The sequence below is a fragment of the Nyctereutes procyonoides genome, unplaced genomic scaffold (assembly GCF_905146905.1).
Source record: "Nyctereutes procyonoides isolate TBG_1078 unplaced genomic scaffold, NYPRO_anot_genome, whole genome shotgun sequence".
In the NCBI taxonomy this organism is placed as follows: domain Eukaryota; kingdom Metazoa; phylum Chordata; class Mammalia; order Carnivora; family Canidae; genus Nyctereutes; species Nyctereutes procyonoides.
Window position 1 is genome coordinate 39073056 of NW_026575146.1, and position 72089 is coordinate 39145144.

At 40.0% G+C, this 72089-nt stretch overlaps 2 long non-coding RNA genes across 2 annotated transcripts in view; one reads left to right on the forward strand and one right to left on the reverse strand.

Moving 5' to 3' along the window:
- Positions 1-13297: 13297 nt before the first annotated feature.
- On the forward strand, positions 13298-31735 carry LOC129500453 (uncharacterized). Its single transcript, XR_008662548.1, has 5 exons — positions 13298-13374; positions 18774-18856; positions 23948-24089; positions 27302-27433; positions 29947-31735. It is a non-coding gene; the product is annotated as an uncharacterized LOC129500453 (long non-coding RNA).
- Positions 31736-71722: 39987 nt separating this feature from the next.
- LOC129500634 (uncharacterized) overlaps positions 71723-72089 on the reverse strand; it is a 3773-nt gene continuing 3406 nt past the window's right edge. The window contains exon 3 of the long non-coding RNA XR_008662577.1: positions 71723-72063. This is a non-coding gene — a long non-coding RNA (uncharacterized LOC129500634). The remainder of the gene's footprint in view (positions 72064-72089) is intronic.

Here is a 72089-nt window from a genome sequence, read left to right on the forward strand (position 1 = left end):
TTAGTGGAAACCTAGCTGTGCTCTCCAATGTGGTAACCACTAGTCATGTGTGGCTATTTAAAATGAACTTAAAATTAAGTAAATTAAATCAAATATTTGGTTTCTCAGTCACACTAATCACATTTTTTTCTTTTACTCTCCTCTCTCTTTTTAAAAATTCCAGCATAGTTAACATAGAGTATACAATATAATGATTCAACAGTTCTATACTTTGCTCAGGGCTCATCATGACAAGTGTACTCCTAATCCTTTTCACTTGAATCACCCATGCCCCATCCACATCCTCTCTGGGAGCCATCTGTTTGTTCTCTGTAGTTAAGAGTCTTTTTAAAATTTATCTCTTTTTTTTCTTTGTTCATTTGTTTTGTTCCTTAAATTTCACATATGAGTAAAATCATATAGTCTTTGTCTTTCTCTGGCTTATTTCACTTAGCATTATACTTTCTAGCTCCATTCATGTTGTCGCAAATGGCAAGATTTCATTTTTTTATGACTGAGCAATACTCCACATTCCATATGTGGTATGTATACCACATCTTCTTTATCCATTCATCTATCGATGGACACTTGGGTTGCTTCCATAGTTTGCCTATTGCAAATAATGCTGCAATAAATATAGGGGTGTATGTACCCCTTTGAATTAGTGTTTTCATATTCTTTGGGTAAATATCCAGGAGCATGATTACTGGATTGGAGGGTAGCTCTATTTTTCTAATTTTTGAAGAACCTCCACGCTGTTTCACAGTGGCTGCACCAGTTTGTATTCCCACCAACAGTGCAGGAGGATTTGGTTTTTGTTTTTGTTTTTCCTCACATCCTCACAACACTTGCTGTTTCTTGAGTTTTTTAGTTTAGCCATTCTGACAAGTGGGAGGTGGTATCTCATTGTGGCTTAAATTTGCATTTCCTTGATGATGAGTAATGTTGAACTTCTGTCTGTTGGCCATCTGGATGTCTTCTCTGCAAGAATATCTCTTCATGTCTTTAGTCCATTTTTTTACTTCGATTGTTTTTTTTTTTTGGGGGGGTGTTGAGTTGTATAAATTCTTTATATATTTTGGATACTAACTTTGTATTGGATAACATATGACATATCATTTGCAAATATCATCTCCTATTCAGTAGGTTGCCTTTTAGTTTTGTTGATTGTTTCTTCTGCTGTGCAGAGGCTTCTTATTATGACAAAGTCCCAATGTTTATTTTGCTTTTGTTTCCCTTGCCTCATGAGATGTATTTAGAAGGATGTTGCTATGACCAATGTCAGAGAAATAACTGCTTCTGCTCTCTTCTAGGATTTTTGTGGTTTCAGGTCTCACATTTAGGTCTTTAATCCATTTTTTTTTGTATGGTGTAAGAAAGTGGTTCCGCTTCATTATTTTGCATGTAGCTGTCCAATTTTCCCATTATCATTTGTTGAAGAGACTGTCCTTTTCCTGTTGTGAATTCTTGCCTCCTTAGTCGAAGATTAATTGACCCTCTAACGGTGGGTTTATTTCTGGGTTCTCTATTCTGTCCCATTGATCTATGTGTCTGTTTTTGTGCCAGTACCATACTGTTTTGATTACTACAGTTATGTAATAACTGTAGTCTTAACTTGAAGTCTGAATAACTTGAAGTCTGGAATTGTGAATTTTTTTTTTCTTTTTCAAGATTGCTTTGGCTATTTGAGGTCTTTCTCCATACAAACTTTAGGATTGTTCTAGTTTTGTAAAAATTGCTACTGGTATTTTGATAGGAATTGCATTAAATCTATAGATAACTTTGGGTAGTATAGGCATTTTCACAGTATTTGTTCTTCCAATCCATGAGCATGGAATATGTTTTCATTTCTTTGCGTCATCTTCAATTCCTTTTGTCAATGTTTTATAGTTTTCAGAGTATAGGTCTTTTGACTCTTTGGCTTAGTTTATTCCTAGATATTTTATTATTTTTGGTGCAATTGTAAACGGGATTGTTGTCTTAATTTCTCTTTCTACTGCTTCACTATTACTATACAGAAATATGAAGGATAGGGGATCCCTGTGTGGCTCAGTGGTTTAGCGCCTGCCTTTGGCCCAGGGCCTGATCCTGGAGTCCTAGAATCGAGTCCCATGTCAGGTTCCCTGCATGGAATCTGCTTCTCCCTCTGCCTCTCTCTCTCTCTCTCTCTCTCTCTCTCTCTCGTCTCTCATGAATAAATAAATACAAATCTTTTTAAAAAAGGAAATATGAAGGATTTCTGTACATTTTTTTTGTTTCCTGTGACTTCGCTGAATTCATTTATCTATTCTAGTATTTTTGGTGGATTTTTTAGAGTTTTCTATACATAGTATCATGTCATCTGCAAATAGTGAAGGTTTTACTTCTTCTTTACCAATTTGGATGCCTTTTATTTCTTTTTGTTGTCTGACTGCTGTGGCTAGGACTTCCAATACAATTCTGAATAAAAGTGAGAATGGACATTCCTGTGTTGTGTCTGACCTTTGGGGAATAACTCTCAGTTTTTCCCCATTGAGAATGATGTTTACTGTGGGTTTTTCATATATGGCCTTTATTATGTTGAAGTATGTTCCCTCTAAATTTATTTTGTTGAAGGTTTTTGTCATGAATGGGTGTTGTACTTTATTGAATGCTTTTCTGCATCTATTGAAATTATCATATGGTTTTATATTTTCTCGTATTAGCGTGATATATCACATTGGTTGATTTATGAATATTGAACCACCGTTGCATCCCAGGAATAAATCCCACTTGATTGTAGTGAATGATTTTTTTAATATAGTGTTGGATTCAGTTTGTTGATACTTTGTTAAGGAATTTTATATTTATGTTCATCAGAGATATTGCATGTAGTTTTTTTTTGTGGTTTCTTTATCTGGTTTTGCTATCAGGGTAATTTGGGCTTCATAGAATGAATTTGTAAGTTTTCCTTCCTCTGCTATTTTTTTTAACAGTTTGAGAAGAATAGATATTAACTATTCTTCAAATGTATTATAGAGAGGAGCCTGAGTGACACGGTCAGTTAAGTGTCTGACCCTTGGTTTCAGCTCAGGTCCTGATCGCAGGGTCATGAGATTGAGCCCTGGATTGGTCTCTGTGCTCAGCACAGAGTCTGCTTAAGACTCTCTCTCCTTCAGTCCCTCTCTCCCATTCTCTCTCTCTCTCTAAAATAAATAAATAAATTTTTATTTTATTTTTTTATGATAGTCACAGAGAGAGAGAGAGGCAGAGACACAGGCAGAGGGAGAAGCAGGCTCCATGCACTGGGAGCCCGATGTGGGATTCGATCCCAGGTCTCCAGGATTGTGCCCTGGGCCAAAGGCAGGCGCCAAACCGCTGCGCCACCCAGGGATCCCAATAAGTAAATCTTTAAAAACAAGTTTGATAGAATTCACCTGTGAAGCTACTTGGTCCCAGATTTTTTTGTTGGGAGTTTTTTGATTATTGATTTGATTTCATTGCTGGTAATCAGTCTGTTCAAATTTTCAATTTTTCCTGCTTCAATTTTGGTAGGCTATACGTTTCTAGGAATGTGTCCATGTCTTATAGGTTGTCCAATTTGTTGGCATATAATTTTTCATAATATTCTCTTATTGTTCATATTTCTGTGGTGTCAATTGTTATTTCACCTTTTTATTTGTGGTTTTACTTGAATCTTCTCTCCACATTAGTCACATTTCAGGTGCTCAATAGCTACATATGGTGAGTGAGTACCATGTTGGACATACAGATAGGACATTTCCTTTATTGCAACAGTTATGCTGGATGGCATTGAGTCCTAATGCATGAAGATGGATAGATTGCCCAGTAGGCACTCCAGAGATCTGGGAAGTTGTCAGCCCTCCGAAGGTGAACACCATTTAGTTAAAGTGGCAAATGACGAAACATGATATTCTGTGTGGGCAAACTACCCAGGTAGAACAGGGGTATCAATGTGAAAATGGAGGCATGAAGTTCAAAGCTGAACAATCCTAGGCAGGGTGGTATAATCTAGACCATATACTGTGACCAAACTTGGGGCTGAAAAATGAGTGATTTTAAAGTCTGTGGGGCAAGAGAGAAAAAAGGGAAACCATACACAATTGTAATGTGGAAGTAACCTAGAATTCTCAAGGAGTGTTGTATTAGATTACTGCTGCTGTGACAAGTTATCACAAATTTTCTCTATTAAAGCAACACAAATTTATTCTTATAGCTCTAGAAGCTGGAAGTCTCACTGTGCTTACAATTAAGGTATTGTTGGCAAAAGCATTTCTTCTACAGGCTCTAGATTTCTTGCCTTTTCCAGCTTCTAGAAACTACTTGTGTTGCTTGGCTTTATAGCTCCTCCTCCATCTTCAAAGCCAGCAGCGTAGCCATCTTCTAATCTCTGATTCATCCCTAGTTCCATCATCATATCTCTTCCTCTGACCCCCACCTTGGTGCCTCCCTTTTATTATCCTACTTGGATAATTCAAGATAATCTCCCCTAGCTCATGTTCTATAGCCTTAATCATATTGGCAAGGTTTCTTTGCCATGTTAGTGACATATCCAGAGGTTTTGAAAATTAGGATGTGGACATTTTTAGAGGAAGCATTAGCCTGTCTACTATAAGTGTGGTAACACTATACGGTCTGCTTGAAGGTCTGTGACCTCATGGGTATTTGTAATTTAGAGGTTAGTAAGCTTTCAGACTATGAGAAAGTATTTATTAATTTATATTCCACCTAGTTCTAAAAAGGAGTTCATAGCTTTTAACAACATATACATATAAGATAGAGCTTATGATATAAAAAGGATACAAGGAGAACTATGGAGTATAGTAAGAACATAATGGTGGAAAGAATGAGGCCTAATGACCTCATATTCTCAATTAGTCCAGGGCCATCTTAAAGGCAGAATACTTTGAATGTAGAATCTAACAGCATGTTGTAAATGTTACCTTTGTGGGATCCCTGGGTGGCTCGGCGGTTTAGCACCTGCCTTTAGCCCAGGGCATGATCCCAGAGTCCCAGGATCGAGTCCTACATCGGGCTCCATGCATGGAGCCTGCTTCTCCCTCTGCCTGTGTCTCTGCCTCTCTCTCTCTCTCTCTGTGTCTCTCATGAATAAATAAATAAATTCTTTAAAAAAATAAATAAAATAAATGTTACCTTTGTGATTAAGACAAGGGGTGCAATCAGAAATTCCAAATAATCACATCCCGAAGGCCAAAAAAATAGAGATGGGTGCTATAGGTATAGGGTAGGATATTTTTTTCAACATAGCAAAATGGAACTGCCCCCACCACTTTCCTTAAGATTTGGAAAGATAGTCTCTGTAAGAAGTGATGCAACTTACATCATTCACCGATTTTTCAGGCACTGACCTTGAGGATATGCAGAACTTAAAGTTCATTGATCTTTTAGACTTTACAAAGTTATTTATTAACTTATATTCTTCCTAATTTCAGGAATGAGTTAGCTGATTATAATAACATGTATAATAAAAGATATGATGGCAACTATAATTTAGGTGAAAGAAGAAAGATGGGTCAGGATAAGAATATAATGAAGGCTTCAAAAATGTGTATTTATCTAAACCTGTTTTGGTTGGGTTGAACCAATGAACTTGGTCATTAAGCAATCAACAATATTTTTAAGATGGAAAACAACAAAACACATTACCGTGAAAAGTTCTAATTAATATTCTTACTAAAGATAGGTAATTCTTTCTGGGACACTCACAAACATGACATAGTGATTGATGTCCTCAGCAATATCCTTTCCTTAGATGTTGGAGTTTTATAAAGCTTTTTCTAGTAATGACTCTTATTTGGGCTCTTGGGATCCCCAAAGCATAATTCATAAAAAGCAATTCTTTGGGGATCCAATAAAATGAAATCTGTGTGCCTGGATGCTTTCTAATCTTCCTAAGCCAAGAAGATAGCTGTGGACACCTAGAAGAACAAATTGACATTGATCCTTCAAACAGTTCTGAATATTGCTTCTTTCTATTGGACTTTTGAATAAGTATTGGGCCCATGTCAACTTGACATCATTCTTCCCAGCAAATGTCTGGATTGTGTTATTTCATATTACTAACTCAGTATAACAAGAGCCTTAGAAGGCCTGAATAGCACCTTCCCACCTCTTCCCAGGAGAAAACAGAGTGTCTGCAGTGACACAGGCTTCTCAAAGCATAACTATAAATCTTCTCCAAGTAATAGAAAACCATCAGACATTTGAGAATGAGGTAGAGCTAGCTGGGTGAGTTTTGTGCCAGGTTAGGCATCAGATGCCCTTGACTGGCCACACACACCAGTTCTTACACCAAACTATGTTGAAAGTGTTCCTTTCTTCAGCAGTGTTCTCCTCTCTAATTGAAGTCAGACTCCTGTCTTTATCTTTATCCTTCCAGGACTCAAGAATAGTGTAAGCATTTCATGGCCTTACAGAAGGCTTCAGGAGGGGGCTTTACCCATATTTGATTATATTTCTTGATTCACAGGCCAAAAAATATGATTTGTGAACTCAGAGGAACATAGGAAGAAAAATGTGGGGGAGAGCAGAGGTGGGTTTGTAAGAGGAAGCAAGTAGCCTTTGTATGGCTCAAGTGAGAGAAACCCCTCATGTTTCTGAGTATGTACTCAAGCCCTGCTAACAAGTTAACAAGGGCCTAAGTCAGCACAACACTTCAGGGATATTTCCAGAAAGTTCCAGCGTCCCTCCATGGTTCATGGGGAAAATCTCTTCTACTACTTCTCATCTCTTTAGCAACTTAAAAACAACAAACTCTTTGATTTATAACATAAGAGTCTGGTAAAACTGTGAATGAAGTATCTTGAGGGAAAGAAGATAATGTTTTTCAAGTGCCTTGACTAATATGTTCAGACTTGGGTCAGACGAGTCTGTGTAATTTGTGAGCTCCCATCATGGATTTCACAAAGGCTCCTCTGTCTTGTCAGCAGTACAGAGGGAAGACAGGGATAAGAGGAGAACCCATCCAGAGAGCACATTATGCTATTTCGCAGTGTCTGACTTTCTTAACTAAGAAAGAAGAAGCATTGTGTTTGGGGTCCAGTCTGCTGTGTGGATGGCACATATGTGACCCTAAATGGTAGAAAAAAAGCCTTCATTCCTTCTGTGCTCTCTGATCTGTTTAAGATCCAGAGAAGTGTAACTATGGACCTTCCTGGGGTGGAGAGAAGCGTCTTTCTTGCCATCCTTCAGGTGTTAGCCTAAACGTCCTTTCTGGAAAACTCCTCTGAGCCCCAACTGGGATAAGCTGAAGTAACTGGCCCCCACATGACTTTCAGTTCCAGCTTTTTCTGCACCACAGATGAGAGGCAGTCTAGTGTCAGGTTTAGAAGCACAGATAGTGGAGGTGAATGGAAATCCAAATTAAAATCTCAGCTCTCTCATAATTGGTGAAACTTTGAGAAAGTTATTGAACTGTTTTATTTTTTAACTTCATTATATGTAGAATGAGGATGTTAATTGCTCCTACTTCACAGAGAAATTCTGATGATTGAATGGCTTAAATCATTGTAAAGAGCTCAGCATCTCACATAGGAAGGCTCTGTATGAATATTCACTATTACTATTTGTATACTTGTTTACTTATTTATTGCTTCTCTTCCCTAAAAAACTGTAAGATCTATTAGGATGAAGGTTATAAATATAAAATTTTGTTTTCATATTCAATGAAAGACAAGATATCAATCTTCTAGCATAAAAGATAAAGTATTATCTTTGCCTCAAACCATATACAAAGATCAAGGATTAAAGGCCTTAATGTAAAAAATACACCATTCTTTATAAAGTTTTAGAGAATGCCATTATGACCTCGGGGTTAAGGAAGGATTTCCTAGGCAATAAAAAAAGTGCTTATCATTAAGGAACTGCTAAATGTGTTAAAATTCTGTACAGTAAAAAACATGAGAAAAAAAGGAAACAGTCACATTCTTGGGAAAGATATTTACAACCACATAGCTGATAGAGAATTAGTACCTGACTATACATATTGTCCCTCTCCTGATCTGACCAAAGTAAATAAATGTTTAAAAACAACTCCTTCTACTTCTGAAATATTTTCAAGATTGTATCAGAACAACAGTCAGAGATATTAACTTGCAAATAAAATTTTTGGGTTTTTTGCATATAGAGTTGTTTTCTTTCTTTTGAGAACTAAGGACACAAATTATTAGTAGTAAAAAATATTTACAATGACTCAGAGTCTTCTACAGACCATCAAAATGTCAAATGTATATTTTCTTGAAAAAAATTATGTATCTCCTCTTCATATATACATATATGTGTATATATACATATATATATTTAAATTCAATTAGCCAACATATAGTATATCATTAGTTTCAAATATCTATGTCCCCTTTTAGTTCATTTAGTCAACATGTATGTATTAAGCAATTGCTATCTTGGCATTTGCATCTTTCTTTAACTGATGGCTATGTGTCATACTCAGTGTTCTCCTTTTGACTAGGATATGGTTCTGGTATATGGATATTTTCGTGTACATACAGAAATATATTTAAATAATTATCAATGTCGTCTTTCATGAGCAAATTTTCTTCGTGTTGTAACATTTTTGTTTTGAAGCTGGTTTTATTGGCCCAAAGAAGATGCTTAAAAAGTGCCTAATGACTAAATCAGGGGTTGAATCTGGTTTAGGGATTATATTATTATTAAATGTTCTTATTAAAAATTAATTTGTTCATTCAACACATATTTACTGTTCATCTACTGTATCTCAGAGTGCTTGGGACACAGCAATGAAATCAAACCATTGTTTATATGGAGCTCACTTTCTAGTGGAGGTAACATAATAAATAAATATGTTAGGTGGTAGTGAGGGTGAAGGGAAAATAAAGCAGGGTAAGTAGACAGAAAGAAGATGAAGAACATGGGGCTACTTTCAATAGAATAGAGGGGAAAATTCTTGGATAATTTGGCATTGGAGCAAAGCTCTGAATGAAGTGAGATGGACAGATATCTGAGAGAAGGAAGTGTAAATGACCTGTGGTAAGAGCCCAAGTAGCTGGATGTGAGTGGGTGAGGGAGAGAAAGCCACAAGAGATGAAGATAGAGAAGTAGCAAGGTGTCATCAGATAGAGTTGTATAAGCTATGGTGAAAATTTTGGATTTTATCCTGAGAGAGATAGAAGCCCTTGTTAGATTTGGAGCAGAGGAACAATAGGTCGATTTTAGATCTTAAAAGCATTCGTTGTTGTGTTAAGACAAACACACACACACACACACATGCACACTGAAGGGGAAGCAAAAGGATAGAATCAGGAAGAACATTAGAAGGTTATTGCAATAATTTTGCTAAGAAATGATGGCAGAACAGAAGCAGAACAAAGGGCGTGAGACATGGCCAGATCCTGGATACATTCCAAAGATAGAGTTGTGAGTATTTCATGATATATTGGAAGAGGGATCTGAGAGAAAGAAGTCAAGGAATGAACACCTCAAGGATTTGGGCTTCACCAATTGTAAAGATGGAGTTGTCATTTATCCAGAAGAGGAAGGTGGGAGAAAAAGCAAGTTTGGGTGGGTAATCAAGAGTGAGATCGAAATTCCTGGAAGGCAGGAAAATAAATGTCTGGAGTTCAGACGAATGACCTAGGCTGCAGACAGACATTTGGGAATCATTAGGGTGTAAAGAAATTCTGTGGATAGATCAAGAAAGAAGACCAAGAAATGAATATTGGATTGGATTGACAGGAGTTTTAGTGGCAAAACCTGACTGGTCAAGAGAGGATTAGAAGAGATACTAGGGGGACAGTACATTTAGATAATTCTTTGGAGAATTTATATGCTATGAAGGAGTAGAAGAATGTGGCAAGTAGTGGAGGGATGAAGAGATGCCAAGGCTGCAATTACAACGTGGCTGGGAGCTCACTGCAATAATCAAATTGAGAGAGAAATGGGCAATTTTGTGAGAGGAGGGCACAACTGCAGGAGAGGTGCCCTTGAAAATTCTCTTCCCTCTAAGGGATAAAATTCACTGTCTGAGGGAAGGAGTGACCTTAGGAAGGTGTGGGACAAAGGAACAGGATGAGGGTGTAGTTCATAGGCCCAGATGCAGGTGGATTGGTACATTTGGTACATTTGGAGGTGGGAACTTTTAGGATTTCTCTTATTACTAATTCTCTCTTTCCTTGAAGTAAGAAAGTCTTTACTTGAGAGAAAGGAAAGGGGAATAAATTTTAGTAGGTTAGGGATAGAAAAGGAATTATGAAATGGTAGATTCAAAGATTCATAGTGTGAGTTGACCAGGGAAATGTGTAGAATTTCTGGCCAGCATTCTGGGCTCACTGAGGTTTGGTTAATAATTTAGATCCAGATGAGACAGAAGGCACAAAGTTGGATTTAATTATGTTGTAGCTAATGGAGGGAGCAAGGAGGGGAAAGGGAGTTGAGAACAGTGCAAGGGACTGATCACAGTTACAGAGCAAGGGATCAAAAGCAGGTCTGGAAGGAGAAGAGAACACTAGGAGGTGGGAAGCCATGAAAAAATAGGAGAGGGGGTGCTTAGAAGTCCCAGGGGGCCAAAGGGTTAATGGAGTTTGTACTCTAGAGGTAATGATCTGAAAAAATAGGATGCAGTGGTCATCAGGTGGAATGTTTGAAATTGAGATTATGTAGGGGCACACCAGCTGATAATGATAAAGTCTGGAGTGGGACGGATTATTTGAAATGGGGTGGAGGGCAAGCACATAGGAGGCAAAGAGGGGAAGGGAGGATTAAGAAATGAAATTATTAGAAGAATTCTCTATGTGGATATTGAAATCCTCAAGAATCATAACAAGGTAGCAGTGGAAAGAGTGACAGGATGATAAAAGAACAACTAAACTCTGTGAGAAGTGAAGAGGAGTGATTGAGGGTCTGAAGATGACCACCCCAAAGAGACTAGTTTGTAGCATAGTCTTACCACATGGACTTCAGAGGAGCTCAGAAGGGGGGTGGTGGAAAGAAGAGTAGATGGTCCCCAGGATGCAGCAAGGAGCTGGGAAGACAGTCATTTTGTCATACTGTGGGAGACAGACAAGGTTGACCTTCTGAACTCATGCACAGAAGAAGATAAAAATACTCGAGCACAGCTCTCTTCTTTTTCCTGGCCTCAGCAGTTAAGACCCAATTGTATTTTTTCTTTTTTTCCCATTTCCAAATAAAACTAATGATCTTCCAAGTTACTGAGTAAGAAGCCCTTAGGTTCTGTTTGGCTGAATGAGACGTGTACCGTCTGTGTGTTTATGTGTGTGTGTATAAAAGCATCTATGCTTGTTCATTTATTATGAAGAACTAGCCAGTTATTTTATGGTATTGTCATTTCCCTGGTCTTAAAATAAATGAGTTTATCTAGATTTCTAGTAATGAAACTGCCTAGTTGACATCTCATAGCTGCTTAGGGTCCTCTGGGACTTGAGCTCTTTATAAACCTTTGCCCTATATGTGAAAACAGCAAGGAACAAGAGAGCACAGACAATAACTTACAGAATGAAGTGCAGCTAAAAGCTCAATTTGAAATGAATGTTCATCTATTGCTGGAAGTCCTTTAACATTTCCAGCAGCCTTATCTGCAAAATTGCCTGGATTAAAAAAAAATCATCTGTCTTTTCTCTCAAATCTGTCAACTCATTCAGTACAAAAGCAAAATAAAATCTAGTTGGGTCACAGCATTCATTCAATTGTTCAAGACTATTGCAAAAAACTCCATACAAGTTTTTCATTCTTGAAGATCATTTTATGTTTTTTCGTCTGTAGAGTCAGATGTAGTCGATGCCGGGAAAGCAACCTCAGAGTGAGAAATGATCCAGTAGTGACTTGGCAGTTCTTCTTACATCCTGTTCAGTGCCTGGAGAATGTGGTTAATGGGGGGAGGGAATGGGTTACTCAGCTGAATATATGCTCGAAGTATGCCTTAATTAAAATGATACAGTAATGCGTTTCAGAGAGAGGTTAAATTTCCCTTTCTGGAGGGAAAATAATGCGCTGTTTTCCTCACCTATTTTTATGAATACTGTGTTAGTCAAACAGAGAGTAATAATATATTTGGGGAAACTTGGATGTGCCTCTTGCCCATGGGTCTGTTTTAACTTCCTCTTATTTTGCCCAGATACCTCTTTGGCCCATTTGTGAATAAAAATAAATTCTATTCTCTCTTGATAATTCATGATTGCCTTTACAGCAAAGTTTGAGCTTTCCAACTTCTTGCTTAGGAAGGAGTGGGAAGATGACTATTTCCTTCACCTGGTAACTATATAGGGAGATGAAGCCCACACCAGCAAACCCCATGCATGAATTTGTTTTTAGCCCATGAAACGATCTCTGATTTACACACAGAACTCAGAGAGGTTGGATATGGGTATTCCATGTACTCTCCCTCAGAAAAAGAAAAGAGAGGAGGAAAAAAGAAACCGGAATCTTATTGTGCCAGAGACCTTTCTTCATTCTCCTTGGCATCATTTTTCTCACTAATTCTTGCTTAGTATTTGCTTGTTGAGCTCACTTATTTAAAATAAAAATACCTTCACAAAAATGTTTCTGTGCCGTAGAGAGAGTGAGAGGGACGATGCTACCCCTGGATAGTTCCAGGAAACCCCTGCCTGGACGTCCATAAATATTCACAGCCTTCCCAGGGTCCAGAGGCTGGTGGACTGTGGGCAGTAAATTACTGCCCTGGGCCTGTGTTAGGAACAGCCCCATAGGCAGAGATGTGCAGGCTGCTGACATTTTAAAAGCTTTTGTGGAGGGAAAATGATTTGCAAGTGTTTGGCAAACAAAACCTTTCTGTAGCTCTGTGTCACTTTCAGAGTCAACTTTGGACTTCTAAAACTTCCATGTTTATGAGAACAGAAAACTATTCTTTAGCCTAATGCATATGAAGAACTCCAAGCTGCTCTGTGTGCAAAGGTGAAGCCTAAGGATTGAGAAGAGGGGGTTTATGTTCTGTAGCTATGAACTTCAGCTGGAGCTCAGAGAAATGGGCATAAGTCCAGGCAAAAGCAGGCAGAGCCTCTTAAAGATGAAATGTACTTGGTCTATTTCGGTCACCCTTGGGTTAGTTTCCATGGACACTGCTTTTGCTGCCAGGGTGGTCAGCACCCAGATAGCGCAGGCATGTGCTCCCCGAGCTGTAGAAAGGAGTAAAAAGGTTGATAAGCAGAGTGCAAGGAAAGGCAGCCCTTTTAAGTAAGGTCAGGACCAAAGGGAATGTGATCGAACAATTATTTAACATGGAGGATGGAAATAAACTGAGTAGAAAAATCACTCGGGTCCCCATTCCCAGGGGAATCCTGGTCATTGTCAAGGTAAGCCCTTAATGAGAACACCCTTGTCTCCTTTTGCAGCCAAAGTTCTGAGTTAGAGATGAACACTCTGCTAGAAACCCACCCGAAGAAATCACAGGTAAGTTACATAAGCAGGTTATTAAAACAAAACAAAACAGATTCTGATAGTGTAGGCTGATAGTGTAAATGAAAGCTCTGTAGAGAACCAATTTGTTCATTTCAGAGGGCAGGGGACCGGGTCAATCTCGTAAGCTTTCCCAGCTGTTCTGGTGGCGGAGAGGAGACAAGCACCCAGGTCTCCTGGACTCCTGGCAGACAGGGCTCTGTTCCTGTCAATCATTGGATCCAAACATCACACACAGACCCTCAAAGGTTAGGAGAATTCCTGCCACCCCCAAACCATATCCCTAATGAAAAGAAATCTGCCTCTGCTCACTCTCTCTTCACCCTGACCTTTAGGATGCTTTCGTAAACTCTTTTCCCCTTCAAATATTTCTTTAGAATTAGGAGATCATGGGGATACAAAGGAAACGAGAGAATCCAGAGCATTTTAGAGCTGGAAGGGAGCACCTAAAATATCCCTGGCCTCCTTTATAGATGAGCAGAAAAGAGGAATGCTTCTAGAAGGAACTTTCAAATGCAGATTCTGATTCAGTGAGGTCTGGGGTGGGACCTGAGGTTCAGCCTTGCTACCAAGCTCTGGGATGATGCTGACCCACAGACCACTCTCGAGTATCAAGGAATAGATCAAGTGACTAGCTTCAGGCTCTACAACCAGTTAGTGGTTACTCCAGTAACCATAATGCTCTTCAACTAATTTCAGATGGTTCAGAGCTGTGTAACCTTTAGCAAATTCCTGAAACGCTGAGTCATAGTTACTTCATCTGTAAAAGGTATAGTTTATGGGATTTGTGACCTCTTTGGTTAACTAATAGGGATAGTGTTGCCTTCATATAGATCTTTATTTACAAAGGAGACTAATATCAAGGAAAATTTTGAATTGGGAGTCAGGAGCCCCTGGGTGACCCATCCCGGAGGAAACACTCTGGTCTCAATTTCTTTCCCTAAAAGAAGGGATTGGCCTGGGTCACCTTTAAGATTCCTTAAAAAACAAAACAAAACAAAACAAAACTCTAAATACAGTTTATTATTTGTGATAGGCAGTTTTTTAAACAGCTTCCTTCTGGGGAGATATGAAAATACAGTAAGAGCTGACACTTGCCATGTGCTGGGCAGTATTGTAAGAGCTTTCCACATAGTAATTTGTAATTCGTTGTGTCTTCACTACAACCTGGAGAGTTGGACACTGCTCTCCTTGCTTGACAGAGCCAGGATGAAGAGGCTGAGGCCCGGAGAGGCTCAGCTTATGCAGGAGTTAGTGGAAGAGCCAAGCCCTAGTGGCTTCAGTCTATGCTTTCACGGACTCAGTTAATAGCAGTGGTCCACTCTGAAGAGTTTCTGGCTCTAGAGCACCTCCACTTGCATTGTTGGAACCAAATCGCCATCTTGTGAATTGTCAGAAGTGTCATCACTGTCTCCATTGTGCATGGGTGAAAACCAAGATTTACATAAGTGCCAAATAGAGAAGCCAGGGTTTCGATTGGATCTGATTGCATCCAAAGCTACATCCTTTGTGGCTTTCCTGTTCTTCAAGCCTGAAGCTCTACCTATGAACACCAAACTTATTCAGATATGGGGAAACTTGATCTCCATAGCTGACCAGCCTGAAGGAGGTGGAGTCCACAAAGTATTTCTAACAGTTAGTGGCTGGTTTTAAAATTTAAAAATAAGTTGGGGGGCATGGGTGGCTCAATTGGTTAAGCATCCAATTCTTGATTTTAGCTCAGGTCATGATCTCAGGGTCATGATCCCTGCTCAGCAGGGAGTCTGCTTGGGATTCTCTTTCTCTTTCTCCCTCTACTCCTCCTCCTTGCACTCTCTCACAAATAAAGAAATCTTTTAAAAATTTGAAAAATAAGCTGATTTATCATCCACTAAACTTGCTATATGTGTTTGCTAAATGTACTAATATAGATACAGAGACTTCTGGGTTTCCTGTGCAGATAATACCAATAATAAATTTTTTGTTTTTTATTATTATTTTATTATTATGTCTAGTTCTAATTGTCTATCACATGGAACATAACATTTCTAGTTTAAGTAAGTACAATGATTTGGAGTCATGGTATCTTTATTCTTGCAGCATATCAATGGTCCATTTAATGCCAAGTTCTTGAACAGTAACAGAGACCCATAATTATGCATAATTTCTATGGGAAAACTGTCCTTGATCCACTTGAGGACATATTTTTTCAAGCACATAATGGTTGAGGGGGGATATGATAATGTCTGGAGGCTTAAAACTTTCCAGCGACTGGGTGTATTCTGGAGCTATGCCTCTTTTTGTTCTATCCCCAAGCTGAACACTCTAATTTTTGCATATGATCCCATGAGATCACTACACATCCCTTGGCTGCAAGTTACTCTGATGCCAATCTGCAGTCACTACATACTCAGGTGAACCGCAGGACGTGTACATCTTTGGCTGTCTCACAAGATGAGGAGTCCCAGAGTTAATTTGTTTTTTTCAAAAAAGGGGGGGGGGAGAAGAATTTGGGCATTTAAGACACCCACCTGCTCCATCAAGAGTTATGTTAACCATCCAAGGTTGGTTGGATATGCCGTTCAGGAAAATGCCCCCTGAGGCCTTCCTGATGATAGTTGACACATGTACAACAGATACCACCTTTACAAACTATATTTATTTCAGCCTGCATTCCCAGAACCAGAAGAAGGAGGTACTCCCTTCCCTTCTATAGAGGACAAACTGAAGCTCCCAGTTCAGTTTCAGAAGGGGCTCCCTTCTCCCTTGCACAGAGCTGTGTCAAGACTACAACTTGGGCTCCTCGGTTTTTTGTCCAGGGCTTTCTTCACTCCACCAAGGCTACGATTCTAACATCTTACAAATGTCCTGTGAGAACGTCCATATGAAATATATGCTCTTTCTAAGTCTGTTTACTTCTGACTCTGTGGAAAAATTTAAGAGACATTAGTAACTTTTTTTTTTTTCTTTCTCAAGTCCCTGTGAAGAAATGACCGTCTTTGTAGTGTTTCTTGTCTGGGCCCTGGAAGGAATCCAAAACTGTCATGTGTTTTCCATCTGGCGCTCTTTCAAGAATCTCTTTGCTGCTTCCTATAGCCTGGAGGCCATCCTGCAGAACTCTGTACAGCACCCCTGGCAGGTTGGCTGAGGCAGGAACACAGGCAATGGGGAGTCTCAAAGAAGATTGGAAAGATTTGTGGGGCATGCAGCCGCACCCCACTATGTGCAAACTTACTCTAAGACAGGAGAGGCCCCCAGAGAGACTGCTTTTCAAAAGTGGACGACTACCTGCTGATTTGTTATGTGACTTTTTTTTTTTAATTTTATTTATTTATTCATGAGAGACACACACACAGAGGCAGAGGCACAGGTAGAGGGAGACATAGGCTCACCACAGGGAGTCCAGTGCAGGACTTAATCCCAGGATCCCTGGATCACGACCTGAGCCGAAGGCAGAAGATCAACCACTAAGCCACCTAGGTGCCTTGTCATGCGACTTTTAAATAGTGAAGTACCCAAGTAAATTTTTACAATATAATTCAATTTATGAAAAAAAATTCAACTTGGCTTTCCTGAAGCAGTCATGGGTCATGGGTTTGAAAGGCAACACAGAAAGGAAATACCGAACTTCCAAAAGAAGGTCAGTGGAGAGTGGGCATTGCAGTTTGACCTGTCCCACATCCTCAAGGCCCAGCCAGAGAAGACCAAAGAGACGACAAGAGTCGCAGGTTTGCTGAAGCTTAGAAATCTATATTTACAAAGGGGTTTGCAGTAGAGACTGGTGTCCATGTTTTCCTTCTGAAATAGGTCAGGAAAGTGAAACTTTGCAGGCAATCAGTGGGCATGATCTGAATAGTGTATACTGAGGATCACTGAGTCATTGTTACCCAAATTCTAAAAGGCACCTGCAGCCCTCTGTGCCAACCAGTGCCCCACCCCTGACCAAGTTCAAGTTAATTAAGGTGGAAAAGAAATAAAGACAGCCTTGTCTAGATATTTTTATTTGGATGAGTCCAAGTGTGAATCCACTTTTATGTATTAAGCTTGTTCCTGATCATTTGAGCAGACTCTTGTTCTCTCTGCTCCTCTTCACCTCTTCTCTTTTTTCTTTGCTTCCTCTATTAACAACCACTGAAAAGGCATTGGGACAGTCTGTTGTTTAAGGACTCCTGTGGGCGATCCCAGGATTTGGGAGCTGGAAAGGAACCAACAACCACTTTATACCTTTACAAATGAGGCAAACCAAGAGTCAGGACATTGAACCGATGTGTGCAAGGTTTGAGGGCTGTCAGAGCCAAGTCCCCGGCACTGAGGTGCTTGGAGCTGCCCCTTCTTCTCTCTCCTGCTCTGCTCTCAGGAAGAACATGGTCCTCTGAATCCCTGTCTATAGGACCCGGCCCCCAAGGAGAGCAGCCTGGTACTTATTCCAGGTGACAAGGTCCAGGTGACCTTCCAGGTGACAAGGAAGTTCCCTTCCATGTATCTTTTCCTTTTTTTTTTTTTTTTTAAAGATTTTATTCATTTACTCATGAGAGAGAGAGAGAGAGAGAGAGAGAGAGAGAGAGAGAGACAGGGACACAGGCAAAGAGAGAAGCAGGCTCCACGCAGGAAACCCGATGTGGGACCCAATCCTAGGTCTCCAGGATCATGCCCTGGACTGAAGGCGGCACCAAACCGCTGAGCCACCTGGGCTGCCCCCATGCATCTTTTCCATTAGGCATGATGGCACCTGTAGGACTTTTGTACAGGTGCGGATATAATTTGTCATAACAAATTACCACAACCTGGGTAGCTGGAAACATTTATTCTTTCACTGTCTGAAAAGTCAGATGTCCAAAATCAAGGTGTACGCAGAGTCACACACACCCGCGAAGACTCTGGAAGGGCATCCTTCCTTGCCCCTTCCCACTTCTGGTGGTTCCAGGTGTACCTTGGCATATGGCTGCATCAATCCAATCTCTGCCTCTGTGGTCACCTGGTCTTCTCTTCTGTGCCTGTCATTTCTCTTCTTTGTCTTTACAAGAACGCTTGTCACTAGGTTTGGGTCGACCCAGCTAATCCAAGATGAGTTTTCCATCTCAGGATGTTTAACTAAATTACATTTTCCCCCCAAATTAGGTCATATTTGCACATTCCAAGGGTTAGGCCTTGGAAATATCTTTATTGAGGGCCACCATTCAACACACTGCAGCATTCATATAAATAAGCTCTCAGAAACACCACATATCCTCAGTGTAGATATAGTAAACTCCATATTTGCATTTCCCAGGGTGTGTATATTGTACCCAGTTTTGAGGAGTTATTTTCCAAATGAGTCTCATGGTGGAATGATTCTGGCAATTTGCTAATTTGGTATAACAAACTTAAGCAGTAAGCAGGTTTTTCTATTTTGTTTTGTTTCCTTGTTTGCTTAGGAAAAGGACTCTTTAGAACTTTTAAGAAACTGATGAGCATCATGGCTTTTCAGAAATGGGATTCAGTGCATGGCATTTCCCAGGTGAGTATGTTTGGAATGATTATGTTTTGTTTGGGTTTCCCATAAAGCAGGATTTAAGACAAATTTTAAGTGCAAGCTTTCTACTGGGGACTATTACTCAGGGAGTCAAGAGTGATAGGTAGGACACATCAAAGACCAAGGAAGAGGCAGCCAAGAGTCTGGCTGCTTCCCAGGCTGTTAGCAGCCTGACCCCACAGAGCAGCTCAAAGAGCAGGGTGAAATGTGTCTGGGGGCTCTCTATTAGGGGAAGGAAGGAGACAATAGTTATCCACTGGTTTCCTCCCTAATTAGTTCACTTTCCCCACACATGCAGTCTCTACACCTAGGTCTAAGCACCTACCTAGCAGATCCTTACCTGCCTTTGAGTAAGAACAGCATGAGCATCTGAAGGAAGCAGGTCAGAACCCAACCAAAAGTAGTCCTACCATAGTCACTGGATTAGGAGACACCTGAGACCCTATGAATCTGAAGCTGTGCTCAAGTAGTATCTGAAATGCACCTGGGCTCATTAGTTCAGGGAACATCCCATGAAACGAGTGCTCCATGAAAGACTCTTTGAGAAACCAACTCATTATTAAATTGCTATGAAGTGTTATTTCATTAACAAACTTGCATTAATCCAATCTATGCATTCTGGTATCACCGTATACTCACTCAATTCTATACTTCAGAGACAATCTCATTAGTCTAACTTGACATATGTTACTACGCCTTTAAAAATTTTAACTCAGGGGATCCCTGGGTGGTGCAGCGGTTTGGCACCTGCCTTTGGCCCAGGGCGCGATCCTGGAGACCTGGGATCGAATCCCACGTCGGGCTCCCGGTGCGTGGAGCCTGCTTCTCCCTCTGCCTGTGTCTCTGCCTCTCTCTCTCTCTCTGTGACTATCATAAATAAATTAAATAAAAATTTAACTCAGGAGAAAGTTCATTCTTGGAAGAACTACTTATACACATTGGTAATAACATTATATTCTTGGTGCAGATTTAACTTCATTTGTATTAATATCTTCAGACTGTATGCTATGGAAATGAGAAAATTACTTAGGGTAGGAAATACTTCTATTCCTGTTCATCTGGGTGATGCAGTAAATACTATCTTCCCAACAGAGAAGGGAACAATAATATACAGCAGTCTCTTATCTATTGAGTGGGAGAGAAAAAGAGGAAAAGAAAGAGCATTCTCTGGTCCAAATGTGGGGACAGTTACATTAAACAAAGAATCAGTAAATGAAAATGTATTCCTGGAACACCTGGGTGGCTCAGTCAGTTAAGTATCCAACTCTTGATTTCAGCTCAGGCCATGATCTCAGAGTTATGAGACTGAGCCTGTATTGGACTCCATGCTTGACATGGAGTCTGCTTGAGATTCTTTTTCTCCCTCTCCTTCTGCCTCTGCCTTCCCTCTGAAAAATAAATAAATAACATCTTAAAAAGAAAATGTATTCCTTTGCAATGATTGTAATTGACTGATGTTGAGGGTGAAAGGAGAGTAGTGAAGGAGAATATGGCAGAAGAGAATATTAATTGTTCTTGGTGATGAAGGGTATATGGTCACACTTTCAAGAAAGGATTCAGACATTGCAGAGAAGCTGGTTTTCAAGATACCTGCTCTGCTTGCAGAAGTCTGTTTAATTGGCGTGGAGGAACCATGAATCTCAGCAAGCCCACATCCTCTCCATGGCAGGCATGGTTGGCATATGTTCCCAACAAAGCCAACAAAGTAAGAATGATCAGGAAACTCAGAGCTGACAATTTTAGTTCAATCTGGCTTTCATATTGCCATCAGTGAAACAAGTTAGAACCATAGATGTAGAGAGGGGAGGAGGTAGAGGGGCTGGTGAAGGGTAGGACAAGATTTGTACTTTTTAAGAATCTAGAAATGTTCATTTCTAAAATTCATAGTAGAAGAAAAAGACCACAGGCTTTGTAGCCAGTGACTTAAACTCAATTTCTGGATCTCCTTGGCTTATGAGCTATGGGAGCCTTGGGATAGTTAGCTTCTCAGCCCCAGTTTACTAGTCTGTAAAATGGAGAGAATAATATTATGTCCCTTAATAGCAAATAACAGAAAACTCTACTCAACTTAATTTAAATAATACAGGGCATTTCCAGGCAAAATGGCTCCTGGCACTCCTCCAAATACGTAGCATAATAATGGATAAGAAGACATAGTTGGGGCTCAGAACACAAATAAATATACAATGGAAAAATAATACAATGTGTCTCATGTCCTGAGGGATGCAGCATTGTCTAGAAGTCTGTCCTAGGAAACATTACTACATGGAAAAGAAAAAAAAAAGAATAGAAAAAAGGATCTAGAGATCAGTTCATTGCCTGGCACTTGGGCCTGGGTGAGACTTGAGGCTACACATATATATGACAGAGGAGAAAGGATGAAAGTGCAGCCTCTTGACCAGGATTTCAATCAATTCACCCTCACTTCGTGGTTAAATCCATAATATATGACAGTGTGGAATTAGGGCCTATGGAGCTAGGGAGAGGAAATACAGAAGTGTGAAATGGTATGCATCTACCAATGTAGCCTCAAAATACAAAAAGCAAAAGATGATAGAATTATAAGGAAAATTGGGAAGCCCCAGTGGCACAGTGGTTTAGCACCACCTTCAGTCCAGGGCGTGATCCTGGAGACCTGGGATCAAGTCCCTCATCCGGCTCCCTGCATGGAGCCTGCTCCTCCCTCTGCCTGTGTGTCTCTGCCTCTCTCTCTCTCTCTCTCTCTCTCTCTCTCTCTGTCTCTTATGAATAAGTAAATAAAATCTTTAAAAAAAAAGAATTATAAGGAAAAACTGATTAATTGTTTAAAACCCTGAGATATTCTAGTATGTCAGAAATGATTGGTTGAACTGACCCCTAGTCAGTAGGAATAAAGAAAATAGGAAGAGAAGATAAAGCTTGTTATCTAGCTTTATCTATCTATCTATCTATCTATCTATCTATCTATCATCTATCTATCTATCTATCTATCTATCTATCTATCTATCTATCTATCTATCTTTGTTATCTAGCTTTATATAAAGACAATTCTACAACTCTCAAATGCAAATATATCTTATTTCTAAGTACACATAGGGTAATTATAAAAGTTTACTATGTATAGGTCACAAAAATATTATCTCCAGATTTCAAATAACCATCATCATATCAATCATGGTTTTCCAATGAAAGGGAATTAAAAGAGACATAAAAAAAGAGAATAAAAATGAACAAACATACATTGGGAAACTAGAAATGTACTTCCAAATAATCCATGGTATATTAGTTTCCTATGACTGCTATAACAAATTGCCACAAACTTGGTAGCTTAACACTATAGAAATACATTTTCTTACAGTTCTGAAGACCAGAAGTCTGAAATCAGTATTACAGGCTGAAATCAGTGTTTCCAGGGCCATGCTCCTTTTGAAAACTCTAGGGGAGAATTCATTCCTTGCATCTTCTGGTTTCTGGTGGCTCCAGAATTTGTAAGGCTTATGGCTCCATCCCTCTAATTTCTACCTCTGTGGTCATATGCCTCCTTCTCCTCCTCTGTCTGTAATGGAATCTCTCTCTGCCCCTATCCTATAAGGATACATGTGATTGCATTTAGGACCCACCCAAATATCCAGAATAATGTCTCCATATCAAGATCCTTAAGTTAGTCATACTTGCAAAGTATGCAATAAAGTAATAGTCCCAGGTTCTAGACATTATTGATGGGCATATTTTGAAGAGGGGTGGGGTGAGTATTACTCAGCCCACCACATGAGTGAATGAGAGAAATCACAGTGACAACTGAAAGGCAATGCAAGTCACATATATCAAGCCTTGTAGAATGCAGCAAAAATCATACCTAGAGGTAAATTTGTAGCCTGAAATGCAAATACATTAAAAAAAAGAACATTTAAAATAAACTATTTGATTCAATGCAAGACATTGAATCAGGAATCAAAACAGTAGCCGCCCCCACCCCCAAGCAACCTAGTTTTATTGGCACGTTTTTGCAAACTTCAAGGGAGAAATATTCCCTATGTTATACAAACCATTTATGAGTCCAAATCCAAAAAGTCAGCTACCCACATAATTTTATCAGGCTAATAAAACTCTGAGTGGAATTGAGACAGAACAGTACAATTATAGACCAATATTACTTATAAGCAATGAATGCAAAAATCCTAACTAAAATACAGTAAACTGAATTCAATAATGATTTAAAAACATATAGGGACAAAGTAAGGTTTATTCCAGTAATTATAAGGTTAGCTCAATACTAGAAAATCTCTCAGGGTGGCTGGTCGGTTAAGCATACAACTCTTGATGTCAGCTGAGGTCGTGATCTCAGGGTCATGAGATTGAACCCCATGTAGGGCTCCATGCTGGGCCTGGAGTCTGCTTAAGAGACTTTCCTTCCCCTTGCTCATGCACATGTGCTCTCTCTCTCTCTAAGAAAAAAAGAAAGAAAGAAAAAGAAAATCTCTTGATGCAATATATATCATTAACAGTTTAAAGAAGAAAAATCATATGATCATCTCAACAGAAAGCCTAAGGTAGCCTAAGGTTCCACATTCATAATTAATTCATAATTAAGAAACTAAAAACACTTAGCAAAGTAGGACTGGAAGGAAGCCTCCTTAATGATAATGATAAATGGTATCCATCAAACACTGATAATCATTATATTTACTAATGAGATTTTTGAAGTTTACCTGCTAGATCAAGAAGAAGGTTTGCCTGTATTCACTGTTATTTATTTATTTTTTGGCATGTTCAGGTTTGGTGGTTTATACTAATTTGCCATTTTTAAAATAGTGTTAGGTTTGCATATGTGGGTGGTAATAGTATAGTAGCATGGCCTAGAGTAGGCTGCCGGTTTTCTACAAAATCCATGCACCTCTTTCTCCATAGTTGGAGAGTCTTAGGTAGGCATGTGGCAGTGTAGCCAGCCTGTGGTTCCTCACTTCCTGTGAAGTGCTGTGTGGCTGTATGCCTAGGTTCTCACAAGTGGAATGTAAGAAGAAGGCATGTGTACTACGTAGGGGTCTGCATTTGAAGACATGAGCATATCCGTTCCAAACTCTCTTTCCTCTCCACTAGCTGGCACTTGGAAGTGGCATGATATAGCTTCAAGCATGCAGGTGGTGACAGTCCCAGGGATGATGAAGTTACAGGAAGGAGGGAAGTAGGCTGAAGGACCTTGTGGAACAGTGCTACCCCTGCCTGGGCTGCTGGTGTAGGGGTAAGTGACAAAGAAATAAAGCTGTGAATTCTTGAAACTGCTGAAGCTTTGTGCCTCTTTGTTACAGCGGCCCTGCCATACCCACACTGTGAAAAAACAAATACCTGTCTTTGTGGCAGTTGAGGACATTGGACTGAATGGTGCTGCAAATAAGCTTCATCAGCGTCTGATGTCTTAAGAAATATGCAAAAAGAAATAGGCCTTTTTAAAGATGCTGGGTTGCAGATACACTGATATTTGCTATATAATTTTTCACTCTTTTCTAATGAAGTTAGAGTGAACGACAAAAAAAATGATAAAGGGAATTTACTGGCTACAGATACATCTGACTTTAGGATAATCTCAATTCTGCTGCTTAGTAATATGGCCAAGAATTGTTTCATTTTTGACTTTGTTCTAGCTTACTCTGGATTTTGGTAGCTCCTTAAAATGCCCTTCCTAATTGCAAGATAGCATTTTCTGGAATTCATAAGACTTCTTCATTCCAAACAGAGACTATCTTTGCCTCCAAGTTGGTAAAACATTCCTTCATAAAACACTGAAAGAGCTTATATTCTTTGCCAAGTATTCATGACACAGAAACGACTTAGACATGAGTCCCTACTGGACTCAGAAAAGCTCAGTCATTGCCCTAGACATCCACAAATATTTGTTTTTCTTCCTGCATCAAGTTTGTTTTTAAAAATCCCCATATTCTGCAAATGGTGGTAGGTATAGAACTGGCACCCATTGTACTTTACATGGTCTCCTTGTCCATGAACATGAGATGTTCACATCTTCTTCCCAGTTTTATTGAGATATAATTGGCATACAGCACTGCACAGATTTAAGGTGTCCAGCATGATGACTTGACATATGAATATTGCAAAACTGATTACCACAGCAAATTTAGTTAACAAACATGACCTCATATAGTTAAAAAATATTCTTGTTTTCCTCGTGATGAGAACCCTTAAGATGTCCTCTCTTGGTAACTTCCATTTTTTTTCTAAAAGATTTTATTTATTTATTCATGAGAGGCAGAGAGAGAGAGAGAGAGAGAGAGAGAGAGAGAGAGAGAGAGAGGCAGAGACACAGGCAGAGGGAGAAGCAGGCTCCATGCAGGGAGCCCGACGTGGGACTTGATCCCAGGTCTCCAGGATCATGCCCTGGGCTGAAGGTGGTGCTAAACTGCTGAGCCGCCCGGGCTGCCCTCTTTGGTAACTTTCAAATATATCATAGAGTATATTAGCCATGGTCATCATATTGTACTTACATCCCCACTATTTATTTATCTTTTAGCTTGAGATTTATTCCTTTTGATCACCTTCATCCATTTCCCTCAAAATCATTCTTTGCTTCTGGTTACCACAAGTATTTTTATACCCAGCATCAAGCTACCTCAATAAGGCAAATACTAACAGAACTCTTTATTCATTCCCTCTGCTTTGAAACCCTTTCACTTCTTTTTCATTAGGAAAGCTTTAATGTTTTTTCCTAAGCCCCTTAGGACATCTTTCTAAGGAGTAACAGGAAATGAGGTCCATGGCAAAGTTAGTGACTGGAATAACTTCTCCCTAGCTACAATGTCATTGCTTAAGAGTTAGACTTCCTAGATGTCAACTCCAAGCAAGTTCATTGTTCCCTTTTTTTTTTTTGTGTTGCTATAAAGCTCTGTCTAGACAACAGTATAATACTTAGCTGTATATAAACAACTATAACATGGCATGATTTCTCTTATACTGTTTCTTGAGGATAAGAACTGCCAATTATTTGCTTTTGAGTATCAGTCTTCTGGATCATAAAAGAGACTTATGGGAGAGAATGCTGATTGCCTATCTAATTTCTTCTTCCTCAACAACAGACTTGTGTTGGAAATGTCATTATGCTTAGTTAAAAAATTGTTTCCCATCGTCCCTTCCATATAATAGTGGTCAATGTGCAAGTGGATATTTTTGGATAGGACATCCAGAAAAATTATTTTTAAAAAGGGGCTTATTCAACTGGGAGGCAAGTGTCCCTCTTCTCCTCTTCCATTCTTTTATCTTTCTGATTGAAGTTCCAGCAGCCACCTTGTGACCATGAGTCAACTTTGAAGATATAAGGCATGTGCTAAGGGTGGCGAGCAGAAAGAGAGCAAAAATACAGAAAGGGAGGATAATCATATGGACATTATTATACTGCCGGGCTGTCTATCTATGGTTTTTTTAAAAAAGATCTATTTATTTGAAAGAGAGAGAGAATACGTGTGTGAGTTGGGGAAAGGAAAGAGGGAGAGGAAGAGAAATCTTCAAGCAGACTCTCCACTGACCATAGAGCCTGATGTGGAGCTCAATCCCAGGACCCTGAGATCATGACCTGAGGCAAAATCACGAGTCGGACGCCTAACTGACTGAGCCACCCAGGCACCCTTACCCTTGGACTTTTTTAATGTGAGAGAAAAAACACACATTTATAATTTTTAAGCCTTTATCATTTTTAAGTCATTGTCATGTTAGGTTCATAATACTAGTAGTTGAACTTCATCCTAACTGATATAATGCTTGATAAAAGTTTACAACTAAAGTAAAGAAGTATAATGTCCAGGACACTTATTAGTACAGGCAACCTAAGCCAAAGGTAGCAAATCATCAGGCTGCAGGCTGAATCCAAAAACACATCAGGTTTATTTTTGTTTTAACTGCATTAATTGCCAACATCAGAGAGCTGGGGGAGCTTCATATAAACACTTGGATTTTTTCTTCTTTAAAATCAAGAAGGTTTAGCAAGAAGGAGGGCCCATACTCCTGCCCCACATCAGTTGATGATGAATGGTGGCTGTCCCATTGGTGTGGGGCCAAGAGTCTTCATTTCAGCTGTACCTTCACCCACCCAGTTCCTCTTGTCCATGGGAGCTGCCCAGCCCTTTCAGGCAATTATTAAGTGTGTGGCCCCAGATCTGAGGAAATGTCGTTCCAAGCTAGATTTTTAGCCTTATTTTTTCAGATTGTTTAATCTGCTCTGATCAAAGGCATCCTGTATCATTAGGCACCTTGACTTTGCATAAACAGAGGCTACATGAAGCCTTGCAGCGGGCAATCCTTCTGTGATGCAGATGAAGAGCCAGGATTATATTTGATAAATCACATCACATCTAGTGCTCATATTAACTAGATCAGTGCAAAGGTAATTGTGAAGAATGATCTATCAATCTATCTGTCATCTATCTATTGACTTCTTTTTTTTTTAAATAGAAGAACAAAGAAGATAAGTGGAAAAAAGGGAAGGAACAGGGGAGGGGAGGTGAAGAAGAAGAAGAAGAAGAAGAAAGAAGAAGAAGAAGAAGAAGAAGAAGAAATAATAATAGAGGAAGCAGTCACCAGAAGGTAACTAACCAGGTAGAGAGGGGACCCTAAACCAGGTCACAGAAGATCTGTCATAGGCCCTTCTGATGGTTAGGCCAAGAGGAAGGAAAAGTACACAGAACACAAGCAGCCATCCCCAAACAGCTGCATCCCTCTGAAGTGAGCTGAGGCACCTCTAGGGACGCTTCCACAGGTGTTTTATTGAATATGTGTCAAGTACTTACGTAGATGATGAACTAGATCAATGAACAGATATGAGCCACTCTGTTCATGTCTAGCTTAAGGCCTCAGAGACAGAAGTGACAATAATCTCACCTGCAGGTACAGTTGTGATGTCTGATGGGGTTCAACATATTCTCTATGAATCTGAGGTAGAATCTTAGAGAAATGATTTTGTTGCAGTCTGAACCACCTGGCAATGCAGTTGGTCCTCGGAGCTTAAATATCAGAATCTAGACAAAGCCAAGAATACTGTAGGTAAATGCAAATTTGGATTCAGGGATTGAGACAGCCAATTTTTGTCAACACTACCAACCTTGAAACCCAATCATGTCTTGTTTTCTGCCTCCCCTTTTGCAATATCCCCTTTCTTCATAGAACTCTCTAGAATCTTTGAGAGTTGACTCCATAATGTAAGAGACCAAGCAGCAAGTAAAAGATTTTCCATGTAGCCTTTCAATGGAATAACCAAAATGGCCTATTAGCTGTTTGCCTCTCTCCATGCATTTCTCATCACTTTCTTGGTCTTTGGATAAAAAAAAATGTATTTTAAGAAATGTGTATTTAAGACACGGGTACTGGAAGAAAGGGTATGGAGTATATGAAAGCTCAATGCAATAACTCTTCAGGCACACATGTTTAAAACAGTGTGACAGTCACATCTGAGCCATCCAACACATTGCTGCAGTGAACACAACAGAAACAAAGAATCAGAGAGGGCAGAAACCCCATTTAAGGTCAAAAGTGGCAAAGAGAAGATATTTTAGGATAAAAAACAAATATCCAGTCTTCTGTGCATCTTTGCATGACTTACTATTTCAGCAACAGTGGGAAAGTTTTAAACTACTTATGTGGGGATCTTTGGTCAGTAATGAACTTCATGTTCACAGGGGAAATCTTTTTTCTCAACCTGAGGCCTTATGACCTAAGTCATGATAACTCTTTTTTTTTTTTTTAGCAAGATCAGTTTCAAAAGCATATGGGATTCGATCTGTGTTTCTTTAAAACATGGGACATACACCAAATCCAGAATTTTATATTTCTCCTTAATAATCTGACATGAAAACTAAATGCATAAAACATTTGACCTTGTAAAGGTCAATCTCTTTTGAGTTATGGATGAGGAAAAAGAATTTTAAAAAACCCTGAAACACAGCTAAGAAAAAAATTTCCTCCACACAGTCTCATTTTTCAAAGTGCTGAAATTTCCAAACAGTTTGATGATTTATCTACAAGCTTTCTCCCTAACAAAGGTTTTTCTTCTAGCTTGAAACCAAACCCAAAGAATTCCAGGCTTAAAAAGATCATTGTCTCCCTGTCCCTCTCTTTGTGCATGTGTGTATGTGTGCTTGTGTACGTGAGCGTGTTTGTGTGAGTGTGTGTGTGTGTGTGTGCGTGTGTTGCCATCAAAGATGGGTCAATGGTACTCTCCTTAAGATTAAGTGACACTATTTTGGACAGCAATCTTGCCATTTTGGTAAGACCTGTACTGGGGCTCAGCACATCACTTGAACAAAGAGGATCCATCTGCCTTGGGCTTAGTCCAAACGCCCCATCAATGACAATGGTCTACTTGAGTCCTTGCCTCTTCCTGGTCCTATTGAATTTCTCCACACAAGAGACAGGTAGTACAAATCAGAGAAGAAAGAACCCTTATGTGAGCTGGGAATTCTTCCTTATTGCAAACCCAGTGGGAAGCCACAGTCCCAGGCCAGTGCTAGAGAAAGGTTTTACCTGGTTCCCCCAGGCCAGGCAGCAAGACAATGCCTCTCATTTCAATAAATCATTCTTTTGCCCTTCTCAAGGGGGAAAGGAATTTTACATTTGCATGTGTTTCAGGTCTTCCAGACAAAAGCTGGACCTGGTAGGAGAAGGACATATTTTGGGAGGCTCCCGTGAACTCTTTGGTGCCACAAGTACTCTTTAGGAAATGATTGTTTCCTGGACAGTAGCCAAAGGCACAGCTTCCAAGTGATGGACAGCTCCCAAGGGTGGAAGTTGGGGCAAGGACAAACTGAGAGAACTAGATGACTGTGCATCTGGGGAGACTGAGTCACGCAGGGTCAGAGCATGTGAGGGAGGAACAGAAAGAATGCTTTTCTGGGAAAGAGTCTGAATTTGAGGTATTTGACTTCTATGGGCGAGATCTTTGCTCCATCTTGTGATAAGAAAGGAGTGGTGTGTTTACAAGTACATACATGCTTAACATATTTTTGGGGATTTATATGCTTTACTCTCCTAAAATGCTATAATTTAGATTTAAATTCAGAAAATTAAAAGGAAATGTCTAACAGTGCTGTGTCAAAATTTTTCAGATTCCTGCTATTATGGAAGCTGATTTCCTGTGATGAAAAAAATGTCATTTCGGCGGAGCTCTGAGAACTTTTGGAATGTGTGCACCAGGTCTGAAAATGCAGAGTGGACTATGACACAGAAAGAAAGACATGTGTACATGTTTTTGCAGGAGCAAGGAGTGGATGAAATTAGTTTCCTCTAGCAATACCTCATGATTGAAATATCCAAAGATCCCAAGGAAAATTTAAAAAATCAGAACAGTTGAAGAAATAGATGATGGGAAGAAACTATTTCTTTCCCCAGCTCCCCTGTCCCTCAGGCAGGGCTTTTGCACCAGCTCCCAGAGTTTCCCTATTGGAAGATGATTTAATAACACTCCTCCCTGTGTCAATGTATTTCAATGTATTCTCTCACCACCTAAACTAATTGCTTGCACTTGAACCTTTGTCCCAGCACCAGCTGCCAGAGAGACTCAGAGTAAAACACGTGTATTCTGGGCACTGAAATGTTGGTATGAACCAGCATGTAAAGGCCATGCTGTCCAGGGTCTCTTGTCTGACAACACCTGACATAGTTCCACATCATCTTCACAAATAACTGAGTTACCTGACCTTGCTGAGCATAAGCTGATCTAGATACTAGAATTTAGCTTGAGCATAAACACATGGACAAGAATATGATTCTGTGAAGCAGGGAGGTCAAAATGAGAATTTCTTTTCACTAAGGAGTTGGTGAGAAGAGCCATGAGGCCGAGTGAGCCACCTTTGCACCTGCCACGAGAATGTGTGGATTACTATGCCTCTTGTTTTATGCTGTGCAGCCTTCCTCTTCGGAGTGTCTCACATGTTCTTACCCTGCTCTGGGGTTTTTCATTCCTTGTTTCAGGATCTGCAACAACTCTCATCACTCCTGGTGGCAGTTGTTGATGTTACCAGCTGCAGGTACCCACAGCCCACTTGATGGGCAACCCACTCACCACCCCTCCCAAAGCCATCTCTAGGAAGGTGAGGTTCTTGCTGAGGGCACTGAAGACTCAACCATTGCTCAAAACCAAGTGAAAGATGGGATGAAGCAGCCAGGAGAAAACCTACCCCTGAGAGGCAGAGACTAATTTCCCAATTGCTGATGCCAGCCAGTCATCCTTGCAATGAGTGCCACAGAGAAGGTACCATAGGCATTGACCAGAGATGAAAAGCAACTGCATCTTTTCAGGAAAAAAAAAATGTGGTTATTTCAGGGATAGCAAATCAATCAGCAGTTGTTGCCATTTTTGAATATCCACTTTGTGCCAGGAACCATACTAGGTATTTTCTTATGTTGTCTCTGACCCATGTGTCTCCCAACACCAACACTGAAAGAAGAGTCTCGCCTCCCTCCTACCCTCCCTCCCCTCCTCCTCTCTCTCTCTCTCCTTCCTTCCTCCTTCCTATTCTCCTCCTCCTTTCCTCCCCCTCCTCCTCCTTCTTCTCCAGCCAGTCAGCTTGCATGCCTTCCTTCCTTTTTTTCTTTCCTTCCTTTCTTCCTTCCTCCCTCCCTTCCTTCCTTTACAGCAGAGATCACCAAGCTGCTGAGAAGTTAGGTTATTTGATCAAGGTCACAGCTACACTACAACAAAACTGTGATTTGAGCCCAGATTTGTCTGATTCCAAAATCCATTCTCTCTTGTACTCCTTGAAAGTTATAAAGTTTTGTAGCTTTTAAAAATATATATATATATATATGCCTGGAAAATGCTTTTAAGAAGATGGCCATCTCAGCAGAGGCTTTTCTAAACTAGAAAGAGAGGAATTCTCAAAGGATTGTTTATGAAAACACAAATCACTTGCATTTCTGCATTTGAACTTCTGGGTAATGAATTACAATAGTTATTGAGGACTTACTGCAACAAGTAAAGTTTAAAATATATTTTCTCTTCTTTTCCGGACCACTTATAAATTCACCCACTACACAAGTATTTATTGGACACATATTCTTGTAACAATTGATTGTTTATTATCTAGCATCTGAAAAACTCTGAGGTGAACCTTCGACAAAGTATTTGAAACAGAAGTAGTCATTTCTGAAAGAAACAGAACTTCAAAAGCATATTGCCACCCGAGAAGGACTTGGCTGGGTAGTTCATTTCTTGCTATCACCGGTTGGATGAGAAGGCCCAACTCAGAGCTGTACAAATAGGAATCAGTTTCAAGGTTTCCAGTTACTATTATTCGCTTTCCTTTATTGAGTCACCATCGACAGGATAGCCAGAAAGATAGATAGCTCACAGGTATCTAGGCACTATTCAGTCATTTATATTTTAAAACTGAGTCCAGTCCAGTTTAAATTCTGAAACTCAGAGTTTCCTTCCAATTAGCACCAACAAGACTTGAAATCAGCTTGTGGCAGAAAAAGGCTTCTATGTCTCTGTCTTTCTCTGTCCCCCTCTTCTTTCTCCCTTTCCCTGTCGTTCTCTCCCTCCCTCCCTCTCTTCCTGCATCTCCTTGTCTCTCTCAGCTCTGTGGTCCCTCAACACTGACCCCACCAAGAGAGTTTCTGCTTTCATCTTTTGCCTCCGCCCTCCCTCCTCTGATCTGTCTGCAAAAGCAGTACCCGGATCTCTTTCCTGAGGCTCTGAGACTCTAGGCTGAATGACAGAAAGGATTGCAGGGGAGGCAAATGAATAAACAAAACAAAGTAGACCACTTGGAACAAAGAGTCAGTGGAAGGTATTTCAAAACCACAGTACCCATTGCACTTATTTTTTCCATGTCCTTTCTCTTACCCTTAAATTTCAGGAGGGGTTCTGGGTTTTTCACCACACTCCCCCAGCAAAGTGCCTAATGTAAAGTAGGCCTTCAATGAACGTTTGCTGAATGAATAAAATCCATTGTGGACATATCAGTGCAGTCCTGGGTCTTGATGGAAGTGTATGACAAAGGGGAAAAAGACAAATGAATGGTACAGAATGTCCTGGCTTCAGTGACTAGGTACTGAGCACGAGTGATGCACCAGGCACTGCTGCTTGCGTTCACTTAGACCTACTGAAGAATAAGAAATGTTCTGTGTCCTGAATTCTCATAGACTAGTGGAGAGACAGCATAATGAGTTGTAGTGTTGTTGTTTAACTTGTCCAAATTCTACAATAGAGATACCACAAAGTTGTAATAAATGAGATGGAGACATGCAGGTACTAAACTTTGTAACCAAGAGTTGAAATTCTCTTTCTCCAGAGACAAATGCCCCCTGGGAAATACAAGGAGGAAGCCTTGTCCCTAGTCACAGTGAAGGTGAGGAAAATTATTGACAGTATTGTCTTCAGCATCCACATGGAAAGAACTAATGTGATGTGCAGTTTTCTTCATCTAGAAAACTCTACCCAATAGCTGGACTTCTAACAATTTGCAAAGTTGCTATAAAATGCCCTGTGCACATTAAGAAATACTGTATAAAACACATCACAAAACGTTTCACTATTGGGTAATATATGGTGATAGCTCTCATTGGAATAATTTGATGGGAGGGGGAGAGGATTTAGGTTGGAATTAATAAAATCAAGCAGTTCTTCTTCAATTCACTGCTTACTCTATACCAATTGATGTTTTGCTGAGGAAGGAAGAAGTATTATAATGGAAATAGCTACTACTTGACAAGTCCTATACCTCACAGAACTGCTATGAAAATGTTCCAATACTCGGACTTATTTTCCAGTAAGACTTGGAGTCTAAATGCTTTCTCTCTTTTAAGACTGGGCAAGAAAATGGAAATAAAAGTGAAGTGTCAGCATAAAAGATACATAGGCCAATGTGGCCCAATATAGTAGCTAATAGCCATGTGTAGCTATTGAGCACTTGAAATGTGGCTCACCCAAACTGAGGTGTGCGGTAAGTGTAAAACCACACTGGGTTTCACAGACACAACTCCACACACACACAAAAAGGCAAAATGCCTCATTAATAATTTTCAATATCTATGACATGTTGAAATGATAGTATTTTGGATATCTTGGATTAAATCAATATCATTAAATGAAATTTCACCCATTAATTTCACATGTGTCTTTTTCCTTTTTTAAATGTGGCTGCCAGAAAATATAAAGTTATATATATGTAGTTTGTACTATTATCTAGTTTTCAGCACTACTTCAGGTTGTGATGTAGGGCTTATTCTCTCTCTCTCTCTCTCTCTCTCTCTCTCTTCTCTATCTTTATTTTTTTTAACCAGGAATTGGGCAAGATTTCTATTCAGAGCAACTGACCTGTTTTAAAAGAAAATCACAACCATGTGGGAATATGAAAGACACTTAATTCAGTTTTATGTTTTGTTTTTGAAAGACAAAGGTATCTAAAATGTCATGCTAAACCAATTTTAAAATTAAGAACAGAGATCATAAATATCTTTTTGTTGTTGTTGTTGAGTAAAGACTCAAAATCCACTTCAATTCATGTGATGGCCAAGGAGAAGTAGGAACCCAAAATGGCAGGAGAGGGAGGCAGGCCACCGGGGTGGAAGAAACTTGTCCTTCCTTCAGAGTATTAATTTCATGCTCATACTCCTAAGAATCCTGAAAGAGAAAGGTACGCCTAGAACACAAATACCTTCTTGGGCCATGTGCCAATTATCCATGCTAATCATGGTTATTCAGCTGAATTACCCCAAATTACATACAAGGGACGCACCAGAGTGTCCTCTGGATTTCTCCTTTGTGGTATAGCCACTCTCTGGGGATGACCAAAGATTCCCTCCCTAGAGCATACAATGGGCTTTTCCAGTTGGGGACCAGGGTGCTGCTGGGTGAGAAGGAATAGCTGCAGGATGGGATTGGCTTTCCCTCAGCATGTCTGATGGTCTCCAGTTGCAGCCACTTCCACAAAAAGCTAGAACTGTAGAATCGTAGAATTGAAACACCAATCTGATCTCCTGGCTGCATTTGCCCAGGGAAGAGCATGAGAAGGAAGGTGTCATGATCCCTGGCCTTGAAAAGAGGCCTCCTCAGGGAGGATGACTACTCAGGCACTCAGAGCGAAGGACACAAAGCCATGGGGGTAGGCCTCTCAGTGCAGGTTTTCTTCTCCCATCCGCAGGCTCAGTAGCCGGGCTCAGGGCTGATGCTGAGAGCTGCCAGCTGTCCCCTCGTGTCCCTGTTGTCAGACTTTGCCAGCCCATCACCACAGGATCCAGAAGCAATCGATCAAAGCTCTTGTCTGAGGCCTTGGGCACTGGTTTCCACTCCCACTGCCAACCTAGAGGCCACAAAACGAATTCCAAAGCATCTGCTTGATTTCAACACTGTTATTGCTGCTATATATAAACAATGTTTTAATTTTAGGTATTCTACAAAGCAAAATAAAACAAACAACCGCAAAAACAAATAAAGAGATCATTGACTTTGAGATTAAATTGATCCACATGGTTTTATTTTAGTTCAAACGTCACTTTTCACAGCTGGAAATGCCACATTACCAAGGGGCTGGGTAACTTTTCCGAGCCTCGTCACCGCCTGGGATCAAACATGTTCTTAGTGAGGGCCCTCAACTCTCTCTATCCTCCCCAGTTGCTCCACAGGCCCTCCAAGGGGGTTTGGGCAGGGCGAGAGTGTGGGCACTCTGGAGGCCTCGGTCCTATCTGTGAGCATCTTTGATTACCTGCCCTACAAGTCCCAGCCAGAGCATCTGCTCTTCATCCTACCTGGGAGCTAAACTCATTTGGGGCGTTTTTAGGCTGAACTAACTTCCCATGATCCACCTGCTATCAGTTCCTTCCCTAAGCAACCACTGCCCACAGCATGCTACATATTTGCTCTCCTAAATCTTACTCGAGCATCCTGTGAATTATTTTCTTGCCACGTGTGTTGGATGCTTGAGCAGAGTTGGTTGAATTGTTCCCAGAACTGTTTATGTTGCTGTCTTTGTTATTACAACTATCTAATTCAATTAAATATAACATAAATCAGTGGAAAATGAATTTGGAAAGAGAATTTTCTCTGTCAACATTAAGTCAAATGTTTTGAACTGTCTTAGGAGACCTGTAAAGTTTAAGGGGAAAAGAAAAATCGTAACAAGGGGAGGGGCAAAAAAAAGAAAAGAAAAATCGTAACAATCTAGAGGGAGTCGGTGTGCTGATTATTTCACTGGTTTTCATTTAAGACTTGCTTCCATTAAGAAAAAAAATTAAAACTGGAAATGAGATGATATGTATTATTGCTGTGGCTCATCTATGAAAGACAATGCAAAGGTCAAAGCAGCTGTCCTGAACTCAAAGAGTAATCTTTGGTCTTATATTAAATGTTAACAAATAAATGTAAATGTATACATTTTGAGTTAGAACAAATTATGTAAAGTGTGCATCACTTGTGATGGATGAGTGAGTCCATAGTAACTGACTGACCTATCATGTATTTTCATATCACAGAGATAAGAAGGTTCTATATTTGAAAAGCAGGAAGGGGGAAGGGCATACATGTATTTCAAAGAACAAAGGTTAATATCTTTTGCGACTGTCACATGACTAAAGCAGCCATTTTTATTGCCAGAAACTTTGAGAAAGTTACTTTCCCATACTTGCTTCTCCCTAAGCCTTTTAACAACTGGTCACAGAACACAAGTTTTACTCCACAGGTTAAGTTCTTGTTTTCTTGTTCCTTTTTCTCAAGACCAATCTACATGCCTATAACCTGTTTCTGGTAACTGCCACGAAGCAGGGCTGCTCACTTTCCGATGAACGCTTCTGCCTTAGCAGCCAATAGAGTTTACCTTTTCCTCCTTTATTTTCTGGTTGATTTTATTCTAGGACTCTTGACAAAGAAAGTGCTTAAAAATATTAATAATCAGCTGATCAAATAGAGTCAAAGCTCAGAGACAGTACTGTCACTTATGCTAACTTTGAATCCCACAGGAGTTCCTTCGTGTCTCCTCTAGGGATCCTACACATCATAGGAAAGTAATAATCCTAACTCAGACGAAACTAGGACCTAGCCCTTCAGCAAGATGCTGAACTTAAAAAAAGTGCAACATCCCCCCAAATGTATTTTGGAGCTTCACAGAAGTCTCTCAGACTCTAGAATATAAAGCCCCCTCCTCTCCTGTCTCCTCAGAACTCCATCACAATGGCAAATTGCCCCCCACACCTCCCTCCCTTCTACTCCCCATCAAGCATTGGCATTCAGTCTAGGCTGTCTGGTTCTCTCCTAGGTCTAAGAATCTCTTGTTTGCTTATCTTCCAATAACTTCCTTCCCTTGCACCATTATCACACAAGTCAAAACAGACACTTTTCAATATTCCCCCCACTAACCCACCCATTTCCCTGATCTACATAACAAGTCTTAGGTGCAGAAAAGTGGGAAAGGCTTTTAATCCCTTACAATAATAGGAGTTGATTTCTGTGCCATTCACATGAACAGCACTGGCTCTGTTATCTGCTAAACTTTGGTCTCTAACTCTTAACAACAGTCAAACTAAAATTTTCTTATGTGTGTGATCTTTAAAAAGTCACATCATCTCCCTGAGTGTGAGTTTCCTCAGCCTTAAATATAGAAAACAACCACCCCTCACAGACTGTGAACATTGAATTTGACGCTAATTTGCAGGATGCTTTACAATGTAGAAGCACTTTCTCAGATGGTAGATCCATGGGATGGCAAAGACAAGACCCCGAAGAGGAATTATGACTCATTGAAAGTCATGTTCTGGAATGTTTTCAGATGTGGGCTCATAGAATTGCATAAAACTGCCCAAGTTGAAGATGATAATTCACCCTGAACAATTTTTCAAATGGTAGAGGATAAAATTCTTTTTAAAGGTAGTAAAGACATAGCTTTCACCTAAGTATAAAATGAATACATAGCAAAGATTTCCATGTAACTATTAATTAGGAACCAGACAGATATTACAACAATTTTAAAGGAAATCTAAAGCGTGGACACATATGGCATTAAGTAATTAACCAGGGCGGATGTTAGCCTGAGGTGGGCACTAATGTCTTGGCAGCTATATAATCAAACCAGAACTTAAGCTGGAGTCAATTCCTAGAAATGCCTCAAAGTTAAGAAATCAAAATTTAAGAACACTCAAACAGCCAATGGGGCTCTCCTAAATAAGGCAACCACTTAAGCTGTAGCCATCAAATAATCTGCTTTGCTTTGCTTCTGAGCCTGATCTGCAGAAGTCTTTCCCCAGCTCCTGACAATGGAGCACCCCCGACCACTTTTGGTTAGAATGGTTGTTTGCTCAAATAAACTCTTGTAAATTTTAACATGCCTCAGTATATCTTTTAACAGTTCATAGGTGGTCAGGAATGGCCAAAATAAATATGCTTAATAGTTGCAAAACTGGCTTCTTCTATGATCGCGAAAGTGGGGGGATAAATCATTGGTGTATCCATTAGACACAATACAGTGAGTTCTCATTATTTGCTGATTCAATATTTGCGAATCCACCTATTTGCTAAAATACATGGGTTCAAAAAGCTTCATTCGGGTGTGAGTTATAGTGGTGTTGGCCATTAATTAAAGGCTAATGAATCAACACTGCCTATGAAAGAACGTGTGTCTAAACAGAAATACACATAAAACAAGGCTATGTATTAATTGGTTGATAACAATGTAACCAGAGGCTCACAGGAACCTAATACCGTGTTTCCTGTAAAAGCAATGTTTCAGTATTCACTAATTCAGTGTTCATGGCAACTTTATAGAAATAACTACTGTGAATAATAAGACTTAACTGTATTTGTTCTTGGATAAGAATCAGTTTTATTAGCAACAGGTATCTATGATTTATAGAGTTTTAAAGTAGCTCAAAGACAATAAAAGACACAGATAACTCAGAAGTGTTATCCTGTCCAGGCAGGACACCCAGTAGTGTTTTTGCCCATTTCAAAATCTTTCATGATTTTTTTGACACAGAAAAAAAGAAGTTGTTTCAATTAAACAAAATAAGCAGTGGCTGTCAGATTACGAAACAAATTCTCTTAAAATTTCCACTTGCTTACTAACACTTAATCTTCTAGCCTGTTAAAATAAATGATCCCATTCATTGCATTCCTATTTGTATAATTGGTCATATGATGACTTCTTCAGGAAATGATGATAAAATTGGAATAATTGCAGGGGAGGGGTTATTAGGAAAACGAAGGTAGGAAGGAGGTGGACATACAGGCTCTCTCATTCAACCCTAGAACTTCTCAGCAAGCAGGTGAGATTACAGTTATTTTGCAGAAGAGAAAACATAAATTCTGACAAATTAAATAATGTTAAAAAGGACACAAATGGGTAAATGGATTGGATCTATTTCTAGATCCAAGTCCAGGGCTTTTTCTACCCCCTAAACATCCTCTGTGTTTTATCAGTTTTTGGAAATCACTTGTCTCACCTTTCCCTCTGGTTGGTGATTGAAACTGGAAGGTAGATTCAATCTCAGTGTAGGATCTTGATGTCTTCACAAAGCTGTATCTATTTGTTGATTTATTTACCTACAGTCTTAACTTTTTTCCCCTAGGAAGACCAAAGGAAAGGAGAACTTCTGCGCTTGGATCTGAGGAGGAAAATAAGCTACAAGGTTAAAGGACCTAAGATGTGCTTAGAGAGGCAGAAGCTAAACAAATTCCTAATACTCCTATGTGGTAAGAAACGTACCCTACTCCCTCTTCTTTAACTCTGCATTTCCTATCTATAACTATCTCAATATTCTCAAGAAGCCAAGGTGAAGGAACAGTTTACATAACTCAGTTCTTTTGCCTTTTGGATTAGTGACAGGTGTTCAGTAGTTGACATAATTACTGAAAAGTTACAATATCAATTTCTTGGTCTGTCAGCTCACCATGTCTAGATACCTGTTTATTCTTTTTTTAAACAATATATTTATATTTATTTTATTTATTTATTTATTCATGAGAGACACAGAGAGAGGGGAGGTGCAGAGACACAGGCAGAGGGAGAAGCAGGTTCCATGCAGGGAGCCCGATGTGGGACTCGATCCCAGGACACTGGGATCACGGCCTGAGCCAAAGACAGACACTCAACCACTGAGCCACTCAGGGGTCCCCTGACTGTTTACTCTTGAAAAGTGTTCTTCCTTAAATCTTTATAACACTATGATAGATAGATAGATAGATAGATAGATAGATAGATAGATAATAGAATGAACAAAGATACAAACATATTTACTTAGCTACATAAGTACATAAGCATATGGTTCCATAGGTAATTATGTCAAATGGATCCTAAAGTTTTTACAATCCTTATTTACATGACATACATAATATTAGAGGACCTGTTTTTACTGCAGTATTTCATATATAAGTGAAACACAAATATTTCAATATTTTATATATAAGTGATACACAAATAAGCTGTAGTTTTAATCATCCCAAGAAGCACAACAGAGCAAGAAAAGGATTCAAGGCAACTGAGTTCTCAGGGTGACAGAAAAGCAGTAATTCCATAAAGGGAACTGCAGAGAGGGTCTCTATGTTCTCTTCCATATTTGAATTATTCTGTGTTTTGTGTGAAGAGAAAAATCAAGGACATCTGCAAATACGTTGGCAAGCTCTAGCATGGTGCAGAGGTTTTTTTATTTAGCTAAGCTGGAGTTGATTTCCCAGAATCCTCTTCGCCAGCAGTTGAGTTCTGGGTTGGGGCTGCAACAAGAGAATCTGCGTGTGATTTGGAAGGTGGCAGTGAAGCAACGGACATTACACCCACAAGATGGGTGCAGGGCTGCAAGTGCAGCTACACCTGTGGATGCTGATCGGTTGGCTCCCATGATGCCTAGCAGCAGCAGCTGGGCCTCATGTGCCCCAGCCTCCGGCTGACCCACATTCTACCTTTCTGTGGCCTGGGCCAGGTGTGCATGTGACTTGGTGGAGATGGCTGCCAGCTTCTTCTTGCAAGTCAACCACATCGTTGAGGTTGGAGGTGGGGAGAGAGAAGCAGTGTGGATTTTGTCCTATGGATTCCAGTGTGCACTTGTTTGTTCTTCTTGACATTCAGCTTTTCTTCCCAAGTTCAGGTCCTGTTGACTTGCATCCCTTTTAGGGCTACCACAGAACCAGAGCAACATCTTTTTTAAAGACTTCTCCACCAGCTCCCACCATCCATATGATAAATCCCTTATTCCATATCACTCAGAGTGGCTCTGCCTCCCTGATTACACTCTGGCTGATTCACAGATCTCATGGAAAGAATGAATGTGAAGTTAAGAGATTGGATTCTAACCCCAGCTCTACCGCTGCCTAGTTGTGTGTTGGCACACCACTTGGCTTCTCTGAATCTCTGTTTTGTTAGATAAGATGAATACCAGTGGTCGCTCCAACTCAAAGTCTGAGGCGGTTAGTAAAATACCACCACTTCATTTACAACTTGCTGAGACGTGATTTTCACTCAGAGTTTAAGAATTTGTAAAAAGCAAGGCAATTGCTTTAGTCAATTCAGGCTCTGTATCTAAGATCCCTTTTAAAAATTAACTTTGTCTACTGATATTGGCATATGCTTTTGCTATAATGCTTTAAAACATTCGTTAATATGGAGCAAATGCAAATTATAGTGTTCCAAGTGACAAACTACAAAAATTCCCAGTGAATATGTGCTTGTAAAATGGCCAAGAGTATTGATTGTCATAAGGTTTGGGTTATCCTGAATACCTGTTAATGTGAGAATTGCAGGAACCTGGGACTGGGGTCTGGAACACATCAATGGTTATTCAGTGGGGTTAGCGGAAGAATGTCCGGGAGTTACCTGATAGCCATTCTTTCTTTGTCCTGCAAATTTCTGACAGTTTTTTAAGACATCTTTTTCATCAGAGCCATCAGGAACAAGTATTTCCCAAGAGCTCTTTCATTCTTCTGCATCAAAGAGCAGAGATGAAATACAAAGTTAGAGTGAAAAGTAGATTGAAATGATTGTAGGATGGACCAGGGGCTCTCTGACAACTCTTTTCAATAGAATGACAATGGGGTAAATTCTGTCAAGAGTCTCCCTCCTCCCCAGTGAAAGGCTGCATGGTGAAAACATGGCGGTGAGACAACTGAATTCGTTCATCAACATCTCTGTGCCATGATACATCATCAAAGAAATAATGATGATAGTGATAAGAGCTACTGCAACAATACCACCCTACATTTCTGAGGGACTCGTTTCTGAGCTGCTTTTGTGCTCTTTCTCTCTCCAGTTAATGACACAGATGTCTACAATCCAAATGCACCTGTGTTTAGAAACATAAGGTTCATTATGAGAACAGAGCACTGATCTCCTCCGGACCATTCCTGGATCATGAACAATGGTCACATACATAGCTGCAGAGCCAGCAGCCCCAGAATTAACTTCTCTGATGGCAGATGCATTCTTAGACTTCAAAATTCTATGCCAGTGGGAGCAAATTAGAGGCTTAAGGGATTTATTTCTTATTACATGAGGAATGCATGCACATTGATTCTTTTCCACCAGTGAGAGGTCAACAATGGCTTTCATTTAAAACAGAAATATCTCATTTAACAGAAAGGACAAGGGGAGGCCAGAGGATAATATCTAGGTAACTCTCCAAGGGTTTGGAGGAGTTTAGTGGTGTGGGAATCTTCTGGGGCCCTGGTTTCTTACAAGGCAACAATAAATCACTTTTAATTTCCTAAACATTTAGCCCAAGAGTTAAGCAAACATTTTGGGGGGCATCTAATTTGTAACAGGCACTGAGGCCATGCTTCAGGAACTTTTAGTCTGGTGAAGAAGAAAAATTGCTGCCTTATCCATTGGTTTACCTCCTATCTTTAGCTTAGCTTATAGCATCAGTTATTAGGGTGCCTTTTTGTGTTACCAGGAAATGTGGCTGATTTTGGTGGTTCTGTTTCCAATATAATCTGTTGGCAAGATGCAGAGAGCTCAGAAACTAAGCACGGAGCTTAATGAATGGTAGGGGATGTATCCCAGGACCCCTGAGTTCAATGTCTTCCCTCACCAATTCAACAAATATTTATTGATTACCTACTAGATAGAAGGGCCTGCTTATATTCCCAGAGAGCAGACAGACAATCTTCAACTAAATCAAGTAGAAAATACTAAATAGTTATAAAGTATGGTGAAGCAAACATAAAGGATGATGTGATCCTGCTATATTTAAGCTGAAAACTGAATGGCAGAAGAAGGCAGACATACAAAGTTTACAGAGAAAAGTATTCCAGGTTGAGGAAATTGATAGTTCAAAGGCCCTAACAGGAGAACCCATTGACCGACCTGTCAATGACACAAACGGAAGGGCAGCATACTAGGATAAGGAGTTGGCAATGAAGAAAAAATATCTTGTAGAGTCCATAACCCTGAAATGGAATTTTAATTTATTTTACTATTTCTCAAACTTTAATGTGTATACGAATCATATGGAATGTTTGTTAAAACACAGATTGCTAAGACCCATCTTCAGAAATTCTCTAGTGCATCTAGCATTGGGGCTCAAGCACCTGTATTTCTAAAAAAGAACCTGTATTTCTTTAAGATCCCAAATGACTCAAATGTTGCCTCCCCCATTCACCAAATTTTAAAAAAAATTGTTTTGATACATAACTTACATGCCATACAATTCACCATTTAAAGTGTAGAATTCATTTTTGGTGTTAATATTAACAGATATGTGCAATCATCTCTTTCCAGCTCTATGCAATCACCAATGTGATTTCTGTCTCTATAGACCTGCCTATTCTGGATATTTATATAATATAACTGGAATCATACAATATGTGGTCTCTTGTGACTGCTTTCTTTCACTTAGCATAACATCGTCAAGATTCATCCATGTTGTAGCATCTATCAGAACTTTTTTCCTTTTGATAGCCAAATAAGATTCCATTGCATGGATAAGCCACATTTTACCTACCACTCTGTCTGTTTATGGATATTTGGCTTGTTCCCATTTCCATTGGCTATACTTTGATAGACACTGGTGGAGAAGCAGTTGGAAGCTACCCACACCAATTTTCATGTTGAAAAGACCACTCTGATGCTGCATGGAAAACGGGCTCCCGAAAGACAGGAGTGGCAACAGGGATGATGTCAAAGAGGCTATGGTCTTGTCAAAGCAAGAGATAATGGTCACTAGAAATAGGAGAAGTGGTACTAGTAAGGGTGGAGAAGAGTGGATGGATTAAGAATGTGTATGGGAAGCAGAATCAATGGATTTATTGATGGATGAAATATGAGGTGATGAGGGCAAGAGAGAAATGAAAATGCCTAAGTTTGGGACATAAGCCACTGATGAAATTATTATGCTGTTAACTGACATGAGAAATTTGATTTCTAAGATTTCCGGACTCCCTCTGTTGCTGTGGCCATTAGAAAGGTTAGTTAGTACCTTCCCCAAAATAAAGAATTATTTTGTTCAATGTATACTAATTCTGTTTTTTCCCACTATACCACCCAGCGTATTATGAATGTTGCTATAATTTGTTTTCTGTATTAAAGGTTATTCAATTATGCAATAGAAGTAAAAAAAATCAATGGGATAGATGTATGGGCAAGTAGCTTATGAGGAATATATGGAATTCATGAGATGTATTAAATGTATTAAATGATAAGTTAGTAACCTGAGAGACATATTTAGACAAAGTGAGAAAAGCATATATGTACCAAACAAAGATAGAAATGGAGGATAAAACCATTAGACACTAAATATTCATGAGATATATGAGGCTCTGAATATTCACAATGCATTAATGTACACATATTCATGAGGTTTTACATCAGCCACCCATTAGTGACATCTATTATGGTGCCACATGTCCTTTCCCAAGAAAGATAGACAAAATTCAAAGCTATTTGTCAGTAGAAGCCCAATGCACTATCCATTGCGCCACAGAACCACCTTCCAAGCTATTTGTTAGGCTAACTGGCAAGCCATAGCTTCAATAGAGTGAACATGTATCATTGGGTCTAGGCTCCTTTTATTCTTTGGGCCCCCTTGTAGAATCCACAAGTGCTGGTTTTTGTAGCATGGCTGTCATGCGAAGGCTGATGCAGCAAAGGGGAAGAGAGACAGGATGCAGGAACATTGCATAACAGAAGATTCTGGGAGTGTGATCCTTCCACCCCGAGCTACACGTATGTTAATTTCTTACCCTGTCTTTTTCTCCTTGCTTCTGGCTGTATGTTTAATTTTTTTTTCTGAAGATTTTATTTATTTATTTGAGAAAGAGAGAGGGAGGGAAAGAGAGAGAATGAGCGGTGGGGAGAGACAGAGGGAGAGAGAGAGAAAAGCAGACTCCCTGCAGAGTAGGAAGCCCAGTACAAGGCTCAGTCCTAGGACCCTGGGATCATGATCTGAGCTGAAGGCAGACACTTAACCGACTGAGCCACCCAGGCACCTCTGGCTATATGTTTTAAATTTATTTAAAAAATTATGTGATTCAAATATGTTAATTTGATTTTTGAGCCTTTCCTTTTTCTGAGCCCTGAAATAGCTGCCTGGTGATCTATTTGGATAGATTGTATCCTGGTAATTTCCCATAAGAAGCTACAATGTGTCATTTACCAGAGCCCAAGAGAGGAAGAGGGCCTTCTCCCAGGGATCCAGGGATTAGCATGGCATGGATTTTATTCTCAGTGTATGTACCTTGTGGGTTGGACACGAATGCCAATTTAAGACTAAAGATTTCCTATTTCTCTCATATTTACCCAACAGTGCCCTTTTGTTTGGGGCCAGCCAATCTGAAATCAAATGTGTATATAATAATAAACTGCATTAATTATCCCAAAAGCACATCAAAGAACCATCAACACAAATGAGATAGCTATAAATCCAACAACTCCAAAGTGAAGTGAAGGGTTTAACGGGTTTAACACAACTGTGACAATTTAAGGGTAAATGCTGAATTCAGGAGACAAAAACAACCTGAAAATCAAACCTAGTTGAAAAGTTTAATGTCCAAGGATGGACCTGGTATTTACTAAGGCCCAATGCTCCAAAGACGAGAATGGCCTGAATGGTTAAGACTAACCATGCAACTGCCCTCTCTCTCCTTACCTTCTTCTTGTGGAATGTATTGAAAAAATCTTACAGGATACAAGACTTAGCCTTATTTCACATGCCCACAGATACATACAAAAAAACACAAACCAAGACGTGTCCACTACAACGTATAAATATGAAAAAACTAGTTTGGAAATTATTTAACAAAGGAAAGGAGAAGGAAGAGAATTCAAGAAAGAGAAACAAAATGTTATCCTAGAGAAAGGAGGCTTTTTGGCACTTAAAATGAAATTTTCCATTTGAAACTCAGCTCTCCCACTGTGGAATCTGAGAATGTCTAACACTTCTGAGCAGAGCCCAGGTTGAGAAGCAAGGAAAGGGAACAATTTTCCATTCAAAGCTCCCACCTTGCAAATCTATTTCCATTTCTTCATTTGGCACAGCCAATATTGGCTCTGCCTTTGGTTCCACATCCATCTGGGGGAATCATTTGACTGAAATAGAAGGATTAGCAAATGCTTCCCAAATTAGTTATATTACATTACATTCTATATGGCAATTTGTCCACATTTTTAAGTAAAATAAAAGGAGGGGGCCTAAAATAAAGTTACTTACAACAGGGTCCACACTGACTTTTACTGATAAATAAGTTTCTATGTGCTTTTACATATGTCATCTTACTATTTCATACTCACCACAACTCTGGTTTGAATGTAAAATGGCATTATGCATTTTGCCAGGAACTCATATCTGAGCGATGCTTTGAATAGTGCTCTAATCTCAAAGAAGAGTTTATCTTGCCTACTGATGTGTTTCTCTGTGGTCTGCTGAACTGTGTGGACTGGGTACACAGCTGTCACCTGACACGGTGCAGAGAGAGCCAACAGTACATTTACCTCACCTCATCAGGGGCCACTGTGCTACCATGTGTGTCTCAGCAGTAAGAGTGAATGGCATGAGCAAACAAGAGCCAACCACCTAGGATGGCATCATTTCCCTCTCTAACACTGGGAGTCTGGGGGTCTAAGCAGCAATACACTGAGAAGTATACTCCACAAATGGGTGCAAGATGTCCTACAGCTCATGCTAGATAATGTCAAGGACACTTCTATCCAAATAAATGGATATCAGAATCATTTTCAGGGAGGAGTATGGGGTGTGGGATTACTGTTAAAGAGACACAGAATAGCCCTGTGTTCTTAGGCAGCCATCTCCTGGGGGATGGCCTGAGGCAACAGCATGAGCTTTGAATATCGAGTTTGAGATTTCACTGCAAACCCTGCTTTGTCACACTCTACTTTTGACTTTGGAAGAGTCTTTGATTTCCTCTTGAAAATGGTGAGTTAGGGCCAGATAATTACTTGTTTTTTCCAATTTCAGCTCAAAAAATAGAATCACGGAACATCAAATTGGTTTTATAGTGTGCCTGGGCTCAAAGCAGGAATTGCTACTGCCTGCTTCAATGAAACATGAACATCCACATTTAAAGGAAAATGGAATATAACCCAATGACCATGACAAGAACTGATCATAGCAATCCTGATGACACAACCAGACTAGATGCATTAAAGTTGAAGGAAGGATGCGGTACCATCAAAAGAATTAACAGACTTCCTGAACTATAAACTCAGAAAATGTGGAGGCTGCTGCTGTATGAAGGCAATGTAACTTGGCTCCAACCAAGAAGAGAAGATAACAGAGCCATCCTCTTGAGTGGAGACATTAAGATCCTGGCCAGCAGTGGCCATACCACACAGCATAGAAAATCTCATTGGGTCATATGATTTGGGAGTTTGACTCCTGGGTATTTGGGTGGAATGAGACAATACAGTGATAAAGGAACAACTACCAAAATCACCATTGAAAATGCACTCTTCTTTATTTATTTATTTATTTATTAATTTTTTTTGAAAATGCACTCTTCTTTAATGGCTCCTTGTATTGGTGAATTGGAGCAGGGAAAAGGGGGCTGATGGAAATGTATTTCTCATCCAAATGCATCTCTCTCCTTTTGCAACCTTTGCACAATCTCTTCTGAACTGAACTTGGCACAGTGGCTTAGGCTGCCTGTTCGTCCAACACTAAGGGTGCTGTCAGCACTCTGAAGATAGCGCACTAATCATATTTGTTTTGGCCTCTCTGCTTCAAGGGCAGATGGTTGTCATGCTGATTGGAAGGGAGGTGTTGTGACAGGGGAAGGGCACGTGCCAGAGCTAGCCAAAAAAGGATGCTGGGATGTTTCCATACAAAACAACTATCTCTAGAAATGTTGTAGGGAAATGTAGCATTCTAGAAATTTCTAGAAACAAAGGAGCTAGAACCCCAAGGACCAGAAGTCTCCTCAAATTCACAATGCAGGAGGACTCAGGTTTGAGTGGAGGCCAATGAGAATACAAACTAATGGGCATGCTCCTGAGGTAGAGTAGCTTCAGATCTCATCACCTTGGAAACTTGATCCTGTCCTTTTGCATCATGTGGGTTCATCTGGCCAGTTTGGCTTTGGCTTCCAGCTCATCTCTAGGACATCAGAAACTCCTCTTGTATAACGGCTATAGGGAAAATATTTGTGGAGGGTCTACTGTGTACTGTGCATCACTCATGTTTGTTGGACCAGGTTAGGTCTTTCCTGAAAATTCAGATGCTACCAAGAGAAAGTGTGAGCTAGGGTCCCATAGGGTCACACCTCTTGGTCCAGGCAGTCCTACACGCCTGCATTCATAAGGAGCTCCTCATTGGCTGAATTACTTCCTGCTGTGCTCTATAAATCAGAAAATATTTGTTGGGCACCTATTTAGCACCTAGTACAGTGGAGGGGGTGGTGCCTCAGGAGATGATAAAGATTTGCAAGGCTTTCACCACCTAGTCATACATTTAAAATCAGACTAGGGGCTCACATGCTAATGACATGCTCGTTCTGTGATATGGGAATGTCTCTGGACAACTTAATGCTGATTGTTGGGCCTGCGGGATCGAGGGGGTTTCAGGAGGCACCAACAAAAAGGTGGCAGGCCCTCCATCTTGTCACCCTTGCCTCGGGACTTTCCCGACCCTAGCAGACCCCCCAAGGACACGTCATCAGGGAGACAGGACCTAGTCAGGAAACTTGAGCCGTCCCTCACCCAGACCCCATATAAGAGCATCAGCAGCTATCGCCCCATACCAATTCCACCAGTAATATGCCCTAACACCTATCACCCCATACAGACACAACCCCTTACTCCCTCCCCACTTAAAAAAGCCCCCTTGTCCTCTCCTGGGCGCCACTTCCTGGGCCCTGCGACTTCCCCTTCACTCCCTTGTGGGTTCCTGGTACCTCGCTTGAGAGCGCTTGCATTAAAAGCCTGTTTCGACCAACTTTTGCCTGGCCTCTCTATTTCATTTCATTACCAATCAGATTAAACCTGACACTTTGATAAGTGAATATACTATCATTTCTGCTAATACTTATATTTTGTGGCCTAGTCTATAACCTTGCAGGGGTAGTGTCCTAGAGCTGCCATGCCAAACTACCGCAAACTGATCTGCTTGGAAGAACAGAAGTGTACTCTCTCACAATTCTAGAGACCAGCAGTCTGAAACCAAGGTGCTAGGAGGGCTGCACTTCCTTTAGTGCTGAAGGACAGGTTTTATTGCTTGACAGCAGCATCCCTTGTCCCATGCGAGGTAACACATTCCCAGATGGGATGGCTAATTTTACATGTCAAGTTGGCTGGGCTCAGGGATGCCCAGATAGCTGATAAAATATTATTTCTAGGCATGTCTGTGAGGGTGTGTGGGGGAGGAGATTAACATTTGAATCAGGCTGAGTGAGGAAGATCCACCCTTACCAACATATAATTTGTTGTGGGCTTATATAGAACAAAGAGGCAGAGGAAAAACAATTTCCCTCTCTCTTTTTGAGTTGGGCGTTCCATCTCCTCTTGCCTTCAGACTTGGTACTCCTGGTTCTCAGGCCTTTGGACTGGGACTGAATTATACTAACTACTGGCTTTCCTAATTCTCTAGCTGCCAGATAGAAGATTGTAAGACTTCTCACCTTCCATAACCAATCCCTATAATAAGTCTCTTCATATATAAGTCTATATATACCCTCAGAGCTCTGTTTCTCTGGAGAACCCTGTCATATAATCCCTAGGAACTAGGGTGAGGTATTCATGGTGGATGAGCACCAGGTCCAGCCAACAGGAAGTCACAATCTTACTTTTCTAGGTATGCATTTTGGTAAACACCGCTCAGCACCACACATCTACGTGGGCCACTTCACCTCTCTGAAGTGGGAGAATGGTCTCATCTGTGGTGGGGGGCAGTGAGATGTGGCATGAGAAAACCCTCGAGAATGAATTTGGCTCAGACAATGTTCATTCATGTTTTCCCCTTTTCCTTCCCTTCCCCTCTCTCCCCTTAGCTATAATTTTCCAGGAAACATTTGCTTTGAAGGTGTGTCTTTTCCTCATCATTAAGATACAAATTTGGCATCTATTAGCCCTACCTGCTATTTATGGATTCCTGCTTATACCCAGAGTTCCCTGGCAGGCCTGGGTTAGGCTGATGAACCCTTAGGTTCTCTTTACCCATCTTTCACTATTTCATCCAACAGGGGACTTTAGCCAACAGTGATTTACTTCAGGGCCAAGCAATCTCCCGTAAGAATAGGCCATTATGTGTTATCAGTAGGGGCTTCAGAAACCTCTTGGTCAGGGTTGGCTTTCATTGTCGTTATTGTTGTTGTTATTTTTTAATAAGGAGGTGGGGAGTTTCTGTCTCAGACAATGAGGATATTATTTAAGAGAGAGAGAGAAAAAGATCACAATAAAATCTGAAACATTACTTATAGTTTTATCCTTATATCAGCCATATGTTACATACTTATCTTCTAAAAGAACAAAACAATAAAAAAGAAGAGGGAAAATAAAGTGAAGAATAAAATTCTACTTCCACAGAGTAGTTTCTACTTTGAAATATTTTCTTTATCTTGTTTTTTGTGATACACACACACGTGCACATGAATAATGCAAGTAAATTTTTGATATAACTAAGTTATCCTAATACTTTCTTTTTAAAATAAATTATAAGCACCTATGAAAGTTATCCCCGAAGTTCATTAATACAATAAGATTTGTAAAGTAGATAAATAGTTTCAAAAACATCCATGTTACTGAATATTTTTGATCAGTAAATTTCTTACTTTGTTAATGTTATTCATGGAAAAGTGGATTTAAACATCTTGTGGCTATCCTCTGAAAACTGGTGTAATCTCATAGTTGGATAATTGAACTATATTCCTTTCATCACTCATCTGAGCATTTCCACCAGGAAAGGACTATGCTAGGTGTTGAGGACAAAATGATGGAGGTGCCTGGCTGGCTCAGTTGGTAGAGCATGTGACTCTTGATCTTGGGGTGGTGAGTTCCAGTCTATGTTGAGTGTGGAGTTTTCCTAAAAACAAAAACAATAACAAAAACAAAGCTTCCCCACCCTTGCTGGTGTGCCCAGGCTTCAGAGTCACTGATTTATTCTTGAGAATCCTCTACTCTCATCTATCCTCATGGGTGAGCTTCAGGATGTTCAACTCACAGAGATCAAACCACTCCTAAATGGTAACACTGGTACACAAAACTTTAGGACTTTTGCCTACCAGGAACATGACACAGAAACAACTCAGAGTTTGATCCATGCCACCATAAGAGTCCTACCAAAGGGAAACAGACAAGTTATTCTGACAACAGACATTGGTCCCAATCAACAATCCTGTTTCCTGGGATGGCTTTAGCTCAGTGGTTGGACGTCTGCCTTTGGCTCAGGTTGTGATCCCTTGGTCCCAGGATCGAGACCACACTGGGCTCTTCATGGGGAGCCTGCTTCTCCCTCTGCCTGTGTCTCTGCCTCTCTCTGTGTGTCTCTCATGAATAAATAAATATTAAAAAAAAATCCTGTTTCAATGTGTTCTTTAACTTTGAAGATCTGCAAGAGATCACCCAGCACTTTGTTGTCTGTCATGAGGATGCCCTAGGCCAGCAGGAAGGTGTACTTTTTTTTCCCAACAGGGTCCCAGTACTCTGCGGTGAATGAGCTGGCTGAAATGCTGCCTCCTGTTCTTACCCACTTAAGTCTGAAAAGCATCATTGGGATCAGAGTTGGAGCTGAAGCTTATATCCTCAGCAGATTTGCATTCAATCATCCAGTGCCTGTGGAAGGCCTTGTGCTCATTAATCTTGACCCTTGTGCTAAAATCTTGATTGCCTGGGCAGCTTCCAAACTAAGCACCAAATGGTGTTCATCGGCTCATCTCTCCACCCTCTCTCAAAATGTCTTACTCACATTTTTATTTTTCCACTAAAGTATATAGCAGTTAAAGGCAAAAAAGTTTTAGGTATACAGCTTGTTGAATGTTTACATATGAAACTGCCACTCAACCAATATACAGAATATTTTCAGGGCCAAGGATTCTAGTACCTTTAATTAACATTTCCTTTCCACACATAACTGTTATTTTGACTTCTGGCACATTTGATTGGTTTTATCTATTCTTAAACTTCATACAATTAGAGTGACAGAATATGTATTCTTTTGTCCCTGGCTTCTTTTATTCATTATTGTCAGTGATCTTCCTTCATGTTGTGTGTAGCGATAGGTCTTTTTAATTCTTGTTCAGCAAGTCTATGGTGTGAATACACAAAGTGAGTTGTTTGTTATTTGGTTATTATGAATAAAGCTCCTGCAATTATTCCTTAAAAAAAAAAAAAAGATCACCAGGCCTATCTCTGCCCTGAGGAATTCACAGTGAGATAATTCATAATTAATGAGGAAAAGACAATGAAAGAAATCACAGGGCCCCGTGAGAGAAAGAGGAGGGTGTAGAAGTCCCCTTGGCCTGAAGGAAGGGACATCTGAACTAAGTTGTTTTTTTTTTTTAAATTTTTATTTATTTATGATAGTCACAGAGAGAGAAAGAGAGAGAGGCAGAGACATAGGCAGAGGGAGAAGCAGGCTCCATGCATCGGGAGCCCGACGTGGGATTTGATCCCGGGTCTCCAGGATCGCGCCCTGGGCCAAAGGCAGGCGCCAAACCGCTGCGCCACCCAGGGATCCCCTGAACTAAGTTTTAAGAAAGAGCAGGCATTTTCCGCATGAAGGTGAAAGGAACATGGGAACATGGGGCAGAGAAGATGAGCAGAAGGAAAGACAGAGAGCCAGGTAAGTAGAACAACATGGGAGGAGCAGTGTAACATGGAAAGGAAACTTCCAACTGGTGCACGTTCTTAAAGCACCACGTTGTGCAGGTCTGCAGTGGACATCTGGTTTGGCTTATTTGTCTGTCTGTCCAATGGGGCCCCTTCTTATTTTGGTAAATTCTTGATTTTCCTTTGGGAAGCTGCTACTTCCCGCTGTGTATCTTTGTGGTTTGGGACAGGGGTCTATCAAATTTGGGGCTCCAAAGATGAGTGCATGACCATGGTTAGCCAAGCACAGATCCCATCATTTCTGGAACAGGCACAAACCCAGTAGATTGTACAGGACAAGTAACCCTAATGTTGTAACAAACATGTCTAAATCTCAGTGTGTGATTTCTCTTGCATGAAAAAGCCCAACACATGTATTCTTAACAAAGTGGCTCTTGAGGATGTCTTCCTCCAGATGGTGACTTAGGATCCAGATTATTTTCATCTAATAGCTGTGTCATACTCTGGGACCTCAGAGTCCCCTGAGGCCCTGGGACCACTTGCTGACACCTCTGTATGAGCCAGCCAGGGAGTGAAGCCTTAAGGTTGAGCATCCAGGCCTGGGGGAAGGAGCTTCACTCCCACTTCCATTTCATTGGTAGGGACTGGTCACATGGTGTGACCCAGCAGCAAGGGACCTGTGAAATGGAGTTAAGTGCATGCCTGGGAGAGAAAGGGAATAGTTCTGCGAGTTCCAGTGCGTAGTAGTAAGTGATCCTGCCACACCCAGGCTGAGCTGATCAGAGCCAATGAGCACAAGCCCTGAAATTGTTTTTCCTAAAATTACTAGGAAACAGGCTTTATGGGAGTTGTGTGTGGGAGAAGAGAAAGTCTACTAAAGTGGTAGAACTATATCTGGAGCTTCTGTTCCTCAAATGGAAGAACTTACCTGAGAAAGAAGTCAACGCAAAATGACAGCAGAGAGACGGTGGTACGCTAGGCCTGGAAAGGTGCCTAAGGCTCAACGCAAGAAGGCAAAGCCCTGCAAATAGGTTCTAGCAAGGAGGGCAGAGTCTGCAGTACCACAACTCTGTGGCCTCAAGGCCTACACCAAAGGCATCTCGTCTGCCTCAGAGAAAGACAAATTCTTGGCAGTATTGTTTGAACTCCTGAATCCATTCGGAACCAGATCCATGCCTTGGAATTTTTAGTCTCATAATATGTATAATACATATATATGTATATATATATATATCTTTGCTACCAACAAAATCCTGCTAAATAGGCATTACTGTCACAGGGAGCTAGTGAAAGGCTTTAAGCAGGAGAGTGGCACAGATTTGTGTTTGAGAGAGGCCAGAGTGCGTACCCAAGCTCTCTGCAGCATATCCCATGTATTGTCCCTGAAAGTAGACAGAGTCATCTCACCTCTGTGTAGATTTTTCTCTACATAATTAGTGTTCTTTTGCCATCAGAACTCACATTTGAATGCAAATGTGAAAGATCTGTGTAAAGCACAATAGCTTTTATGAGACTACCATTGAGGTTCCTGAGTTTCTTGCTTTCAGCTCAGAGATTTTGAGGCTGGCACTGAAAACCAGGGCTCTTCTGTAGCTTTTCTGGCCCCTCCAGGACCAATAAATGTTTAAGGTCTTGCAGCAGAAAAATGTGCTAGGATTTTAGCACTGGGTCTTAGGGAAGAGATTGAGTGAAATGAATGTTTACCTTTGGGGATGAAACTGATGCTGGGAGAGAACCCCAAAGTTTACATAGTCTCCTTGGGGCATTGCTAGTGCTACTGGCATAGGTGGGCCCATGGGACAGTGGTGGACGTTACCCCTAAGGTCCAGAAAGTGGGAAAAACCCCGCTGTCACTGTAACCTATTTCCCTAGACACTGATATTCAGCATTCCTTCTCCTTGCTAGCTGGAAAGAATACTTGGTGTTTGAGCTTCCATCAGGAAAGTGTCAGTGTTTAAATGAAAGTATGGACAGCCTCAGTGCACACAAACAGGACGAGCAGGCTTTTAACCTAACAGGAGACTGTGGGGAAGACAAGATGGCCATGCAGGGGGCCCTGAGCAGGGCGGGTGGCCGGGGCATCTACCACTCTCACCACACAGATAGGTCTGTGTTTACGATGAACATCCCTAGAATACTAGGATACCTGCTGCCTTCTTCTGATCAAATACCAACATTGCTTCCTGTCAGCTCTCCCTTAATTTTGAAGAGACAGAAAGCAGACATTTCCCTTGAAGCTGCTCCTACTGATAAGTCTCCCAGATCACCTCAAGAATTCCAATTTATCTTATCTGCTCAGCAATACCGCCAGGGGAAATGTCAGACTTCTCATTTTGAGAAGCTAGCAGGTCACTCGAGTTCATGTAGGAGGTGAGCAGTTTATGAATTTTTCCTTCCACCTTGAATTTTAGACTGTCCTAAAACGTTAATGGGCGCTTTCTCCTTCAACTTTTTTCCTTTGGTCGCTGGAGTATTTTTATGTAAATCTGAGGATGGCATTAGGAGGCTTGAACCTGCTATCCTAGGACAAAATTCCTTAAGTGATCTGTATCTGACTGGCCTGGTAGTAAAACCCACGTAAAGCCCTTTCTTCGTCAGGATCTGTGAAACACATTGCTACCTTGTCTTACGGTTTTATTTAAAGATAAATCCTTACGAATTCACAAGACGTATATTTCTCCTATAAAAATTCCCTGTAATCAATTTCCACTTGTCTTAGACCATTTTATGGGAATTTTAGAGGAGAGCCAACATTCCTAAGAAGAATGTTTTTGTTAGGAGAGGTACATCCAAAAGCTTTTTGCTTTGCATTATTTTTAATCATGATAATTCATCTGGGGATTCCTTGAAACTCTTTAAGGAAGACATAATGAGCAGTTGTATGGGTAGGGACAACCAAAATCAAGTCTATGCTAAACATATGGATGTGTCGTCGTTAATCTAAGTATTTACCAGGCTGATCTCTTTTTTATTTTACCCAAAATACTACTTGCGTTAATGGAGTCTACCTGCATTCTAGAATCAGAGAGAAAGAATTCTTTCTCCTTTACTGAAGTGATCAGAGCTTGGAAGCGGAGAAAAGCAGGGAAAATGAGCCCATTTTGGAAATGTTTCAAGTAGTGTTTATTCATACAAAGTTATAACCATTTTGCAAGGCGATTTGGAAAAGTGGTGTTTACCCCACTTAGAAAGGCTTTCCTTCCCCTTTGGGTTCTCAATAGCCCTCTCATCATATACGGCAGAGTTCCAGGCTCCTGTCATTCATTCATTCATTCCATCAGTCATTCCTTCATCAAATATTCATCAAGCTCGGACTAAGGGCCAGGCAATGTCCTAGGCACTTGAGATGCACTGGTGAACAAAGTCAACAAAAGTTGTCAGCCCCTAGGATGCTTATCTTCCTCCCTGCGGCCCATAACCAGCCTCTCTTTCATTTGATGTGCTTCAACATTTAGAGGCTGAGACACTGACTTTAATTCTCGCACCTGTACTCCATGTGCAGTGACCTGTTTTTCACAAGCTGGACTTCATGGCATTGAGTTAAATGCACCGGGTCTGGGGTCAGGCCTGAGTCAAATCCCAGCTGACAGGGCCTCAGTTTGAGCAACGACTTACACTTCTCAGCCCCATTTTCCTCATCGGTGGAATGGGGAAACAGAGCTACCAAATCCACGGAGTTGCTCTGAGGATTAGATGAGATACTCATGCAAAATACTCATGCAAGATACTCATGCAAAATAGCCCTGGGTGTGGCATGAGGGAAAACACACAGTAAGTGTTAGCTTTTTATTCGATGTGGAGTATGAAACACTACAAATTTGAGTGGTCCAGAAATATCTTTAAAACTACCTAAAACCGCCCTCATCCCCATCCCACTGTGCAGGCTAGAAAGTCATTTTTGGTCACTACTGATCTCTCTCTCTCTAGATTTCTTAAGAATCTGAAAGTTTGAAAGTGATGGGGAAGGAAGTTTCCTCATGTCCCTTTTATAGCCATCATTGTGGTGGCTCCCTGGTTTGGGGCCACACATGAGCCTCCCTAGGGGTTCAATGCCACCACCACCATTCCCTCAGAGGCCCTGTGAACTCAACAGGGTGCTTCCAGGAGACAAGCCCTCTATGTTCCTATTTCTCCAAGAACTCTGAACCTCCACCCACTTCCTGGTGTGGGGGAAATCTCTGCTTCTCTTTTGTTGCCCTGAAAATAGACCGCTTTCAGTCCTTTATATCAAGGACACCTGAAAAAATGTGTTCATCAATCCAGACTTTTACGGAAGCAAGAAGAGCAGGACTACTTACTTCTAGAAACTTCAGCTCCTGCCCTGCCTCCCTTGAGGCAAAGGCGCTGAAGGTAGGAAGGAGCCCCTCTGGAAACAGAGGGCCTTGGAAGGGTAACTATAGTGCCAACAAATTCAAACAAGTATTTCAGTACATTTCCTGCAACTTCGGGTTATTCTTTGCAGTTGAGTCCATGTCCTATGCCTTTCGATATCACACACGTCACCTGACAAACAGCACTGAATACAGAGAACCCATTTGGATGCACAAACCTATTCTGTGTGCACTTGAGTAGGCCAAAATGGTTGAAATGGACGTGGCTTACCTCCACGACATCATCTATGAGTCATAAACCCAGGGAGTCTCCTGTCTTATCACTCCAGATGGCATTCCATGAAAGGAATGTCTTCCTTGGGTCTTGCTCATGGAGGAATTACTAGGAAGGGCCAAGAGGACTACTTCATCCAATAACAAGGTCCCATTGATTGGACTCTGAGACTTTCCCATTTACTTTCATGCAAATGTTGTCAATAAGTAGCATGACTCATATTTTGAGAGATACCATCTGGGACACAAAATTCCACTCCTGACTATAACAAAGTTCCTAACTCTTTCAAATATAACAATTTCTATTCTTATTTTTCTTTTTGAGTAATTTTTTTAATCTTTTTTTTTACTTCTTTTGTATTTTTAAATTCAAGTATAATTAACATACAATGTTATGTTAGTTTCAGGTGTATAGAATTCAGCAATTCTATGTTACTCAGTGCTCAGCATGATAACTATAGTCTTGATCTCTTTCATTATTCCCCCATCCTCCCACCCAACTCCCCTCTGGTACCCACCAGTTTGTTCTCTATAGTTAAGAGTCTGTTTCTTGGTTTGTCTCTTTCTCCCTCCCTCTCTCTCTTTTTCCTTTGCTCATTTGCTTTGTTTCTTAAATTCCATATATGAGTGAAATCATATGATTTTTGTCTTTCTCTGACAGACTTATTTCACTTAGTATAATACCCTCTAGATCCATCCAAGTTGTTGCAAATGGCAAGATTTCATTATTTTTTATGGTTAAGTAATATTCCACAACTTTTTTATCCATTCATCTGTCAAATGGACACTTGGGTTGCTTCTGTATCTTGGCTATTGTAAATAATGCTGCAATAAACATAAGGGTGCATATATTTTTCAAATTATTGTTTTTGTTGTCTTTGCATAGATGCCCAGTAGTGGAATTAGTAATTCTATTTTTAATTTTATGAGGAAAGTCCATAATGTTTTTCACAGTGGCTGTGCCAATTCAATCTTAATATAAAAAGTTTCAGACTTTATCCCAGAGGGTCATGCAAGAAAAAGAACACATTCAGAAATATTTGTTCAGAGGTGCTAGAGAAGGAAAGGACATATTATTATTACCAAAGAATTTTTCCTTCATTGAATTAGAAAGTATGCATAGGTAAGACCTGCTTATATTTTGAAGTGAATAGTTTAGGGAAAAAAATATGCAGAGGGATAAAACTCATTTTGATGATCATCACAGTGATTACGTGTACAGACTCTGTGACCAGAAAGCTGGAATCCAGCTCCTGTACTCTATCCCTCTGACCTTGGGCAAGGTCATCTCACTGGGCCTCTGTTTCCTCACCTGTCAGATGTGTTGCTGTAAGTGACACTGCTGCTGTAAGTATTGTAGCAGATACTGGCTGTCCCCATAAGCCCCCTTGGCACTCCTTTTTTTGTGAATGCCAATGTCTTCTTATTGCAATCTCCTGTGCAGGGGTTTTCTGGCACCAAGTTATGTACATATAGTGTGAGGCAGGCCAGAAGTGCCATGGAGTTAAGGACCCCTGGGTGCAGTCCCCCTAACCAATGAAGGAAGAGTGGGTAATAAATGATCCTTCTTCCTTGCCCCTGTGGGGAGACAGGGATAGCCTGAGGTACCTGTCCTGCATCCTATCTCAGAGGACCCCAGCAGAATTGAGCCCAACCGCCCACAGTAGTAACTATGCATTAAACCACTGTGCATCTACTATCACTTTGTTATTTGGGGAACAAATTACTTCCTCCAAATCCTAATCACAGGGAAACCACAACCTAAAATAGCTATTAGGCGTTCGTATTGTAAGATGCTTAGAACTATTTTTCAGTCATGGGAAGAACTAAATAAGTATTGGTTAAAGGAAGAAAATAATATGGGGCACCTGGGTGGCTCAGTTGGTTAAGTATCTGCCTTCGGCTCAGGTCATGATCCCAGGGTCCTGGGATCAAGCCCCAGTCAGGCTCCCTGCTCAGTGGAGGAGTTTGCTTCTCCCTCTGCCCGCCCCACTCCCACCCTGCTACTCATGCTCTCATACTTTCTCTATCTCTCTCTCAAATAAATAAATACAATCTTTAAAAAAGAAAGAAAAATAATAAATATGTAAGTTATCTTACCAGCCTGAGATAATCCAAGTAGGGGGATGGTATGCTTTACTGGCTTAGAGTAGGGAATTCAAGACCAAATGATAATAATAATTAATAATAATAATAATAATACTTGAAAGCATCTGGCAATAGATGACTAAGTACCATTTTTGAGTACCTATTATGTGTACAACATTTTAACTAGCAAAGATAGAAGATGAGTCTTAATATTTTTCCTCCAGACCCAGAAATGTCTTGGGCATATACACCAACACACATATATGCAGGTATAGATCTATCTGTATATGCTTTCAACACACACATACTATGGGCATATAAGCACATACATATTTACGTGCCTTCATTGGTGAGCAATGATAAGAAAGGTCATGGTCAATGGCAAGATAAGTGTCTGTAACAGGCAGGCTGATACTGAGTTGGCACAGTATGGAGTTAAAATACTGAAATACCTCCATACTAGTGACTCAGTAGCCACTGCCCTTCGTATCCCACTATTTACAACATTTCATTAACAGAAAGTAGTAGTAAATGTACAATAAATACATGTTCCAATCCTGAGTCCAGAAATAACTGGCTTACATACCCATTAAGAGTGGATTTGCTAACGTTGCCATGCTAAAATTAATCTTCAAGTAAATATCACAATTTCATAAAGTGACTCAGCAACTCACCATCAAAAATGGTGTTAAGCATGAGGTCAGATAACCCTCAACTGGAAATATAGTAATTATAATAATAAAATAATATAAAATAAAAATAGTAAAAGTGTCTCAAAATTATTAACATCATTTTATAGTATGTGCTCATGTGTTCAAGAACTCCCCACCTACACATATTAAAATCAAAATTCAGGGACCATAAATATGGAACAAGCTATGACCTATGTTTTTGTACAATTAAATTCAATATTACTTAAATTTGAATTAGTTGAATTAATTTGATTTAATTTGAGCAAAACACCATCTATTGCATTATTGTTCTCTTGAATTTAATTGGCTTTGTAGTTTCATTTGTATTTAACCTGAGAATTTACTTCGATTTTACAATTGCATAAGAGCTACAAAACTAAAGCAGTAATGCTTAGTTTAGGTTCTTACATATTTAAGTGACATTACAGTAAAGTTGTTTTAGTTGATCAATAGCATTTTTCTCCTTTTCTAAAGACTCAGGATCAAAGTTGGAGAAACATGGAGGCCGTGAACTTTAGTGACCACCAGCCCAAATTTGTATCCTGCACTTATGTCAGTTTCTACTTTTCTGACCCTTTGTTCTCTTACCTTTAAAATGAAGCTGGTAACTCCTCCATCCCAGCCCCTGCCCCAACAAAACAGATTCTCGATGGAGATTTGATGGATGGTGTTGGTAATGGCCCAGCCTCTGCCTGGCTGGGAAAGGGCACTCAGTAAATGTAACTTCCCCTCTGTTTTCCCTCCCCCTTCACTGGGGAGATGGGTCCTTTTTCTTAGCATTTTATTTTATTTTGTTTTTTCTTTTAATCTGAGTGTTAAAAAGTGAGTCAAGTCTCTACAATCTGGTAATCTTGAGCTTTCCAGTCAGGGCCACTGCATAGTGTGTAGGCCTAATACAAAACGAAATTGTGAGGTTCACAAAGCAGAGAACAATGCCAGGGAAGATAGTGAAACAGAAAGCTTTCCCTTCCTTCCATGGTCTTTCCCCAACTGCCATAATGTTTCCTATTTCCTAGTTAATGTCATGCAACTTGGGCTACCTGAGCCCACTAAGCCCCTAGACTGCAGGACTCTGCTACCCTTCCTTTGAGCCCTCTGTCCAGGCCATCCTGCAACACCCAGTCAACCCCATGCTTGTGTCCAGGCCCTGGGAGTACTTGCTGGCTGGGATCAGGAGGAGGGAGTTGGGCAGGACCTAGATCTCCAGAGGATGGAGAGGGGAAAGCCAAGAACATGTCACAGAGGAGCAGTGAGAGGCTAAACCATGTATGAACAAATGTTCCAAGACCCAGAACGTGCTCTATTTGTTTTCCATTGGGTTTCATTTACACCACACACAGTCAAGATCAGATTATTAAGAATGACAAGATGGCAAGCACAGAATACTGAATTCTAAGACTGCCCCTCCTGAAGGCAGGGCTCTGTGCAACTGGGTGGCCACAGGGCCCTGAGGCCCACTCCATTCTCAGTTAAGGTGACCAATAGGTGTGCTATGGCAATGGTTATTTCCTTAAGTGAAGGGCTCTCCTAAGGACTGCACAGAAATCTTAAAACATTTCACACATGAAAAGGCCTGTAGCCAAATGGGAGGAAATAAAAGAGTTCAAGAAGCGCTGAGGGTATCAGAAGCCACCTCCTACATGGAGCCTTCCAAACCTCCACTATTTGGCTAACACCAGGCATGCTGCCAGTTGGCTCATCGTAGATCTGAATAGGTCCTGCATGGAGACAGAGTTGGCTGGGCCACGTGGGACGTAGCTCACACAGGGCGTGTTTTCCTTCTGCTGCACACAAGGAAGTGATACCACTGTCATGGGAACTGCCACCCTCCAGACAACCAGGATTTCCCTTGATGTGTTATATCCAGGCTGGGCTTCATTGATCCCTTTTGGTTTGTTTTGGTTTTTGTTTTGTTTCCACACATTCTGTGGCTAAATGTAAGATGACAGATCCAGAACCTCTTCAAATATTCAATTCTGTTTGTACATGCTCTGTCCTAAACAGTAATCTGACGAAGTTCATGCTATAAAGCACCAACAGGCCAAATTGAATTTTAGTCCAGAATCTTCTTCCCCTGGAGTAAAGACTTTGTAGCCCCAAGACCTATCATGGGTGCAAGCACAGGGTACATGCCCAACATATGTCCGTTGAATGAATTACTGAATGAAAGAATACATTGATCTAGAGATTTGATGTGTGCCCTTGCCCCAATTTCTTTCCCCCCATGATAACTATGGAAAGTAAGCAGAACAAGTATTGTTCTTCATTGTCCATATGTGGAAACTGAAACTCACAAGGTTTAAGTGCCTTGCCCAAAGTTATAGGACTGGAATCAGAACATAGGTTTCCTGAGCCCAAGGGTAGGATTTTCTTGCCTCTCAAGTGAACACAGCAAAATTCCACTGTCAGGTTGATCTAGGCTGGTTCTAGCCTACTTTTCTTACAAGGCAAATTTGCTGTTATCTTGTAAATTTTCACTTAATGTATTTTGTCCTTATGTCTTGTCCCTTTGTGAGCCAGGACAGACAAAACACATGTGAGGTGATCATGTTTCATAAAGTAAAAATGATGGCTGGCCAACAGAAGTAACGCTTTAAGGAGGTCATTTTCACTGCTGTCATCAAAAAGGCATTTTTTAAAAATGAGATCATTAGCTATGGACTTTGCTCTCCAAAGTCCTTTTGGGGCAACCACTAGAAATAAGGCCCCATTTCTGAGGAGTATGTGCTTAGAGAGGTAGGGCAGTGGAGAATCATGATTATACACCTTACTTCCAGAACTAAATACTAGAATTCCTGTTCTGCCACTTTTTAGGTGGGTGGACTTCAGGGGAAATTACTTAATCTCTCTTAGCTTCAGTTTCTCATATGTGAAATTGAGATAATAAAAAGAGAAAACTTAGAAGGTCGTTGTGAGCTGGTACTGAGTCCATGGCATGTGGTAAGGGTATAATGTGGGTTATCTTGTACTAGTGAAGGCAGGTGACCTCTGGAAGGAAGAGTGAGCAATGCATTCAGACATAGATTAATTGGTGAATTACTCCTCTTACATATAGGTCATGGCACATCTGTCTGTGAGAACATCAAGAGATTAAATTCCCTTGCCGTAAGGTTAAAAAATAAGTTAAATATATCAACCCAACTTGAATAAAGGCACAAGGTCAGTGTGATTTTTAAGCCCATCATTAGTTGCTTCTCCGCGTTTCATAAGGTTCAGCCGTAGGACACTAGACTTGCCCCTGGATATCAAAACACAAGTCCTTCTGTGTTTCTTTTTGGTGTGTGTCTTTGAAAAATAAAAGCTGTTTTCTGGCCTTTTGAAAGACCGTTTCAGAAAGTACAGCTGAGATCAAAAAAGAAAATCTTTATGTTATTTTTTGCTAAATTCATCCCCAACTGTCATCAGAGATTTCACTGAAAATAAAAGGACTCCAGATATTTTTTGAGGGAAATTATTCCAAGCTTCTGTTTTCTTAAATGTATGCATGAGATAGAGTCTCTTTCTACAATTTCTAAATCTACAGTTGCCTTGCAATCTTTCTCATATTCAACTACAGGAAACTCTTACTCCTTGCTTAGTTTTCGTCCTTCAAGGGTCAGCCCCAAAGAGGGTTAAAGAGCATGGCAAGGGCCATCCAGCAATCCTCAGACAAGTGGAATGGAACTGACCCTTTTGGATTGACTCCTCCCACAAGCCTGGCTGTAGCTATAAATATAAGCCCAGTATTACAAGCACAAATACATCTCCATGCAAGCTCAGGTCTCATGGTGACTTTAAATTTTGCTCATTTCTGGTGTGTGGGAAACAAACAAAGCTATCCAAACCTTCAGTCTTGTTGCTTCCCTTTAGAGATAAACCCTGTTAATGGGTACCTAGGTGAAAGGCCCATTTGATTAATATTAAACCTCCAAATAGTAGGAAAATCTGGGGTATCTGGAGAAAGAACACACTGACTTAAAAGGATATTTTGTGACTCACTTATTCGACAGATACCGAGAACCCTCTGCTGTCCTAGGCTTTGGGCATGGAGCCATGAACAAGGCAGACACTGTCCCTTCCCTCTGGGGCACTCAGGTTAATGGGAGAGATAGTAAACAGACTTTTTTTTTAAGGAAACACCCTATGGGGACATATATGTCAAAACAAGCAAACAAAGCAGCAGCTAATACAATTTGGCACCTAAGCCTTCTTATGAAGGAGGAACATGCATTGCCGTACCATGATAATCGGGAATTAACTTAAGCCCAAGACTCAGTGTCTTCACCAGTAAAAAAGGAATGATTCTATTTATAGGTCTATGGCAATGCTCAGATGGTGAGCCTTAAATCTTTAGGATGAGCATTATGTTTGTTTTTCAAATTTTGATGATATGGGCCTTTATTGAGTTGCCATTTTGTATCATGCAGTATACAGAACATTTTGACAGAAAACATCTCATCCAGACATCACAGGACAACCCCAGAAAACTAGAACAACCTCAAATGGAAGAGTTTAGTACTAAGAACTGGTTTCCTATGGACTTGTTGCCTTGGTTGGGATACAAGATTAAAGTAAGCCAGTTTGGGGGCACCTGGCTAGCTCAGTCAGTATAGTATGAGACTCTTAGTCTCAAGGTTGTGAGTTCAAGCCCCATGTTGCATGTAGATTACTTAAAAAAAATAAAATTTAAATTAATTAATTAATTAAATTAAATAAGCCAATTTGGAATAGCCTCAAATCAAACCAAGCTGTTAATTTTTTCTTTCCCACATCCACTAAAACTTTTCTTTCCCACATCCACTAAAACTGATATTCATTCTTTGTTGCTAGCTCTGCTTATTTGTCAAATTATGTTGGAATGAAACCAGTTCTGATTTTGAGGCTTCTCTTTTAAGGGAAATGTTGATCCGCTATGCTTCGTACTTGAAAGCCTAAGAGTCCACCAAGACTTAAAAAATCTATTTAAAGTTAATACAGAGAAGCCTTAATAAATGGCTCAACTTTTTAAAGCCAGTGAATCCCTTTGATGGTCGGTGAGTCACTTAATTTCAATTAACGTGGGAGAGAGAAACAGAGGAATTTAGAATGTGGCCATAAATAATGACATTGTCTTAACATATTTTTTATCCTGTGTGTCTGAGTCTTGGCCATTACAATCATAGACACAAACAAGTTTTTACTTTTCAGCATTAGATTATCAGTTAAATCACCTTGAACAAGCAGTCAGGTGATGTTCTATCTCAGGCAGCACCAGCAAAATTTTGACTATGCTACTTGGCTGCCAAGAGAGAGGCATCAGAGAAGGGGAGAAAAGAGCTGCAATCTTTGGATGGAATTGAATCCTCCAGGGCCTTCTCATTGCCTTGTCCTTCATTCTGCCATTTTTATTTTCTAAAAAAATGATATCACACACACAACAGGCACACGCACGTACATGATGTTTCAAGGTACTTCCAATTTAACATACACCGTGACATATTCATGGTTTGTTTATTTATTTATTTATTTATTTATTTATTTATTTATTTATTTATTTATTTATATTCATGTTTTAGAGTATAACTGCTCCTATACCTGGGATACTTTTCTCTATATATTCTACCTCTCAGAATCTTCTTCAAGTTTTAGCTCAAAAGTTAGACCTTAGTAAGATCTTCTCTGATCTCCCCAACTGCAGATGAAATTGCTTCAGATTCTCTTCTCCCCTGCTCTGGGCTTTGGGAGCAGATGGGATACTGGCATAGATATTCTGCTTTATGGTTCAGAACAAAAATATCGCCACTGCCTATTATCTAGGACAGACTAACTGCAGTTGAGGATACATGTTCACTAGACAGCAGCAGAACAGCTTTAATTAGAGGTACCTCAGCACCTTAATCCACATACTGACTGATTCACCCCAGGTCATCAAGAAGCCACAGGGTTACACTCTCTCGCTGGGCTTTCACAAATTCAAAGCCACAATTTTAAACCCAGAAGCAACCTTAGGGTGAGGCCCAACACACTCACACAAATGGCAGCCTTTGTCTGGTTCCAAGCTTTGCCACCCAGTGCCAACTCTAGGGCAGGTGTTAACCATATTCTTTCTTGTTCTCTAGTTCGTCACATATCTATCATAGGTTTTGTAAGTTTCTGGTAATGAGGACCAGGGATTCTAAAGTCTGCTTAATTTTGAATTCCTTAATTCTTTAATTTGGAATTGAATCCCACAGCCACGGCCACATCATCTGATAAAATAAGGCAATAATTTTCAACTAGCCTGAGTAATACCAGCACTCATCTTCTCTTGACATCAAAGAACCTCAATATTTTAAGAACCTGGTCATAACAAAATGCTGGGTAAAACTAATTTTAGTTTGGTTTCCAGTTATGGAATAAGTAAATCATGGGGGTGAAAGATACAGCCTAGGGAATATAGACAGTAGTGTTGTAATAGTATTGAATGATGACAGATGGGAGCTACACTTGTGATGAACACAGCATAACATATAGACTTGTCAAATCACTGTATTGTACACCTGAAACTAGTGTAGCATTGTGTATCAACTATACTTCACTTTTTTAAAAAACTAATTTTAGTTCACCAGTCCTCAAAAGGGGTCTCAAATAGCATTGTCATATGAAACTAACATAGCATTGCAAAGGTCCATCTTTCCTACATTACTATTAATTCCTAAAGCTGTTATTTTCATGACATCTCTCTAGTTCTTCAGGATTATTCTAATGACCATCAGAGATTGGGCCTCATTGACCCTTCTCTGCTGTACCGTTGTTTCCACAGTTTGTCTGCTTTGGAGAACATACGCTCTCAATTTAGGTCTAGGGCAATTTAATGCAGGTTTAGAGATTAGCTCTTGGTATAATCTCATTTGTAGCCATGCTTCTTACATGAAGCCTCAAATCAGTGGCACAGTCAGAAAAACACATTCTGCTGGCCCCCTCAGTAATTTTTTAATTACCCAAATTCTTGATTTTCATTATAAAGGATACACAAAGGCCACTGCCACTGCATCCCCACCTCTCTCCCATGATATTCCAACAGGCACCATTATCCTGCCTATCACTTGTTGAATACCCCAAGCTCACTCATTTCATGTCATTTACTGTGTTTGGTGATTAATTCATATTCTAGTCTGTCTTTCATGACAAAGTACTGGTGGAGGTAAACTTATCCAGAAACTTCTCTAAAACTAAAGCTGCATGAAAACCCCCAGGAAGGTCTCTGCTTCTGACTTTGATGCATCTTGGCTTCAGGTCTCTCGAAGAGTTGCCTTTATTCCAATCTTTTCCCATTGATAAATCAGAATGATGTGTTTATGCCAGTTATCTCCCTTTCTGTTCTCCTTCTGGCCCACAAAGGACTTTGGCTCGGTATTGCTCTCCAATGACAGGACAAGTCTGATTCCCATTAATTTGGGTATATTAGACCACGTGACTCCCTTAGTATTGTTGGAAACGTAAATTTAAAGTTTTTTTTTTTTTTCCAGACTAGCAAGAATAGCAGCTCTCTACTTTCTTCTTGTTGTTGTTCATTTGGGTATTTTATACTAGTATTTGTTTAGGGAGTTTTTGAATTGAATTTCTTCCAGTGATCTTCCTAGTTGATTTGTTACAGTTCTAACAACTCAGCTTTGAAGAGAGAACTACCAATCAGTTCTGGAAAGTATTCTTTGTTGAATGTAGGACGCCATTTATAAGACACATCGGTATTTTGTGATGTGTCTTATAAGTGAAAACTCATGACGTGCATTCAGATGCACTCAGGGTTCAAAGATACCAAAATGTGAAAATGGTCCATAGTACATGCATACATAGTTGTTTTTTTTTTTTTTTTTGGTTATCTCAGTTTTTTTGAATGAGAGGAATGTATGTATGGCACAAAATCCAAGAAGTCCTGAAGGCTATAAACCCTGTAGTCCTCCTTTGCCCCTTCGTTCCCTCTACCACCCCTGAGGCAGTCAATTCTATCAGTTTCTTGTACCAAGCATACATTTTTTTCTGTTGTTTCTGCTATTAATTCTTTTTTAAAGTCAGATTTGTAGAGATATGATGTATAGTTAGTAAAATGCACTCTTCCTAGTGTATAATTCCTCATGCTCCTTTGTACCCACCCCTCCCCACCCCCCAGTAACCACTGGTCTTTGCCCTTATAGTTTTACTTGGTCCAAATTTCAGATAAATGGGGTCATACAGTCTATAGTTTTTGTATTTGGTTTCTTTCATCAGCATATTGCACCTGAGATTTTGGTGTGTTGCTGTGTGCACCAGAAGTTCATTCCTTTCTATATGTAAGTATGTTCTCAAATACAACTCTTCAAACAATCTCTTAACCTCAGTTGTTCTTAACAGATCTATGAAAATTGTGTTCTTCTCTCCGTCCGCCATGCACACTCCAAAGTCACACAGCCTGAGCACATTCTTTTGCAGTGACTGCCACTCACCTTCCATGCTAAACTCTTTGGTTTAATTACATTTTAAGGTGTCCAGAGCAGGAAAAGTGCTACCTTTTGAGAACCTGAGAAGCAAAGAGCAACTTTTAAGGAAATGTTTTCTATCCTTCTTCTAAGAATATTCATGATGTCATCTTGGGACCAGCGTGGCCTCCAGGATGTGATTTAGGAGTATCTGAACAAGGCTTGTGCAGGAAAGTATTTTCTCCCTTTATGTTTCTTCTCAACTTCGTTTTTTATCCCTGTCCCTGTCTCTCTTTCTCTCTCCCCCCTCACTTCTCCTTCTCTCTCTCTCTCTCTCTTTCTCTCCCTCAATGTTTTTCTCTGTCTCTCTTTCCCCTGGCAGTGTCTTCCCACCTAAATAGGAAGCTGCTGCTCTTCCATTTGGATACCCTCAATGTTTGTAAACGTTGTTTTCTGGATCAATTGCTAGCATTAAACAAACACATTTAATGTTGAGTGTATTAAGCAATGATAATGCTCTGAAGAAAAATAAACCAAGAGAGAAGATGGGAAATACCTGGGGAAAGACAGTCACTGAACACCTCAACCACAAACCCTGCAGGTATCTGTGGAAAGCAGATTCCAAGAGGATGGAAGAGCAAAGGACCAAAACCCCAAGGGAGGGACATGCTGCTGTATATCTTTAAGTTCCATTTTGCAAATTCTCTAAAAGGTGAAATTTGGGGAGAAGTTTCTGACAATAGAAACTGTAAATCCTAAATATCCTCTGGATTAAAAATAATAACCTAACACAATAGAAATATCAAAGGCCACAGAAAGCCTTACACTTTATCTTCACTGAAGTGGCTATAATTCTTGAGGACAATGACCTGGTCAGGTTCCTTTGACAGCAGCTCTGACCACTAATCACCAGCTCTGATTCCAGTGTCTCAGGCTGCCTGGGGAGACTGCTGACCCCACTTACTTTTAATTGAATCAAGGTTGTAAAGGACACACACACACACTGTACTTTGTGAATGACCTGCAAACACTCAAATAAAAAAGCCAACTGGAAAGAATATCTGTGAGTGTCCTATTGCAAAACAGAATGAAACATTTTTAGGATTTATGGCTACTTTTGAAAAAGACAGTCTATAATGTACTTTCTGCCTTTTCTCTCATTTCTTGCTGCTGTTTTTCTGAAATTAATGATGTTCTGTATGTTGACTAATTCAATTTAAATTAAAAATAAAAATAATAGGCTTTATGAAAAAGAGAAAGGTAGAACTAAAGTGCTCAATTGTCAGATAGAGACTGAATGTAAAATACTGTAATATTTTACTACCCCAAACTCTAAATCAAGAGAATTGGCTCTATACCCATTTACATCTTTAGAATACCTTGAGTACCTTCTCTGGTTATTAGCTCAGCCAATCTTTCTGTATGTAACTGTATTTGTTCATGAATTCCTGTAGCTTATGGTAGCTTTCCAACAGTGGTGTACATATGGGATCCCTGGAAACTGGAAGCAGACATCAAGGGGTTCACATCAAGGCTTATGATCTCATCATGGGTAAAAGTTTCAGGGGATTAAAAAAGTTTCAATGAAGAAGTGAAATATAAAAGAATGCAATTTCTTTACTCAAATGAAAATCTTCATAGCAGTAGCTCAAAGTAACATTCTTTAAAATCTTGGAAATTCATCCACAGTCTAGAGGTCACAAAGCAGATGAAGCCAAAGGAATCAGACTTCACTCTGTTTGTGTCTCTACCTACTTCCCTTCTCTGTCTCTGTACCTGTCTGCTTAGGGACAGGTAGAAGGATATGAATATATATTCTTGTACCTATAGGGGTTTTCTGTTTGCTTTGTTTTTGCCTTTAAATTTTGACTATGATTCTCTTTAAACTTCAATATTTTGTCAGCTTAAAAGAGCAAAAGGAATTATGAAAAAAAACAAACATAGGAATTTGGAGAGACAGAGACATTGGAGTCTATGTTTAATTCCCTCTGACCCAGGCTTTAGCTTCTAGCCTGATAATTCTGTGTACACTTGTCTGTTCTCTTGTCCATTTCTTAGGGTTGCTTTTCTCTTAAGACTAATTAATACACTGATTTACACTTCTTTTTTTTTTTTGTTCTGACATAAGTGTGGGAGGCTGATTTAATGTATTACTTCCTTCTCAACCTGCATGTAAGCAATGGAAAAAGCTTTTGCAATGGAAAAAACATTTGTTTACAGAGCGCATTATAAAATATTCTCATGTTCAATCATTATCACAGCTCTGGGGGTTAGATTTTCTTTTTTTTACCATCTCCATTCACTTCTCAGGAAATGATTATAAATTTATTAATTCCCAAACAGACAACTACATAGGAAGAAAATTATGTTGCACATCTTTGGTTATCTCCTACAATATCGCACTTCAAGACCAGCTCAACATGTAGGTGGTAATATGAATACTGAGCATGTGAGCCTTTCAGATTTTTCCTGTACATATTGTGACTCAAAGATAGAACAGAGAGAGTTCACTACCTCATCATCATTATTTTCCTATTTTCCTAGATACCAAAATACAAAGTTAATCCAGGTAAGTGCTCCTTTTAACCTTTAAATACAAATATTTTTCTTCATAAACAATTATAGCAAAGTTCAACATCATAAATTTAAAAATGAAAGAGAAAGAAAATGTACAATGTCCACAGTCTCACCACCTAGATAAGTTAGGTATTAACAGTAGGCAAAGGTATTTGAAAATATTCAATATGAATGAATATGTATGTTAATAATAAATCCATTATTGGTTTAAAGTAGGTTATTTTCATATAATATGCATTCAATAATTGTCATGTTAGTAAATAAATATCTACATTGTCATTCTCACTGAATATTATTCCACTGTATATGTTACATTATTTATCAAAAATAAATTGCCAACTCGCCTCCTCAATTTTTATTTTAAAAATAAAAAATATTGTATATCAGAGCTGGGCATGTATAATCAACACTATATTGAAGGGGGAAAAGGTTAAGGATATTTTAAAGGAGAAGATGAAGAAGAAACACCACAGAATTCCAAGCCTATGATTAGTTTGCAAGAAGGACCCATTGATGTGGTCTTCAAACACAGTCAAAATCGAGGGTCACAAGGTCTCCATGTTGTGCTTGGTGTAAGTGCCATGGGGACAGTGCCTGAAGCCATAGTTTGCCAAGTGTCTATGGTTTCCATCCATGTTCATCCATGTTTAAAACAATCCAAAGGGTTGTTTTCAGCTGCAACTAGAAAAAAATGGGGTGTTTTAGAA